The sequence below is a fragment of the Helianthus annuus genome, chromosome 12 (assembly GCF_002127325.2).
Source record: "Helianthus annuus cultivar XRQ/B chromosome 12, HanXRQr2.0-SUNRISE, whole genome shotgun sequence".
Classification (NCBI taxonomy): Eukaryota; Viridiplantae; Streptophyta; class Magnoliopsida; order Asterales; family Asteraceae; genus Helianthus; species Helianthus annuus.
The window spans coordinates 11,016,903-11,077,850 of record NC_035444.2 but is presented as its reverse complement, the minus strand read 5'-3'; the positions used below and the strand labels follow the sequence as shown (position 1 = coordinate 11,077,850).

The window sequence follows — 60,948 nt, the reverse complement described above, 5'->3', positions numbered from 1 at the left end:
TATCTTGCGAGATCGTGAAGCCGCGAACGAGCGTTTGATGAAAGACTATTTTGATGCGGCACCGGTTCACGGACCGAATGTTTTTAGACGACGTTTTCGGATGAGCCAAAGGTTATTTTTGCGCATTAATAATGACTTGGAAAATACGTATGATTTCTTTAAGCAAAGAATGGACGCACGAGGATATTTAGGCTTCACCTCAATTCAAAAGGTCACATCCGCCTTACGCGTATTATCATACGGAAACACGTACGACATCAACGACGAGTATTTGAAGATGGCGGAGAAAACAACCCGAGATACCTTGGAACATTTTTGCTATGGTAATTTTTTATTGTCTTTTATTTATTTACTTTTATATATTTATTTTTTCGTAACTTTTTAGTAAAATTTTTGTATATTAAATTATATTTTAGGAATATGCCAGTTATATGGAAAACGTTATTTGAGAAACCCCACTTGGAACGACCTTCAAAAAATATATGAGGTGCATCTAGAAAAGCATGGAATACCCGGCATGATTGGTAGTTTGGATTGTCGTCAATGGCGTTGGTATAATTGTCCAACCGCATGGCGAGGTCAACATACACGGGGTGATCAAAAAGGGCCAACTTTGGTATTACAAGGTGTTGCGTCATACGACCTTTGGGTTTGGTCGGCCTTCTTTGGTGTAGCCGGGTGCTTTAACGATATTAATACGTTAGAGGCTTCACCATTAATCGAGGGCTACATTTCTGGAACTATACCAAAGGCCGGTTTCCATGCAAACGGGAACGATTACGAGCATGGCTACTACTTGGCCGATGGTATCTACCCTGAGTATTCGATTATTGTTAAAACGTTTTCTGAAACTTTCGATGAAAAAAGAAAGTATTTTAAAAAATTACAAGAGTCTTCGAGAAAGGACATCGAGAGGTGTTTTGGGGTTCTACAGCAACGATGGCATTTTATCAGAAATCCTTGTCGCATGTGGCATAAGGATAAAATACGAATGGCCATGTATGCTTGCATCATTTTGCATAATATGATCATTGAGGATGATGGAAAAGCGATATGCCAAAACTATATTCCCGAAGATTTGGTCGAACTACCCCAAGCGACAACGGAAGAGAGACTCGCAAATGCTCAACTACTGCGATCTAGAGAAATACATAACACGTTGAAGGCGGATTTGGTTGAGCATGCTTGGGCGATTCGCCCAATTCGATTAAACAATGATCACGACGAAGATTCCGAGGAAGAAATGGTTGAGGAATTCGAAGACGGGAACTTTGAAGACGTAGGTTTAGATGCTGGAGAAAACGAAGAGGAAGAAGGAGAGAACGAAGATGACACCGAAGAATAAATTTATTTTTTAGGTGTAATTTATTTTTTAGGTGTAATTTTTTTTAGTGTAACTTTTTTTTTTAATTTTAATGTAGTGTTTTTTATTTAATGAAATGTTTTTTTATTTTATAAAACTTATAAATTATTTAAAAAATTGAAAATTAAATTAATTGAGTAATGATTACACAGGGGCTTTATGACTACGGCCTCAAATTGCATAAAGCCCCATAAAGCCCCTTGCTGACGTGGCATGCCACATGGCGCATAACGCCCCTTTGAGGGCTTTATGACTACACATGCCCTCATCAATTCCAAGATGTTTTTATATCACAACTTGTAAGGTAGTTCAACCAAAATACCAAATCATGCCACATATGCCTATTAAGGACGCCAAGTTTGATTTAATGTATAACACAACTTAACCATTCAACATACATTTAGGATTATGAAAACACCAATATGTATGACATCAGAAAAAACTGCTAAACTTGTAGATTAATCGTCTTGCTCAGTTGAAACGTAACTTTAATTACTCGTAAAAAACTTGTTACATGAGAGATAAATATAAATACATGACTCATAACTCATAAGTGATAAATAAAATAACTTTTTGTACATCTTTCTTAGTCTTTTATAAATGTTATTATTTAATATTAGAATACCATCAAAGGAATATAATTTATGACACTAGTGTAGATATGCATGTTTATTGGTTGGTAATTGAAAAGATAAAAAGTCTATATAGTGGTGCTGTATATGGTGTTGGGGCAGGGCATGGCGCCCTATAGCGTCCGGCTACACTGCTATGGCTGGTGCTATGAGGTAAGTTTTTTGTCTCCCCGTGATGTATATCACATCGTACCCTTCCTTCCCCACTCACACGCATATATATACATCCATATAAAGTCTCATACATATATAACTCCACTACACACTCAAGTTATATATAACCCTATAAGACCACCCGTAGTCGTTCCTTTTTGGGGTCTTTTTTTACAAATAAACGCCCCCAAACGCCCGAAGTTCCGCCCCCATGGGCGTTGTTTTGGAGATTTTGGGCTGCAACGTTTTTTATTCAACGCTCAACTTTCAATTTTTTGGCTAATCACATGCATTCTTGTTTTCTTGCCCAATCACATGCATTCTTTATTTTACTATAATGCCTACATTCTCACTACACTCATTTTAAAAAAACGTTCCATAAAACCCATTGCTGACTGGATTATTACATAGCGCAAAACACCCAAAGGTTGGATTTCTTCCACTAAGCATATGGTCAATGGTCTAACCAACCCCCTTTCTTACACAATTTCAACTTTTGGCTCTATCACGTGACCTTATAAGTTATTGTCTCCTTTTAAAAAGTGTAGCAATATTCCCTCTCCTCCGGTCACCGGAATCGTCGCCGGAATCTTCTCCGGTCACTCTGTTACACAATAATCTTCATCAGTTGAATACTTAACATCAAATACAGTTTTCTAGAAGGAAAAACACGTGTTTAGTCTTCCTTTTAGCTTTTGTTTAATCATTGATTCAACTTCACCATCTTTCTATTAAATTTTCTATTATTAATGCATCGTACAACGCAATAACTGACTCTCTCTCTCTCTCTCTAGAAACATTAACCCTAGATTGATGTTATTTCTTCTGAATCTTCATTTAGTTGACTAACGAGTGAAGTGAACGCTGCTTCAGTCTCAGGTAACAGATCTCCGTCAGTTTGTTGTTGATTCACCTGTACATTAGTCGTTTATCGATTTCGTAGTTGTTGTTGATCGTTTGTGTTTGATGAATGCGTTCAGTTTGTTGTTATTGAGCTTAAATTCTGTTTTAATTGGAGTTTAGTTAGTGATTTTTCGGTTATTGACTTCATAATCTGTACTGATAAGGTAAAAGCTCAAAAACAGCTGTTGATTTTGAAATTTTGAACTTGAATTTTGTTTTAGTTAGTTGTAAGTTGTTATTTTCTGTTACTGTAAAGTTTTAGGGTTGAGATTTGAAGTTGAATTCTGTTTAATTAGTTGTAATTTGTTATTATCTGTTACTGTAAAATTCTAGGGTTTTAACCTTGAATGGATGCATATGGTAAAAGCTTAAAAACAGGGGAGATAAGTATGGCCGAGAACAGAAAAGGTGAAGTGGTTGTAACAATTTCCGGCGAAGAGAAAGATGTGAAAAACGCTAGAGGTGTTGTCGAGTCACCTCATAGAAAATCTGTCGATTTGCATCCGGAAAATACAGTTTTCATGCCAAGCCCTAACAGGCCTCCAAAAATCCCCAATCCGGAAACGTTAACCAGGCGTAAAACGTTAGCCCGATCGATTTACTCCAAACCGAAATCCAGATTCGGTGAACAGCCTTTGATCGATCACGACATGTTCGATGAAACGGTTGAACCAGTTGGACAAACCTCAAGCTCACCTGCAAGAATCGCATCGAATCGTGCATCGCCTAATGGTAAAGAGACAACGAGAACTATTTCGATAACTCCGAAAACTCCGTTAATGGCGTCACCGGGCGGTGCAGGAGGTGCTGATGTGGACGAAGACGAAGAGATTTACAAAAAGGTGAACATACGAAAGAAGCTAAAGTATAAGAAAGTGAAGATGAAAGTTCTGTTTGAATGGCTAGTGTTTCTCTTGCTTTTGGGTAGTCTAGTTTGTAGCTTGACGATCGACGAGTTAAAGCGTTACGAAATCTGGAGCTTGAAGTTATACAAATGGCTTGTGCTCTTAATGGTGATCATTTGTGGTATGCTAGTCACCAATTGGCTTATGCATTTTATCGTGTTGTTGATAGAACTGAATTTCTTGTTGAGAAAAAAGGTGTTGTATTTCGTTCACGGGTTAAAAAAGAGCGTTCAAGTATGCATTTGGTTGATCGTTGTTCTTATTACTTGGACAACATTGTTTACTACCCAAGAACAAGTCGATAAACGATCGAAAACCGCAGCTCGCGCATTAGATTACGTCACGTGGACTATCGTTTCCTTATTGGTCGGTGCCATATTATGGCTTTTAAAATCTTTGCTTCTTAAAATCTTGGCGACGTCATTCCACGTCAGCAATTTCTTCGATAGAATTCAAGAATCGTTCTTTCTTCAGTATGTTCTTCTAACCCTTTCGGGCCCACCGCTTATGGAATCTCTACAAATGCCTGCGGCAAGTAAAAGCCGTTTGAGTTTTCAGGTGAAGAGAAAGGGGAAAGATGCGAAAACGAAAGATGTAATTGACGTAAGTAAACTTCATCAAATCAAACGAGAAAAAGTGTCGGCTTGGACTATGAAAATGTTGGTTGATGTGATATCGACATCGGGGCTTTCGACGTTTTCCGGCGAACTTGAAGAAAGCGCGTATGATAGACCGCCGGAATCGGCCGATAAGGAGATTACTAGTGAAATGGAAGCGATTGCTGCTGCTTATCATATATTTAGAAATGTTGCACAGCCTGGTTTTACGTAAGAATGTCTACATCTACAAGATACTTCAAAACACGCGACATTTATTCATTGTTCGTGATTTATTTATAGATGCTATGTTTTTACATTGTAGATACATTGAAGATTTGGATCTAAGGAGATTCATGATCAAGGAAGAGGTAGATGTTGTGTTTCCGATGATCGACGTGGCTGATAAAGGTCAAATTGACCGAAAAACATTAACGGAATGGGTGGTAAGACTCTTCTATCTAATTCATATGATGTAAAAAGATGTATAGTCGTAGGGCTGTAAACAAGCCGAACGAAGAACACGAACAAGGCCTTGTTCATGTTCGTTCATTAAGGTATGAACATGTTCATGAACGCTTCACGAATGCTTACTAAATGGGATTTCTTGTTCGTTCATTAAGGAAATGAACATGTTCATGAATTGTTCATGAACACTTACCAAACGTTAGCGAACGCAAACGAACACAAACAAATGTTCCTGAACATAAAATGAACACAAACAAACGTTATATATTCATTTTAAAATAAAATTTGCGTTTTTCATTAGAAAGGTTATGAAGAAACCACCAAAAAAATATAAGTACTTAACACAATTATCCTAATATAGTTGACATAATTATTATAAACATAATTAACATAAAAATTAAGAAGTTTGTCAAGGTTTAACACAATTTGAAATTGAAATGGTTAAATGAAGGATGTTGGCGTAGGCTTACAGAGTTATAGTATAACTATGGTTTCAAATTTTAAAAAACTAAAACCAATAAAAGAAAAATATAACATAAAAGAACCTTTAAATGAACGACACAAATAACATAAACGAGCGAACATAAATAAATACATTATCGAACGTTCATGAACATAAGCGAAGGAACACAACCTCTGTTCATGTTCGTTTGTTTAACTTATCGAACGAAAATTCTTGTTCATGTTTGTCCATTTATTAAACGAACGAACATAAACGAACTTCCCGCCGAACTGTTCGCTAAACGTTCGATTTGTTTACAACCCTATGTATAGGATACATATATTTTGATCAAATTTGAGTACTATTGGTTAAATTTTGAACGAAGTGATTATTTCCTTAGTTTCTTTTTCCGAAATCCCCATGAGTTTTATGATCATAGTCTCACAAACTCAAGAAAAAGATAATAAATGCTCATCGACATTCATGTCACTCTGTTACGTTATGTCAGGTAAAAGTTTTCAATGGTCGTAAAGCTTTAGCACACGCGTTAAGTGACACCAAGACAGCAGTAAAACAACTGGACAAGCTTGTTACAGCCGTGTTGATTGTTATAGTCTTAGTCGTGTGGCTTCTTTTGACTGAAATCGCTACCACCAAAGTACTCGTCTTACTCTCGTCACAGCTTGTTGTGGCTGCTTTTATATTTGGAAACACTTGCAAGACGATTTTCGAAGCTATTGTGTTTGTTTTCATCATGCATCCGTTTGATGTTGGTGATCGTTGCGTCATCGACGGGGTTCAGGTACGATATGTACAACTTTTGTTATTTAAACTCTTTTCTTCACTCATGAAATTGATCAATGATTTACTACTTTTATTTAACAGCTGATAGTTGAAGAGATGAATATCTTAACGACGGTTTTCTTGAAATTTGATAACGAGAAGATATATTATCCCAATTCGGTTTTGTCGACAAAGCCGATCAGTAATTTCTATAGAAGCCCGGACATGGGAGATAACGTGCATTTCTCTATCGATTTCGCAACACCACTTGAGAAGATCGGGCTATTGAAAGACAAGATTAAAAAGTAAGTTTAAGTTTTTTCTTTGCATAACTTTTAACAATTTAACAAGAGTAAAACGCGATTTTCATCCCCGAGGTTTCACCAGTTTTGCGACTTTCGTCCAAAGGTTTGTTTTTTCACGTCTGGATCCAAAAGGTTTGAAACCTTGCCATTTTCATCACACTGATTAACTCCATCCAATTTTCTCCGTTAAGTCAGGGGTATTTCTGTCTTTTTTGGTAACTTAAAGGGCAATTCGGTTTTTTCACTTATGTACAAGCATTTAGCATAATGTACAAGTATTCAAAAGACCAAATTGCTCTTTAAGTTAACAAAAAAGACAAAAATACCCCTGACATAACGAAGAAAAATGGATGGAGTTAACGAGCCAGATGGAAATGACAAGATTTCAAACCTTTTGGACCCAGATGCGAAAAACAAACTTTTGGACGAAAGTCGCAAAACTGGCCAAACCGCAGGGACTAAAAATTGGCATTTTACTCATTTAACAATATACTTTTTTGTATAAATTTAGGTTATATTATGAATAATATTGCTATTTATGTCTCAGATATTTGGAGAAGAATCCCCAACTATGGCACCCGAATCACAGCGTTGTTGTGAAGGAGATTGAAAATGTAAACAAGATAAACATGGCCCTTTTTTTCAATCATACGATGAATTTTCAAGATTTCCCTGAAAAGAATAAGCGAAGAAGTGAACTAGTTTTAGAACTGAAGAAATTGTTCGAAGAGTTGAAGATCAAATGTGTTCTCCTTCCTCAAGACGTTCATGTGCATCATCCCGAAACAACAACTGCGCCTGCCAAATAATCGCACAAGTTATAAGGTCTTGTCTTTTGCTTTAAATTATATTATAATGCATACAGTTGAAGAAAATTATTTCTGTATTGAAACCGATTTTTCGTATTCAGGATCTCCTGCACACAACATGAGGCAGCCCTATATGTATTTTAAGGATTATATAAGTTTTCAAGGGAGGTTGGTAATGGTTTGAATGTTGTGTTTTGTTTGTGGAGATAACTTAGAAGAGAGAAGCTTCCGTCTATGCTATCGAAGACTTGTAGTCACACGGGTTACCTGTTCTCGTGATTGATCTTATGCAAGGATGGTTTCTTTTTCTGTTATATGCTGCGTTGGCTGTGTTTTCGATTTTGTAAAGTATTTTATGGTATGTTGATTATTGCAACTCATGTGTTCTTTGTGGCTGCTGGTTATGTATGCGGGTTAGATTACAGTCTATTTGTAAAAGAATCCTGTTAATTGGGTCACAAATCACATGATTACAGTCTATTTGTGGCTGCTGGTTATGCATGGGCAGACATCGCTACGACGTTGAAATTGGCTACCAATGTCACATGTAATCTCCATGACCTCGGCCTGCTATACTTGTCATGTTCTCCAGAGTTGATAAATACACAAGGTGAGATTGGTCTTAGCCTCTTACAGTCGTTGAAAGTTCAATGGAACACATTTCAATACACGAAGATATGAGATTTGACGCGTTCGTATCCCAAGAATCAAGGTAGTCAAAGGCGCTAGGAGCACTCAAGGTGTAAAGCTTCACTTGTCGCCTAGGGTGCAAAAAAGCACACACGCCGAAACAATCAAGAGACACAAATAGGAAAGATACAAATTATATATAGCAATATAAATTCTAATAAAAAACAATTAATAATCTAGCTGTGAACAGGGGCGATGCTTTGAAGGGCCGGGAGGGGCGCCCGACCCCCTGAACTTTTCGGCCAATAGTGTTATATATGTAGTTTTCGTATAGAAATTTTTGGGTATGTATGTTTTCGACCCCCCGGTTCTATAGAAATTTTTGGGTATATACGTTTTCGACCCCCGCGTAAAAAATTTCAAGCTTCGCCACTGGCTATGAACTATTAGATTTATCTTCACAACGTTGTTTATTATTCATGAGCAGTTATGCTTCCCATCAGCCTTTTTATCCCTTTTACGTACAAAAGAAACAATTTAGCATCTTTTAACTTTAGCTCATTTCCACCCCTATCTTTGCTCTTCATGAAACTCTACTTCATGCATCCGCCAACTGGCTCAACTCTACAAGGTTTTAGTTCGGCTCTGACGAGTTCAGGCAGCTGTTGTCTGGGCCAAGCATATTTTTTGCTAGTTTCAGCGTTTTATCACAGCTCAAGTGTGTTTGAGACGCTTAAGTTGCGCCTCACCTCGCCTAGTCACTTGCCTTGTGCGTCGACTTCAATAAACATTCACTTTATATCACCCAACAAGTTAGAAGACTAATGATTATACACTATGTAGTCAAAGACTCGCACTGGCTGCGCCTAAGGTAGGTGCAAGACAATGGTCCTCAAAAAGGGCCCCATAAAGGAGGTTTTGGTTATCTCATTTTTCTTCTTTCTTCTGTAGGAATTAAAAAAAAAAAAATCTTGTTTTAAACAAATTCATTTGGTATCACGCCGACACGCCTTTCTTAATTTGTTTTGTGGTGTATTATTTCGCACTTTGTTCAAAGTTTGCCAATGTAGGGCACATGCTGAGAGGTCCCAGATTCAAACCTGAGCAAATGAGTAGTTTATAATTATTGGTGTAAAGTAGAGTAGGAGTAGCAATTCCCGTTCAAAAAAAAATATATAGAAGAATAAACACCACATCCAATACATCAATAGAGTTACCCTTACATTTGTTGATGCCAAGTAAATGTAACATATTTGTCTATACGACTTCTGCATTTTCGTATCGTTTGTTTCGGCAGTGAAAAAATATTCTAAACTAGAATTACTTCTACAAGTGAAATAATGTTTACATGCGACATAACATGTAGAATACAAGATGGATAGATCAACGTGACGCTCAAAAGCTGGAATATGATCATTATGGTTCGTGTCACACCTTCATCGAAAGCTTTACTTGCCATAAAAACATGCGTTTTCTTGTGGGATAATTGGGTGTTAAAAATCTGAATGATACAAACAAACTAATGTTGAATGCGTTAGAGGAGAACGACATAAAGGACATTCGGGCTTTTCATTACACCATTCCATAATGCAATTCCTACACAAAAACTCAACCAATATTAGAGAGCGCCTGGGAGAGAGAGGTAGATAAACGAAAAGTAGAGGTGGCATAATGGTCAGGTATCGGGTCAACACATGGTTAAAATCCACAAAAACTTTTTTCTCGATATTTTAAAGGCAAATTGGATTTAAATAATCCCAACTTACTCAATTTGGCCGATAATATTCCTAACTCAGTTATTGGCCGATAATAATCCGAACTGGTCTACTTTTGGCCGATAATAGTCCGCCGTTAAAAATAGCTTAACGGAGTTATGCTTTTTTTTTCCGAATTACAAACCGATGTTTTAGGGCTTTTGACTAGAACGAGGATACGAGTTGATTGATGTAAAATTTACCTCGAAATACTACCCCAAACGACAAAACGGTGCTTCAATTCGGGTGTTTAAACTTCCAATTAACAAAAATCAAGCCGTTTGAAGCACCGTTTCGAGGTAAGTATTACATAAATCGACTCGTATCTTCGTTCTAATCAAATTCCATAAAATATCGGTTTGTAATTCGGAAAAAAGCATAACTCCGTTAAGCCATTTTTAACGGCGGACTATTATCGGCCAAAAGTAGACCAGTTCAGATTATTATCGGCCAATAACTGAGTTGGGATTATTATCGGCCAAATTGAGTAAGTTGAGATTATTTAAATCCAATTTACCTATTTTAAATTAGAGTAAAATGCCATTTTGTCCCTGAGGTTTGGCCAATTTGCGACTCTCATCCAAAGGTTTGTTTTTCCACATCTGGATCCAAAAGGTTTGAAATCTTGTCTTTTCACCCGGCTCGTTAACTTCCGTTTTTCTCGGTTAAGTCAGGGTATTTCCGTCTTTTTTATTAACTTCAAGGGCAATTTAGTCTTTTTCAGGGGTATTCGATCTTTTTACATAAAGTGAAAAACCCAATTGCCCTGTAAGTTAACAAACAAGACGAAAATACCTCCGACTTAATGGAGAAAAATGGATGAAGCTAACGAGCTTAATGAAAATGGCAAGATTTCAAACCTTTGGATCCTAAGGCGGAAAAACAAACCTTTGGGCAAAAGTCGCAAAGCTGACCAAGCCTCAGGGATAAAAATGGCATTTTAATCTTTAAAATATTTAAGAAACCGATAATAACATTCTATTTTTTTCAATAACATGATTTAGGAAGTTGTATGAAATAAAAAACACGAGTAATTTTTAACCCATTTGACCAGTTTCTCTTACGGTGAACCATAGTTGTCAATAGCGGCTATAGCGACCGCTATAGCGCGCTATGTAGCAAAGCGACCAAGTATCGCTATTTGGGTCATAGCGACCAATAGCGTGCATAGTGACAGTTACACTGTGTTCCAGAGTTTACTAATGGAAGGAAAGGAAAAGAATTAAAAAGAAAGTAAAAATATTTTGTGTTCCAGAATTTCATTTAAGGAAGGAAAAGAAAGGAAAATAAAACATGTCGTGTTCCCGAGTTTCATTTAAGGAAGGAAAAGATGGGAAATGAAAGGAAAACTAGGCAAAATTCTTTAATTTTTTCTTCCTTCCGATTTGGGAGGAAATGGTGGGAAAGACATCTTTTTTTTCCTTTCTCGTCCTTTCCTTTCTCACTTTTACTTTCTTTTCTTATCCCTCGTTAAGTAACTCGGGAACTGAGCGTTAGTTTTTTTTTAATGTAAATAGCAATTAGATATAGCTATAAAATAGCTGGATTTATAGGTTTTTGTTAAATATACATGTAAAATAGCATATATATCAAGGTGTTTTGATATAATATACATATAAAAATTTTCAAAATTCTTTTTCTAGTTTATCGCTATATATAAAATAGCGGTTGCTATTCGCTATGTAGCATACCTTGTCACTATTCGCTATTAACAACTATGCGGTGAACTTTTTTTAGTTAACCCATTTGAAACAAAAAACCCAATTGACCCATTTATATGTAATTGGGCCGAAACTGCCACCTCTCGAGAACGATGTAGGCATAAAGAGACGATACCAGCAAAACACATGACCGCAAGGAGTTGCGGTTGGATTTTGGCGATTACTAAGGCAAAGTGTACATTTGCTGATACCAACTGACGAAGACTGCAAGAATATGAATATGCATTAAACTGACATGATACATTTTTAAAGCAGTTATTAAAAAGGAATTTAAAAACTTCAAAATATTGATATTTTGACCTAACTGAATATATATATAGAGTTAAGTTCCTGTGAAAATAAAATAAACGTACGAAACGTACGAATTGAAAGAAAGTCAAAAAAAGTGGCGGTGGCATTTTGGTAATTATTAGCAACTTCAAAATTACTCTAGTAGAGTAATTTTGAGCTTCTGTAGAGTAATTTTGTAAAAGTTCATGTAGAGTAATTTTGGTCGTGTAGAGTAATTATCAAAATTGTAGGGTAATTATCAAAATTACACTACCCCCCCCCCCCCAATTCGGGTACAGCAACACGTGTTTCGGGTATGTGTGTGTGTTTCGGGCAAGCAACAACAGTTATTTCGGGTATGTGTGTTTCGGGTACATGTGTTTCGAGTCGGTGATAATTACCAGATTGCCACCGCCGCTTTTTCCTTTTTCCCAGTAATTTGAAGTTGCTGATAATTACCAAAATGACACCGCCACTTTTTGCTTTTTCCCTCAATTCGTACGTTAATTTTGTTTTTATTTGATCCTTTACCTATATATATAATCGATAATAAGTCGAGAAGCATACCTCTGAAGTTGTAATAGAGTCCGATATCCCATAACCTTTGTCAGTGTCCCCCGTGATTAAATTTCCTTCTTCGTTTAAAACAGGCAGACCTCGGCCTGAATACGATAACTCGATAAGTTTCATTGGGAAACTCATTTTTCTTATTAGAAAACCCAGTTACTAATTAGTTATATTTGTTTAAGTAGTTAGAAAGTCCATTTTATGTTTATATTTATATAAATATAACTTTATATAAATATAACTACTTAGTATTTTACTAAAATATAAAGGAAAACAAACGAACAAACATAAACGAACGTTCACAGACAAGATGATAGAACCCAGAATTCAAAAAAAGTAATTGATAGATTTAATTGCTGAAAACTGAAACATTACAAGATAAAGGACCCAATTCGAGATTTCCCTTAAGACCCATTCTTGCAAATAATTAAATGGGTCAAATACCCATCTGGAGCTGCCCACAAGACATGGGTCGACCCATGGGTTTGTATCACAAGACTGTGTTCATGTTTGTTTGTTTAATTAAATGAACAAAAAAAATTTGTTCACGTTCGTCCGTTCGTTAATTAAATAAACGAACATATGCGAACTTCCTTCCAAACAAGTTCATGAACGTTTGGTTCGCTTAAAGGCCTAATTTTATCATCAAGAACAATTAAGTCGCATGTTTGCTCCTTTCAGGGTGTAATTAGTAAGTTTGTAATGATATTTACACATACAAGAATGATAATTAGAGATATATGAAACCGATTAAATAGTTAAGTTAAGAAGATTAAGACCTCGTGATGCTTGGTGAACCTGTAAGGATGTATGCTGAACCGAAGCTGTGATGGATGCTAAATTGCTACGACGCAATCCTTCAGCCACAATAATACATAACTGAACCAATAGAAACATGCCTAATATTTGGTATCTGCATTATATTATATTAACAAAAGTTATTAACTTATTATACCATACTTAACAATTTAAACATGTATGAAGTCCGAGTAAAATGCCATTTTCGTCCCTGAGGTTTGGCCAGTTTTGCGACTTTCGTCCAAAGGTTTGTTTTTTCGCATCTGGATCCAAAAGGTTTAAAATCTTGCCATTTTCATTTGCTCGTTAACTCTATCCATTTTCTCCGTTGTGTCAGGACTTGGGGTGCAAACGAGCCGAGCGGCTCGCGAGCTACTCGAGAAAAAGCTCGAAACGAGTCAAGACTTATCGAGAGCCGAGCTTGAGCCTAAAATAAAGCTCGTTAGTTTATCGAGCCCGAGCTCGAGCCTCGCATGTGAAGCTCGTTAGGCTCGTCGAGCCTTAGTGTAAACAAGCCGAGTCGACCCGAGCTTATTTAAACTAGTTTACAAGCCGACCTCGAACCTAAAAATAAGCTTATTTAGTAAACGAGCCCGAGCCCGAGCTTCACTTATCGAGATTGCGAGCCTAAAAAGTCTATTTTTTATATTATTTTTATTTAATATATTAATTAATAGAAAATAAACGAGCCAAGCTCAAGCTTGAGAAAAAACCAACGAGCCGAGCTCGAGCTTTGTCGTATCGAGCCGAGCTCGAGCCCGAGCTCTCATAAGTTAATCGAGCTCGAGCTCGGCTCGGCTCATTTGCACCCCTAGTCAGGAGTATTTCCATTTTTTTGTTAACTTAAAAGGCAATTCGGTCTTTTTCAGGGGTATTCGGTCTTTTTACATAAAGTGAAAAAGACCGAATTGCCCTTTAAGTTAGCAACAAAGATGGAAATACCTTTGACTTAACCGAGAAAAATGAATGTAGTTAATGAGTCGGATGAAAATGGTAAGATTTTAAACCTTTTGGATCAGATGCGGAAAAACAAACGTTTGGACGAAAGTCGCAAAACTGGCCAAACCATAGTCACATGGAACGCGGTACGCTCCGGTATGCGGTACGAAAACCAGTACGCAGTTCGTGCCTTTCTAAAAATCGGTACGTTGGGAGGTAGGTTCATTTGGGAACGCTCATTCATTACGTGGTACAGTGTATCCTATGGCGTACCACTGTTGTAGTATGGTACACGTATCATATATATAAAAAATTATAAAATAGCGGCAATTGTAGTGTGAAAAAACTGTTCATCTGCCTCTCTTATACACTGTAAAATAGCCGCAATTGTAGTGTGAAAAGTTAAATTGTGGCAATTAAAACCAGGGGGAAACAGAATTGTAATACATCTTTCCAATGAGTATCAATTGGCTTTTCAACTTCCGGTACATGAATCTGGCCGTACCGGAGGCCCGGAGCGCCGGCCACTACAACCGGAAACGTGTTTCGGATTGATTAAAAACATGAATTTAGCAATCGGAACACTATTGTAGAACACAATCAGGAACGGTTCAATTTAGCGATCCGGTACGCGTAGTCGCGTACCAGAGGCGATTGGGACGTTTCTGTACCGCGATTCGGTACGAACGATCTGGCACGCGGTTTGTGGGTCCTTTAGCGTTTCCTGTGACTATGGGCCAAACCTCAGGGACGAAAATGGCATTTTACTCATGTAGATATATAGGTAAGATGAAAAACCTAGGCCTTTGATTCATTGGCTTTCCAATAAAAACGTAACGAATGCCTGCTGCACGCTTTGATATATGATAATATAGACCTGCAATATAACCAAGTTGTTTGGCCATTTATCAATATAAAAATAATAAACTGTTATGTCTCCACCTACTGTACATCTAAAAATACTCACCTTCAAAATAGAAGAACATAAGATTAGCACGAAGAACCAGCTGCAAAAATTCACGCGCTAACGGAAGCACCTGTGTTTAAAAAAATATTATTAACCAACGATATATTGTTATATCTTGTTAAATTATGTACTAACTAGAGGGAAAGTTATACATATAAATTTATACAATCTCTTGGTATATAAAACTAATATTTATTTGATAAAATTTAAAATTGTAGAACTAAAATTTTTCAATCTATAAGATCAAAATACATGTAAAATGACATACTGCGGGCCATCTCTGAACTGTGTGCAACCAAAGCCTGTCAACTTTCTCTTTCAATCTTGAAAGACGTGAAACCGAAACTACTGGTGAAGGAGAAGAGGCTTGAATAGCGGATGATTGATCTTGACTGCTTCTAGAAGTTTCTAGATCATCAGACAGTGACTCGGTCAAGGCAATACCACGTGAAGCAATTCTAGAGCTGCAAATTCATGGTTGACTACAGTTTATATGCTTAACAAAACATTAGCAACGTCACAGTTGCAAACCACAAATACCATGAAACGAGAATGAACCTGACTCTTTCAGCAATGTAGGGAACTGCACTCTGGTAGACAATGAAAAGGGCACGCCTTGCTGGCGTTGGAGGAAGTCCATATGAACCTGCAACCTACAAGTATAAACCTTAATCATATAAAGGATTTTGTATCTATGTTGGTTAAGGAGAAGTAAGCCTAATCTAGAAGCTACAGGTTGAACATTCAATATATAACAGCATTGGCAGCTAAGTAGTTAATGTGGTAAAATATCGGATATCGGTCAAGGACCGATATTTGAGATATCGGTTATCGCGGTGGGATATCGGTGAGATATCGGTAATTTTAATATCATACTAAATTTATATATATAGCAATTTAACACTAACAATTGTAACAAGTAAGAACTGACTAAGACTTAAAACACTAACATTTAACAGTAACAACTAACAATTATGACTTAAAACACTAATAGCAGCAATAAGAAGAAAAATGAACGGTAGAAATAAGATGAATGGTACTGATATCGGGAAAATCGGTGATTTATCGACCAAATATCGGTCCTATATCGGACAATATCGTTGATATTATCGGTACTGATATTCTGACCGATATTTTGTACCGCTATCTCGGCAGGGGACCGATAACCGATATATCATTGATATATTGGGATATTAACTACATAGATTGGCAGTTGAGTTAAAGATAAACATGGTTTATAAAAACATTCATTTATGCATTTAACTACAAATTAACTTTTGCATTTATACCCCATGCTACTTATGTTCATGCTAATCATCCTCATAAATATATAGATCAATCGATCAAAAACTATAATCTTGGCACCTGTGTGATGTCGCAGTATTCTTCTCCCAGTGTCTGCTGTCCTGCCCCCGTTGTTAAAATATAATAAAGCATCTGGCCCAAAAGCTTTGTCTACATAATCATACACCACTAAAGTTAAAGAAATTAAGATCAACAATATCCACCACAAAATATAGATATATTCATCGTTTAAACATCAAAGTAAATACTGAAAAACAGTGGCCGGTGCGGACTGTGCATAAAAGAGTATATGATGAAATGAGATAGGAACAATGTGAGCACTAATTTTCCAGTCCCGAACGGTAAGAACAACGAAGATTTGTGAATAACTCTCACATATATTAATCAGAAAAATAGCTTAAAAACTGATTACATTACAAGTTACAACTCTTCTTGATGAATTCATAACTAGAATCATCTATTTATAACTAGTCTAACTTGCTAGGAAAACTAACGTCTTTGAACCATAATCAAATTACTATTCTAATTTCCAACCAAGTAACCAACTTGCTAGATAAACATTAATGATTAATCCGAGTTTTAAACAATTGACTTATCCTAACCCGACTTGGTATAACCATAGTTATTAAAGGCGTTAGGCGCACTCAAGGCGCATAAGCCTCGCCTGGGGCCTAGGCGCAAAGCGCAAAAAAAGCAAGGGCCTGAGAAAAATAAAGCGCATAATGAAAAAATATTAAAAATATATTATGAATTAGAAAAAAAATACTATTCTTTAAATAAAATAAACAAAATCTATTATATAACACTTTATATCATTTATTTAGTACCAAAAGTTCTAAAATAGTGTATTAGAGTAGAAAAGTATATCATTTATTTAGTACCAAAAGTTCTAAAATAGTGTATTAGAGTAGAAAAGTAGTTTTCCTAAGTACGGATCTGGCTAGAATCTTGCCGGAATTTAGAAAATTTGGCCGGAAACTCTCCGGAATCTAGGAATCACGTCGAAATGTGCACCTGAACCATCACCTGGAGAATTAAAGCGCAATTTCCTCGACTTAAGGCGCAACTGCCTCGCCTGAAAAATGGCCAAATGGGCCTACGTGCAAGAGGCGATGGCTTTTAACAACTATGGGTATAACATTATTATCCGACATTCTACCGACTTGTGGAGTCGGAAATTATTAGCTGCCAACAAATTGTTGCTTGTTTTGTGAATTCATATGATGCCAAACAAGTTCAAGAATCAGATATGCAACATATATAGTTGAACTCAATATAATCATCAAGGCCTATAACAACAACAAATAACAGAACAACTATAACCCTAACTTTGTTACAAACATAAATTAAAGTTAAATAAAAAAAAAGGAACAAACCTCACTCTGATAATATATAGCAGCCCTAGTACCTACCACAACATCAACACAAAAATTAAAACACATCAATATATATATATGAAAACATAAAGCCCTAAATAAGATAAGATATTGACCAAATAAGTGGCGGAAGGCGTCACGGCAGGCTTCGTAGACGTAAGAAGCGTACTGGTCGTCTTTCTGCGCCGCTCTCATTACCTCCGGTTGAGCCGCCAGAGGGAACCGCCGCCGTACGGAGGTGTTGGTGCCGGCATCGTTGCTTGTTCCGGCACCGGAGGAATCTCCGATTTCAGTTCCCATTTTTGTTCTTCAGTCTCATCCAGAGATGCCTATTATTTCATATCTATTGATTGAAGTTTAATTATATACCCTCACTCTTCTCTTCGTCAATCAACTATTTTTTTTCTATTTAATTATTGATTTTATATTTATGTAATTATTCGATTAAAATCCGAATTAACCTAAAAGGCTAAAATTAAACCTAATTTCAAACTAAGTGCATGTTTGGGTAAGCTTTTTCAACCAATTTATTGATTTATTCGTTTAATCAAAAAGTCAATAAGGAGTTTTAGTGTTTAGCAAATACAAAAGTCCTTTTTAAAATGACGTTTTGAATAGAAGGAAAATGAGTTTTTGAGAAGTTAACATTTTGTGACTTCTTGATCAGCTTATGACTTTTCAAACATCAAATTACCAAATTACCTCTTATAACACCCCTTACATCAATAAGCTAAGCCAAACACTTTTTAAAAAACAATTTATTGACGCTTTTCTCATCCAATAAGCTAATCCAAACACTTTTTTTTTTAAAAACTCTTTTTCAAAAAGTCTTTTTCCCAAAAGTCCCTTTTAACTTAAATAAGCCTAGCCAAACATGCCCTAAACCGAATAATAATTCGGTTTGGTTTGTAATGGTAACTGAATTTCATGAGTTTTTTTTCTCAAACTAGTGTTGATGGTAAAAATATTTACCATTTTAGTGTTCTTCAAAACTATTTACCAAATTGATGTTTTCATTTATTTTGTATTTGCAATAGACTTATTCTTTTTTTATTCAATCAATTCGTTGTGCATATTTTTATTTTTTTATTATACCTTTTTTTCAATCAATCCGAAATGTTTTTTTTTTCAATCAAATTATTTGTGTTTTATTTATTTTGTATTTACCTTTTCTTTTAATCAACATAAACAACTTATTAATTTTTACCATTTTGGTGTTCCTTCCTAATATAAAAAATTAATAAGTTCTTTATGTTGATTAAAAGAAAAAGTAAATACAAAATAAATAAAACACAAATAATTTGATTGAAAAAAAAAACATATCGGATTGATTGAAAAAAGGTATAACAAAAATACGCACAAGAATTAATTGAATAAAAAAAGAATAAGTCTATTGCAAATACAAAATAAATGAGAGTTTTTTCCAAAACTAGTGATGGTGGAAAAAGTATTTACCATTTTAGTGTTTCTTAAAAACTATTTACCAAAATAGTGTTTTTGTTTATTTTATATTTGCCTCTTCTTTTAACCAACATAATTAACCTTTATTTTTTTATATTCAATAAGTTCACTTGTGTTTTTATTCTTTTATTGTACCTTTTTTCGATCAATCTAATATATTTTTTTATATAATCAGCCTATTAATGTTTTATTCTTTTATTATACATGTTTTTCAATTAACGCAATGTAGTTTTTTTTTTTATAATCAATGTTAATGTTAATGATATTTTTTATCATATTTTACTTTTATCAAGCCAATATGTTTTTATCTTCCATCAACATATATTCTGAAAGTTGACAAACATATAGTTTTTTTTACAATTAACCTATAAATGTTTTATTTTTTATGATACTTTTTTTTTATCAAGCCAATATGTTTGTTTCTTCGATTAACATATACTCTGAAAGTTGACCCAAAAAAAAATTAAACAAGGTGTATTTAGAGTTTTTTTATACAATTAATGAGAAGAAGTTAGAAGAGAAAAAACAAATTTTCTGTCAAAAGAAGTCAATTAAATTTGTTAGTTGGCTACTCCTCTATCTACTAATACAAAAAAAAAAAAAAATACAATCAAGAAATTACTTATGAACAAAAGATGGGTGGATACAATTGCTCGGCCAGAAAGAGCATTAGCAACTGAAATGAGACAATGGATAAATAGGTTTCAATAAGTTTTTTTTATGTTAATTAAAAGAAAACGTAAGTAGAAAATAAATAAAAAAGGTATTGGGTTGATTGGAAGAAATGTTATAATAAAAGAAATAAAATGTAGACAATGGATTGATTGAATAGAAAAAATAATTAAAAGTTTACTACGTTGATTAAAAGAAAAGGAGAACACAAAATTAATAAAAAACACTATTTTAGTAAATAGTTTTTAAGGAATACCAAAATGGTAAATAGTTTTTCCATCAACACTAGTTTGAGAAAAAACTCAAATAAATAAAAACCACATTTTGGTAAATAGTTTTAAAGGAACACTAAAATGGTAAATACTTTTACCCTTTTCCATCTTGTTATAAATTTTTTTCAACCAGCCCATGTCAAAGACAAGCTAATAAAATCATTCACAGTAAATTTAAACAATGAAATAAAAAAAACATACAAAAAAAACTAATCAAACATTATAACTGTAATGAAACTTATACTAACATTCTTGGGTTAAAATAGCAAGAAAAATCAATTTCAAAAACAAAATGGTATGAATTTATGAACAACGAATTTGTTTTTTTAATATTAACTTAGTGATATGATAAAAAAAGATGATTACTTAATGGTTTTACTCTAGTAATGAGATTTAATAATTTTACCACATCTTTTCACTGTTTTCTTGACTTCCTAATGTAATTATAATATAATATTCACTGAATGAGGAATATACTCTGGAAAAAAAAGAATTATTGTTTTGTAGAGGTTTAAGTTTTTAAAAGACGATATTAATATGTAAATAAAAAGAGTCAACAAGAAAAAAGAAAGAAACAATTTTATTCTTTTCCATTTTTATTCTTTTATAAACGAATAAAAATGCTAACAATGGATTGATTTAATAGAAAAAAATTAATAAATTTTTTTTATTAAAAGAAAAGGCAAATACAAAATGAATAAAAACACTATTTTGGTAAATAGTTTTGAAGGAACACCAAAATAGTAAATATTTTTTCCACCAACACTAGTGTGGGAAAAAAAACTCTGAAAACTATCTACCACTGATTTCTATTAAGCAACAATGTGTAATACAACTTCGCAAACCGATCAAGTTTGATACAATGTGTGAGATGAGTTCAATAGAAGGTGATGAGTTGTGTATGCTGTGTCAATCGTGTGTTATAACTTGATCGATCCTTTTTTAAAATAAAAATAACAAAATGTGCGACAATCATGCTAATTTGTGGAATGAGCACGTGCAGCCTCTCAACGATTTCCTAGCGAGATTTCAGTTTAGACTCAGTCCACTACTTAGTTTACCTGCATATAAACACATGTAAAATACGAAATCAATTATTAGAAACCATAGCAAACATTAAGGATCCTTGATCCCCTGAGGTCCCGTAATACACATCAAGGATATTTGATCCATAATATGTCTCAGGATATCGGATCCATAACAAATCAAAACTAGGCCCTAACAATTGCCCCCACTCTGGCGAATGTGGTAAGTAATCACAACTGTCATATTTCTTCTTAAATTCAAACTAGTCGTTATAAGCTAGTCATTGGGACCTCATTGCGATATTTAGGGGACTAGATAACTCCCTTTTCTTTTAAAGATCAACACAACTGGAATATATCTTTACATTCGGTGCTTGCTATTTAGGTATTTTTCTCTCCTCTCTTCTTCATTTTCTTTTCTTTCTTGAATCCATGGCCAAAATGGGCACTCGATCCTCACCCGAAGTGAGCCGTAATAAGGATGACGGTATCAAGTCTCAAAACTTGTTGTTGGTGCATATTTTGTGACAACGGCTTAATAGTTTAATTATTTAGTTTTTGGATATTTTGTATTGGGCTTAGTATTATTGGTTAGTGAATTAATTGTTGTAATGGGCTTGGAGAATAGTCTAGCCCAGTTAGAAGTCCAGTTCACAGACATGTGGTATATAAACATGTTTTGTGATTAGGGTTTGTAAGCCTTAGGGAATTCTAGAAAGAGAAAACATAGAGATAGAGAGAGAGAGAATTCGTAGGAGAAAGAGAGAGGCAAGATTATAGAGATAGGCTGTGAAGTTGTGTGAGTCTTGAGTTGATTGTAAAACTGAAAATTTGGATAATCAATAGAAGACTGTTTTAATATAATTCTGTTTCTACTGTTTTATGTGATAATCTGATATAGGGGATTCCGCACTCTAGGTTAGATAGACAATCCTAAGAGTTAGTGGTTTAGAAAGAGTTGGGTGAGAAATTTACATAGAGTGGTTAAGAGATTTCTTGTGGTATTGAATTTATTGTAAACATTCATGTTGGGTAAGCTGTGTAATTAACCTCATCGTATTTGGAACCCAGCGCATTTAACCAGCAAAATTGACTAGGCTGCATAATTGATCAGCGTATTTGACCAAGGCATTTGGACAGTGTGTTTGACCGCGTAATTAAGCTGCGTAATTAACTCCAACATTTTTAAGACATGCGTAATTAAATTTCAAGGGGTGGAAGCTGACGTATTCGGTAATAAACGTTTTTGTGCATAGAAAATTATCCGTAAACAAACTTTTAAATCGGACTGTACAGTTTGATTCTCCTTATTTTTAGGGCAAAAAAAAGATTTTGGACATTATATATCATTGGATTTGTATTCCCGAGACGAGTCTAATGGCTTTATTAAACATTGTGGTTTCTAACTCATGTTTGAGCTTTTACGTTTAGCTTCCGTTGTTGGTTTAAACTATGTTTTAGACATTTAAACATTAATCAACGTCATCGCTGGAGTAACAACACGACTGTAACACACACCTTTCCAGAAAGCTGCTGGTGAGCTGTCGTGTCTACCCCCACCCCTGCTCTCGTGAGTTCCCTCTTTCTGTTTCGTTGGTGTGGATCTAACACTGGATATAATATACGTAAAGCCAAAGTCAATATAATATATGTAAAGTTCTAAAAAAATATGTTGAGGGCAATGTTACATTAGTTTGTTGGTGTTTGGTTGTGTGTGTATCAGTTTGAAAGGGGGTCTGGGCCTGGATTAATGACCGAAGAAATAAGGTGTTATATTAGGCTCAATAGAGAAAAAGATAATGATATATTTCAATGTGTGTGTGTGTGTTTTTTTTGTAAGATTTCAGCGGGGCAGCTACATGTGGGCCAGGGATGACGACATTGATAAAAATCACAAGATTCAACTGTAAGATTGGGCCAGCGATGTTTGGGTCATGGGAAACACCAACCAATCCAGGGGATTGTAAAGATCGCCATGGGCTTAGGGTTTGTTATGATATCAGTTGGTTTGAATTTCATTAGTCAAATTTGGACAATGATGAAAACTTTCGAGTTGAAACCTTTGTTTTATTAATGTTCTTTTAAGATTAATCAAAAGCCAATTGATCATCGGACTAACTAATAAGCTTACTTCGTCACCAACAAACAACAACAACCAGTTTGATGCAATAAAAAGAATTATTAGGAATCATAAATGTTAAAACACTATATATATAAACATGATTTATTATCAGCAATACAATACAGATAGATAATTCTTATTGATACCTCAAGTAATAAGGTACTACTATGTTAAACATCTTGCATGGATTTCAAACTTTCGAGTTGAAACCTAGTTAGTATTATCTCGACAGTTTGCTGTAGAAATTGAAATTGCATGCGAAACCAACTCAGCTGAGCTACTTAGACACGAAGCCACCCTATGGTAGACTAGGGTCTCTCGCGCCACGCGACGTGCACAAGGAGATCTTTCGCGTGGCGCGAGGGGGGCGAATTTCTGGGTATAAATAGAGGGCAGTGGGACTTGGTTCTTTGCGTTTGTTCAACGTTCAATTTCAAATTGTACTCTGAGTTATAGTCGAAACAGTGTTAAAACACACACAATCCACGAAGTGCTACCGCAAAACAGGGTAATAACTCGATCGCTGCTACGATTAAATATCCAATCGATTGAAACTATCCAACGGATGCTTAAGTGCTGCCCGCTTTAGGGTTATACTCTGTTATTCGTCGTGATTCCGACAGGATATTTGGGTATTGCCTATATTTGGGCTATGCTCTGTTATTCGTTGCGAATCCGCTGGATATTTAAGTATTGCACTTTGTCAATCGTTGTGAGGGTTTAATCTCGTGAATTGTCGTAAATGTTGTATTAGTTACTAACCCAGTTTGTGTGCATTGTTATTTAAATTAGGATTAAACAAGGCAAATCAGTAGGCTTATACACTACTCGTTAAATCTGCAATGTGAGTCATTCTCTTTTTACCAAATTTACTTTACAAAACTCCAAACTATTTTCAAAGTTATAATTACAGGGATTAAGTCTTTGTAGTCTTCATTACAGGCGGTATGTGGGGTTTTGTATACATTACTTGTTAATCCATCACCATTGAACAACGAGATAGCCAAGGGGTGATATGACCATAGTCACAGACACTATTGGACAACGAGATAGCCAATAGGTGGTCGAGTGACAATACCGTGGGTATATGGTTGACATGTAGAAACATTGTAATCGCTCTTAATACTGTAAATTATAACTAAATATTGTTTTACATAAAAAGAATGATTCACTCAGTATTTCCCCGCTGACAAAACCTTTTTCAAACATGTTTCAGGTGATCTGGTGTAACCCAAAAAAAGTGCCGTGAAGCTATCAGCTTAAAAGAGTGGCTCAATGTAAATAAATAAAGAAACATATTTTGAGAAATAAAGATTTCCCCGTGAAATCACCTTATTGTAAATTACAGGGTTTTATCCCTAAACTTTATGTAATAAAGTAAGCGGACATTTTTAGTATTAAAAAGATCCTGTATTAAAAGACTTCCGCTGTCGCTTTAAATTAAATACCACGAGATTCCTGCCCAGCGGCTCCCGAACCTGGTCAAACCGGGCACGTGGGCCGTGACATATACATCCTCGCCATCAACCCTACGACCTTGCCGCGAAGCGTGGGCTCCAATCTTCACCATCAACCTCTTACAACCCGCCACGAAGCGCATGCTTGAATACTAGTTGAAAACATTATGAATCGTTTTCAAAACACGAAAATGCGTACATAGCAACTATTAAATGAAAATTTTTATATATTTCAAACGACTTTGTAATTTTATTATGTGTTTTTATTCATTGATATTGTACTTTTACTGTGATATTTGCTTTTATTATGTGATTCGATCCGACTAGATCCGAACCGATCCAAAAAGTTCGACTCTGAATTACTATAAACCGGGGTATCCATAAAAAATGACACCATAAGAAAAAGTTTCTGGCTCCGTCACTCACCCACTCATCCAGGACATAACTCTTCCTCATTGGTTGATTGTTTATCAAATAATCCTTAAACTCCTCATTGATATACCTACACCAACGACTGATTCCCATTAAGGTTATCCCTCACTCCCAACCTAATCAGACTCATTCTTTAGTTATTACTCTTCATCCATTAAGAATTGAAGCATAAGATCCTTCTTTCCCACCATTAGTAGCCATTAATATATGTAAAGTTCTAAAAATATGTTCAGGGCGGGCAATGTTACATTAGTTTGTTGGTGTTTGGTTGTGTCTGTATCAGTTTGAAAGGGGGTATGGGCCTGGATTAATGACAAAAGAAATAAGGTATTATATCATGCCCAATAGGGATAAAGGTATTGATATATTTCTGTTTTTTTTTTTTTTGAAGATTTCAGCGGGGGCAGCTACATGTGGGCCAGGGATGACGACATTGATAAAAATCACAAGATTCAACTATAAGATTGGGCCAGCGATGTTTGGGTCATGGGAAACACCGACCAATTTAGGGGATTGTAAAGATCGACATGGGCTTAGGGGTTTATTATGATATCAGTTGGTTTGAATTTCATTAGTCAAATTTGGACAATGATGCAAACTTTCGAGTTGAAACCTTTGTTTTATTAATGTTCTTTTAAGATTAATCAAAAGCCAACTGATCATCGGACTAACTAATAAGCTTACTTCGTCACCAACAAACAACAACAACAACCAGTTTGATGCAATAAAAGGAATTAGGAATCATAAATGTTAAAATACTATATATATAAACATGATTTATTATCAGCAATACAATACAGATAGATAATTCTTATTGATACCTCAAGTAATGAGGTACTACTATGTTAAACATCTTTCTGCATGGATTACAAACTTACACCCTGAACACTTTAAGATATAATCATAATAGATGTCTTTACCACACTTGGTGCATTCACCATCACTTCTTGACCCTAAGAGAAATGAAAGAGGGTGCGGGTGACATTCAGGTTTATAAATGCGTCTCTTCTTTATTTGCCTACGAAGAACCTTTAAGCCACCATAAAGGTATGCTTTGCTTTGAGGTACTAACGGAGCACAAGTTGTATGTATGGACTGGACACATTCATGGCAATGATAGAACCAAGCATTAGGATTAAGTTCCTCTTCGCAAACTTCACAGAAATAATCACCCTCATGGTTTTCAATTGGGGAGTAAGCTAGGCTCAGCGGGTGCTTGTCGTACCTGTGCCTAATTGTCTCGGGCAATAACAAAGCACACCCAAGATGTAGATGAAACCCACACTGTCTGCAACTGAATGAAATTTCATTGTTATCGATGAAACCGGACAAACACATACGACAATAGCCGTCTTCACCAGATCTATTATGCCCATCATTGCTTGAAAGTAGGTGATTTGGATGAGATTTATGTTTGATTTTATCAGGTATGAATGCACACCAAACATCAATTTTGTAATTACATTGGACACACGAGTAATAAAACCCATTGTAAGGATATATGCAGACATCACACCTGAACCCTTTGTAAGCAAACTCATTGCTTTCATTTGTCGAGAGAAGAAGGGTGTGTTCTGGGTGATATTTGTAGCCTTTTAATTCAGGAGGCAAGCGGGTGCACCACTCATGGAGAAGAAAGTTGCATCCTTGGCCATTAAATTTGCACTTGTAAAACGTCATCTTCATTTGGATTGGTATCAAGCATGCATTGCATCGTGCGTCATTCTGAGTCATTGTTGTAATGTCATTGCATTGCGCATCCACAAGAATTAGCGGATGGTGATGACTATGATGAGTTATGCTCCTCTCATGATTACTTTCTTTGAAAAAGAAGTCAATGACTTTTTCGAGGTTTTGGTCGGAGAGGGGGAGATGGAGAACACCATGATCATCTTTGTATCTCTCTGGGGTTATACGTTCTGCGGCTGATATATAGTCACACACACTACTTGGTTATTAAATAATTATTAATCATAAGATATTTAAAGAAGAAAGACTTTCATAAAATTGGCAATTAATTGCATCAAAATATAACATACTTTTTTGCATTTAATTCAATCGTAGATTTGCACCAAATAAAACATATTTCTGAAAAAACAATATAAATTAAAAATTATGAAGAAAAAGTATTAAAAAAGCGTTTTTCGAAAAATTATTTTAAAAAAATAGTTTCTGAAAGAAAATTGGATGCAAATTAATTAAGTACAACAACTATACAAGTGGGGGTTTGCCGTTAAAAATAAAATAAAAAGAGGGTTAATGAATAAATTTAGCAACACCCTAAAAACTAACATAATGTATACAACAATTAGTGGAAAAAGTATGATACGTATTTCATGCAATTAACCCATCATAATAGTGAGTAGTAAGAATTAGATTTACCTGACTTGGAGGTCTCACTTCTTAAATATGCACAGCCAAGATGGGCATAATATCTGCATTTTTCGCATTTATAGACCCAAAGATTTTCTTTATCAGAAAAGGATTTGTTGCATACCCTACATCTTGGATAAAATTTAGCTTGCTGGTCTATTTTCGAAAATCCAAATGTGAGGACAAGTGGGTGAGTATGAAAGAATTTATCACACGTACCGTCTTGAATTAGCAACCTTTTGGAACTAAAAACACAATCCCTATGGATAAAAGGAAGAAAACATATGATACAGTGATAATATACCCCTTTATGTTCATTACCACAAGCATCACACATAGCCAAAATCTCCCTGTTTGTGGGAACTAATGGGTGTCGATGGCTAGGGTGATAAATAGTATTGTGGTGTGCCTCATTCTTACCACAATTTAAACATATGCTTAACATACATGGAGAACAATTATAACAAAGTTGTTTTTTCAAAATGTTACATTTACACACATGACAATTCTGTGGTGACTCATTTCGAAAGAGGGAAAGAGTATGTGTAGGATGGGATGCATGTTCTAATGTTATGGGAAGCTCTGAACACGATTTGTGTAGCAAGTAGTCACACTGGTTACACTTATAGTGATACCTATGGAAAAAAGTGATTTTTTGATCACATCGATCACATGAACGTTGAAAGGCTTGATGGCTAATCAAATCTTTCTCATCATCATATACATGTTCGTCGTGTGGATATTTTGGATTCAAATCTATAAGAGTTAAAGAATGTTCATGTTGTTGTATCACCACCATTTTTCTTTTTTTCTTCTTTCAGATTTGATTTGAAACTCAAGAATGGGAGGAAGAGGAGGATATATTTTTCAAAGTGAACAAAAAAACTTAACAACAACCAAAAAAAGAACGACGATAAGCCAAAATTGTGGCAAAGGAGATTATATAAGAAAAAAATTCAATTGATTCTGATGCCTTTCTTTATTGGCCCGAAATGTAAAAGTATAACAATAATTTAAGTTAAAGTAGAAGACATCCTCATCTTTAGTACTTCCGCAGTCGAAGAGTACATCAGGGGCGGAGACAGCATTGTGGCAGCCGTAGCACGGGCTACGGCTCAAAGTCGTGTTTGCAGTGTTTCGCAGTGTTAATTTTTTGTTTTTTTTTCGATTTTATATAAAGGATACCCCTAAAAAAATATGAGGCTACCCCTATAAAGGATTTTTTATGAATACACCGTAATTTTTTTTTTGGGATACCCCTGGTGTTAAAGTCTAGCTCCGCCACTGGAGTACATCACGTCAAAATCAAACATAGCACCAGGGTACGTCGTCCCGGGGCGCTATGGCTTTGAAAGTTTGTTCCCCGCGAAGATTATTATAGCGCCAAAGAAGAAAACACTCTCTCACACACATATATATATACATACATATATAAGTCCACATCTACATAACCCTCCATTACACACTCAAGTTATATAACCCCTTTCTACTTTTTTTTCTTACACAATTGTCATGTGTCGTATAATCTTCAACTACACATGGCCAGTTAACAATTATTTAAAAGGATATATAATTACTCTTAATTATTATGCAAAGTTGGATTCGTGAATTAATTAGAAAGGGTAAAAATTACATGTAATTTTTCTTTTCATGCTTGAACGAATAGATTACATATGGACTTCTACATGTTGATACTTGATAATACTAATTCAGCAAAGAATTTTAGTAACTTATTATTATAACAAAATACTTATGGGTTTCAACATTAAGGTTCTATTTGTTTAAAGAGTATTTCATTAATAGTTATATTGTTCACCGATTTACATGTAACATATCACACAAGGGTTAGTAACTTAATCATTGCCTGGTCATCACATCAGGATATGGCTGGCAATATCACAAGGTGGTCGCTTGGTGTCTGATTACTTATACATTACCACGATAACTTGATAGCTTTAAAGGCTTGTAATACTTGTACATTACCATGACAACTTATAGTTTTAAAGGGTTGTAAATTTGTGCTTTGATTACTTCTACATTATTTTGATAAGAGTAAATTGCCATTTTAGTCCTTGAGTTTTGTCCAAATTTGTCATTTTAGTCCAAATAGTTTTTTTTTTGCCTCTGGGTCCCTGACTTTTACATTTTGTTGCCACTTTGATCATTTTGTCTAACTCCATCCAAAAACCCAGTTTGTAACAGGGGTATTTTGGGGATTTCCTTAAAAAATGTTTTCAGTTGCCATTTTGATCCAATTCCAAAAAAACTAAAAAAATTCCAAAAAATAAAAAAATAAAAAAATAAAAATAAATCTAAAAATAAAAAAATAAAAAAATAAAAATAAATCTAAAAATAAAAAAAATCTAAAAAATCATAAAAATTTTAAAAAATTCAAAAAATCTAAAAATAAAAAAATTCTAAAAAATCATAAAAATTACAAAAAATAAAAAAAAATTCTAAAAAATCCAAAAATCATTAAATGTTTCGGCACGAACCGTTTCGACCCGTACCATTTCGACGCGAACCGTTTCGAACCCGTACCATTTCGAACCGAACCGTTTCAACCCGTACCGTATCGAACCGAACCGTTTCGACGCGAACCGTTTCGAACCTATACCGTATCGAACCGTACCGTTTCGACGCGAACCGTTTCGAACCGTACCGTTTCGACCCGTACCGAACCGTTTCGACACGAACCGTTTCGAGCTCGACTGTTTCGACACGAACCGTTTCGACCGGTACCGTTTCAAACCCGAAGCGTTTCGACGCGAAGCGTTTCGACCCGTACCGTTTCCAACCGTACCATTTCGAGCGAACCATTTCGAACCGAACCGATTCCGACGCAAACCGTTTCGAACCGAACCGTTTCGACCCGTATCTTATCGAACCGAACCGTTTCGACGCGAACCGTTTCGAACCGTACCGTATCGAACCTAACCGTTTCTACGCGAACCGTTTCGAGCTGAACCGTTTCGACGCGAAGCGTTTCGACCCGTACCGCTTCGAACCGTCCCGTTTCGACCCGTAGCGTTTCGAACCGTAGCGTTTCGAAGCGTACCGTTTCGACCCGTAGCGTTTCGACCCGTACTGTTTCGACGCGAACCGTTTCGAACCGAACTGTTTCGACCCGTACCGTATCGAACCGAACCGTTTCGAAGCGAACCGTTTCGATACGGTACGGGCTCGAAACGGTTCGCTTCGAAACGGTTCGCGTCGAAACGGTTCGATTCGATACGGTACGGGTCGAAACGGTTCGGTTCGAAACGGTTCGCGTCGAAACGGTACCGGTAGAAACGCTTCGCGTAGAAACGGTTCGGCTCGAAACGGTACGGGTCGAAACGGTTCGTGCTGAAACATTTAATGATTTTTGGATTTTTTAGAATTTTATGATTTTTTAGATTTTTTTTGATTTTTAGATTTTTTTTGATTTTTTTTGATTTTTTAAAATTTTTTTGATTTTTTGGAATTGGATCAAAATGGCAACTGAAAACATTTTTTAAGGAAATTCCCAAAATACCCCTGTTACAAACTGGGTTTTTGGATGGAGTTAAACAAAATGATCAAAATGGCAACAAAATGTAAAAGTCAGGGACCCAGAGGCAAAAAAAACTATTTGGACTAAAATGGCAAATTTGGACAAAACTCAGGGACTAAAATGGCAATTTACTCTTTTGATAACATGACCTTGAATAAAATTTACATCGAAATGTAGATACAAATGAGCAAGTTACAACTGTACGTTCCAAAATTTTAAAAGTTATAGGAGAAAGAAAATTTGTCGTGGGTGGGTATAACACTAGAAGGTTTAAGTATATGACTAAAGATGAGAACCAAAGTGTAAGTATTGTTTAATTATAAAAGTGTAACGTGATGATGCTGTCCAAGTCTTGTATTTTTTAATACTTGTTCAAAAGCAACAATGGTTTTTTTTTCTCATTTAGGAATTTAGGAAAATTGAGTTATCATAGATAATGGTTTTTTTCTATCAATGTCGTAGATATAAATAATGAATCATCAACGTCGTAGATAAAATATTCCATTTTGACTTAATTATTTTGAGAAGTAAGAACTCGATCTTGGTTCGTTTACAGCCCTAGTGTAGGAACTAGGTTCACGTTTTATTAAAAAAATATTAATAAAATAAATATAATAACGAGACTCTCGTTACTTGTGGGAAATTCGACTAGTACAATACCGGTTACAAAACTAAATAAACGAATATAAAATACAACTAAATTGTACCAATCTTGATTCAAAGCCAATGTCTTTGAAAACATCAACCGCACCTACGAGATCGAAACTCCGCTGCAAGACAAGCAAAAATTGTTGACGGTTTTGGTTGAGGCACGTGTTCAACACGCTTCCCTTAAAACAGATTCCGCGCCTCCTCTCAGACGGTTCTGTCTCCCAGGGTACAACAACCGGAACAGTATGTGTACTGCCGGAGATGGCACTCGCACCCGAGATAGCACCGGGTATCATAGTGTTCTAATTTACGTAGAAAAATAACGATAAGTTGGTGATGGTGGAAAAGTTAGAGAGTACTCCTCTCTAAATTCTATAAACTTTGTGCATAATTTTCTTTAGTATATTTCTTTCATCTCACTTTTCTCTATTTTCTCTAGTACTCCTCTCTAAATTCAACTTTGTGCATAATTTTGATTTTGGTTCGAACTCAAAACAGGTTGAGCTGACCCTCTTAATATAACTTAAATCCAACAAAAATCCATATGCTCAACATTATTGATTGATACCTAGGTAATCATCCTCTTTATTTTTATTTTTATTTTTTTGCAAGTTGTCTTCAATCCTTTATTCTTTTCCTTATGTTTGATAATAGGTAAGTCATCTTCTTTAATTTATTCTTTTTTTTTCCAAGTCTTCTTTTCTTTATTCTTTCCTTTATTTAATTTGTTCATTTTCTTTTCTTTTTAAAGAGGCTATCTTAGAAGAAAAATATATCTAATTATCAAGCTATGCATTATGGGGGAGTGAAAGGTGAAAAAAGTGTTGTTACGTAGACGTCATATGTAATAGACTACTAGGTGGTTTCACTTTTCACACTCACTGACATTTGTTATAGTAATTAATATGAAATGCGAAGAGGTAAGTAAATCTACATATATTAAAAAAGATAACCGATGATGTCAAGATAACCGATGATGTCAAGGTTAATGATTTGCTCATTCAATTAAAACAGAAATATATATATATGCTTATTTATCCTCCACACCCGTGAAAACTCTCACCCTTGTGCCCACCACGCCCTTTTAGCGCCCAACGGCGCGCAGTGTTCCACACCCACACTGCTCATGTGGCGGAGCTTAGCGCTCCACGCGAACCTCCACAACACAGGTCTCATATATATACGTACGTATACAATCATTTTTTAAGGAGGGATACAAAATTTTATGATTATAAATTTATATATAGTAGGAGGTTTATTGGGGAACCACAAAAAAATAGGGAATCGGGGGGAACGATGGATTTTACATGCATAAAACTCATTTATGCGAAAAATATTTTTTTTATTTTTTTAATTTGTTTTCTAATACGGCGTTTTTGTATCTGTTTATGTGCAAAAGATCATAAAAATGTTGTGTAAAAATGAGTTTTTTTTAATATAAATTTATGATTTCTTGGTTCCTACTTTTTTGTCATTCTCTAGTGAACCCACATCTGTATGTATATACACACCTTTCAAATTTTTATCTATAAATCTCTTATTACATTAGTTATTAAAATCATATACGCATCTTAACTTTGGAATACTTGACATTTACAATTCTTATTGTGACACACTCATTGTGCCAGTGGTGGACACGTTATGGTGAACGAGTTCACACAACACCAGTGAATTTCGCGTCTCATATGTAACATATGTAACGTCAAATGATACTATTGCTTTTTACCTTTGACACCATTGGTTTCTTTTTAAATATCGACCCATTGACATGGAAAAAACCACATATATTTTTTTACCAAAGAAAAAAGTTATCTTAAGGTGTAAGATAATAAATAAAAGATTATTGCATTTTATCACCTTCAACTATTAGGTATTGGCTGTTGTCACCCCTAACTACACTTTGACTCCTACCACTCCCAACTTAACACCTTGTGTGTTGTGTCACCCCGTAGATGAATATTTCTTAGTGTTTGACTAGTGTTATTGGTGATATTAGGTTAAAATTTTGTGAATTACTAGTTACTAAAGGTACATCTGCTCCTAAAAGACAAAAGGCGAACCAAAAACCACTCAACTTGAGTGACAGAACACACAAAGTGTTAAAGTGGGAGTGGTGGGAGCCGAAGTAATAGTTGGGAGTGACAACGGTCAATACCTAATAGTTAAGGGTAATAAAATCCAATAATACTTTATATATATATATATAGGCAAAGTGTAGAATACAAATCCTCTAATCGTACATTACATACGCGACTTTATTGGCCGTACACGTGTCCTGATTAGTTTTTCCCTGAGAAGGTTAAATCAGACAATTAATTCAATCATCTGAGGGCAAATTCGTCTCTTCGTTCAATCAGCGAGAAGTTCGTTACACTAATATCCCGGTAATTATTATTTGAATCAGTTTCAATTTTTTCATAATTCTCAAATTGCAGTTTCGTTGTTCTGTGTTAGGTTTTGATTCAGTTTTTTTTTTTATGGATCCACAGAGCAGCACCGGACGAAACACTGATGTTGATTTTGAAGAAGCTCGATCGATTGGTGATCATGTTCAATTATTTGCGTATCAGAGAGTTTCGTTTGAGGATGTTTTAAATCCCGAACCTGCAAATCGAAATGCAAGTACAAGCGGTGTAAATGAGTGTTATAATGGTAATTATGTTAATTCAGATCTCTTAATTGTTCGTAGACTTGTTTTGTTTAATCGTCTCAATGATTTTGCTTTGTTGTAACTGTTTCGAAGTTTGAATGTTGAGTATATTTGATATTAAAGCAACATGTATAAGTTCGCATGTTATGAGTCTTGCAATTCGCATGTGATGTTCATTCTAAATACTGATTTCGCATGTTATGATATAATAAATTGCATGTGTAAAACATATTTATCAAAATCATCATTTTCGCATGTTATGGTTCATACATTTCGCACGTGTTGTTGTTCTTATGATGAAATTATGCAGTTATTAATATATCGCATGTAAGGAGTCCGATAATTCGCATGTGTTTTTATTTTTTTGATTTGAATTATGTAGATGAAAGGTTTTACACTCCGGAGGTTGAAGCATCAGCTACACCTGTGGTTGGAATGCAATTTACCTCTATTGAACAAGCATATGCGTTTTACCAAGCATATGCAAAGTTAGCTGGTTTTTCTACTCGGAAAGGTGGTGGAGTACACAGTGGTGGTATAATCAAAACTAAGTATTTTGTTTGTTCTAAAGAGGGACATAAGCCATTGTGTATTGACGATGGTTATTCTAAGTCAAAAAAGCCATTCAAATCAAGGAACAGGGGGACCATTAGAACTGGGTGCAAAGCTCAACTTATGATTTGCACGGTGGATGGTAGATTATGTACAGTAAATAGATTTGTTGATGGCCATAATCATAAGTTTGTATGTCCATATGATATTCATATGCTGCCAGCGTACAGAGAATTGTCAGATGTCCAGGAGGAGATGATATGGGAACTAGGCACTTTAAACCTTGACCCTGTCAAAGCTTTCCATATAATGAGGAAACATTACGGTGGTTTCGAGAACATTGGCGCCACGGTTGATGATTGAAAAAATTTTAGGAATCAAATTAACAGCTGTATAGGATAATATGACGCTGACATGGTGATTAATAGGTTGATCGACAAAAAACAGTATTTAGGTGATTATTTGTTTGAATATTCTGTTGATGATGACAAACGGTTAACTAGTTTGTTCTGGGCCGATGGGTTATGCAAGCGTAACTTTATGGAGTTCGGGGATGTGATATTGTTCGATTCAACTTTCAAGACAAACAGGTAAGTGTTACACAAAATGGTTTTTATTTATTTTCGCATGTTATATGATTTCCTAAACTTGCAATATCGCATGTTAATATACATTGAAGAGTAGGTGTTGAATATATCGCATGTTTTACTGTATATTTTCGCATGTGATATTTTGTCTATTTCGCATGTTACAATGTGTATTTCGCATGTGTTAGTTCAGGTACAAGATGGTGTTTGTTCCGTTCACTGGGATTGACAACCATTGTCGAAATGTAACCCTTGGAGCTGGGTTGTTGGCATCAGAGAGCATTGAGTCCTATAAATGGCTTTTGAATTCATTCGTAAAGTCATTTGGTCGGCAACCAAAGGTTGTAGTGACGGACCAAGACCCTGTTATGAAACAGGCTATTGAGGAGGTTTTTTCTACCAGCAGACACAGATTGTGCATGTTGCATGCTATATTGTCTTTCGTTAGCGTTTTTTATAATATAGATTTTGTTATAGGCTGATATAAAAAGCATTTATTGGTATAGGTTGGACACGAGTTGTGCAATAATGATGAGTTTAAAAAGAGGATGTGCGATATTGTATGGACTGATTCCATTGAGCCTGAAGAATTCGAGAGACAGTGGAAGTTGGTGATGATTGAGTACGGTCTCACTGAAAACAAATGGATTGATGATATGTTTTCGATGAGATACATGTGGATTCCAGCTTTTTACCGGCATGAGCCCATGTCTGGTCTCATGCGAACAACTTCGAGATCAGAGAGCGAGAATCATTTTTTTGCCAGGTGAAAAATTCACAACTCACTCTTATAGAGTTTATGAATCATTTTGACGGTGCAATGGATGTCCAAAGGTTCAATCACAGAAAGAATGATCATATTTCAAGATATACTGAGCCTAATGATTGGAGCCAAACTACTTTGGAAAAAGATGCTCCTAAGATATACACCAGGTCTATATTCTTTGATCAACAAATAGAGATATATGGAACTATTACCAAATGTCTGCCGATGGACACCAAAATCGAGGGTCCACAGATAAGGACATCGTTGAAAGACTTTAAAGCTCATGAAGATGGGTTATTAGAGGTATTATAGCATATATATTTAAAACATGCGATTTTGAAAAGCTACATGCGAATTTCATTCAGAATATGATTTTGCCATATGCGATTTTGATGTACGCATGCGATTTTAAATTAATGCAATTAAATGATTTTTTAGACATGCGAAATTGTTAATTTACACATGCGATTTTAATTTTTAATATATATTTTTTATGGTTTTCTTAGGTCTAGTTCAAGAATCTTGAAAATGATGTAACTGCACAGTGTAGTTGTTTGCGTTTTGAGCAGTATGGGCTGCTATGTAAACACATCTATTTTCTTTTCAAGATGTTTGGTGTTAAAGAAATACCAAACAAATATGTTATGAAGAGATGGACAAAGGATGTGGTCCCGAATGAATTAAACGTAACGTTCGATGTAAAGGTGGGTGATAAGGATGAGCAACACATAATGCAAAACAGATTGCTCGTGAAATCATATACACAAGGGAGTATTTGGTTAGCAATTTGATTTCCGATGATCAACTTGTTTTAGTGAGGGATCAAATGAAGCAGATTAAAGAGAAAGTTGATCAGAGTCGTATAACCAAGCAACTTGATCCAAAGTTTGACCGGTTTTCAAAGTTGATTGGTTACCAACAATCAGTAACTAATGCACCTCCTACTGTCCGTGTGCCGGCTGGTATAAGAAACAAAGGTCGTGGCTCACATAAAAGGATTAAATCGTAAAAAGGAACAAATGATCAGCCGCAAAGGAAAAAGGTCTAGGACATGTAGTGTATGCAACGAAAAAGGTCATGATATTCGGACTTGCGAGATACTGAAAGGCAAACAACAAAAGAAGATGAAGGGAGTCCAGATTGAAAAAGATCCCAGACACAAAGCCAACGAGGTCGAAGATGATGAAGAGGAAGATGAGTTTGAAGATTACAGTGTAAGTATTGATGATGGCACTAAAGAAGAAGATCAGTGGGAGGAGGTTTTAGATGAGGAAGATTAATTTTTTTTAAGTACATGCGATTTTACAAGGCAAACATGAGATTTCATACATATGAGTTTATTTCGTATAATCATGCGATTTAGTTTGTAAACATGCGCTTTCATATGCGTCAGTATATTAGTAGGTTACATGCGATTTTCACTTTGTTTTCGTTTTAGTACATGCGATTTTGAGTTATCTTATTTGTTTTTTGTGAGAAAGATGTCTAAATCATTGATGCGATTTTTATTATAACGAAGCATAAGATATATTCAAAACATCTACCTAAAACATAAATATAAAGTAGTTGTTATTGTCTTACACAGCTAAAACCATAAAACTATTAAACAAAAATTTAGTTACTTGAAGCAAAGATTTTGCCACGTTCAGCCAAGCTGAACTTCATCTTCTCCTTCACAGTGTTTATAGCATCTTTCAGGAAAGAGAAGGCTAAGTCATCAGCTCGAGACTGTTCCTTTTTGTGATCCAAAGCTTCGTCTCTGAAGCTTGATGGTGGTTCTTCAAGTAGTCTCTCCCACATTTCTTGATTTTTCTTAATTTCTTCAAGAATCTTCCCCTGCACATCAAGAATCAAATGAGAAGAGGTGACATCGGTGCTTATTTCTGTCAACGTGCGAGTTGACAATAGTTCCTTTATTGCAATGTTTTTTTATTTTTTCTGAATCTTCAGATGGCATTTTTGTGGGTGTGTTGTCTGTGTTTTAGTGTTTTATGTCTTAATATGGAAGGTAGTTATCTCTGGGTATTTTATATAAATAGTAAATTTATTATGTAGGTAGGGTGGTAAGTTTAGTAGTATTTATGGTAAAATTGATCATTACATGTCAAATTACAGTCACATCGGTAATAAATTCATTTTTTTATATATAAAATAGTTAATTTTTATTTATTTTAGTTATTAATTCATAATGTTTTTTTTTTTTTGCATTTTAGGACAAAGTTACATGAAAGTATTACCAGCATTTTTTCAAAAATCGCATATTATTCAAAAAAGAATTCGCAAACTATAAGAAATCTTAAACATTATTAACTTTTTTTTGGGAATCGCATGTGTATAAATCATGAATTCGCAAACTATTAGAAATCTCAAACATTATTAACTTTTTTTGAAATCGCATGTGTATAAATCATGAATTCGCACACTATAAGACATCTTAAACATTATTACCTGTTTTTTAAATCGCATGTTATAATTTATGATTTCGCACACTTTACAAAAACACAACCTTTCTTTTTGTCTGCAATATTTTTTCGCACGTTAGATATGTATTTTGCATTTTTTTTTAATCTTCATCCTGTATCATCTTCTTCGATAGACAGTCTATCGATTTGTTTCAGTTCTGAACTTCCAAAATCAGCAGATAATGAAATCGCAGAAGGAGGTTGGTGAATAAGAATCGATCGATTTTTGATTACTTATTGGATTTTCAAATACGATTTTGAATGAGAATCTTACGGTATGATTGTGAGTTTTTGTTTGCTGATTATTTGGGAATTTTGATTTCGCAATGGACGATTTTAACTTTGGCGGTTTCATATATATATTTTAATTTGATTAATTTATCAGTTAAGCACGAGGTTTAAATGAGACGATCTAACGGTTGTGGTTATAGCGTACATAACATACGATTAGGCATAATGTATGATAACCGGCCTCTATATATATATATATATAGGGAGAAGATCATGCGAGAACCACCTCTTATTGCATGAACCGCAAGAACCAATGTGAACACAACAAAAAATGCCTAAAAATAGCTAAAAATCACACAAATTTTTTTAAAAAAAATTTATATAAAAATCGCTACTTTTCGAAGCAAAAAAAAAATGGCCACTAAAAGTAGCGATTTGAGCATAAAAAATATTAAAAAAAATTAGATTTTTTTTTTGATTTTTTTTAAAGATTTTTTTAGGTTTTTTGGGGGTTTAGCATTTTAGCGCGGGGGGGGGGGGGGGTGGGGGAGGGGGGTTTAGGTTTTTTGGTGTGTGTGTGTGGGGGGGGGTGTTAGGTTTTTTTAGGTTTTTTGGGGGTTTTAGTTTTTAGCATTTAGCTTGGGGGGGGGTTAGGTTTTTTTTTTGCTATTTTAGGTTCACATTGGTTCTCGCGGTTCTCACAATAATGGTGGTTCTCGCATGAGCCCCTCCCTACATATATATATATATATATATATATATATATATATATATATATATATATATGTAGGGGAAGGATAAATCAAAAACCCACTTGAGTTGAGAAAACTCAGAAAACCTTTCTAAAAAAACCATGTAAACTCAAGAAACATTTCTAAAAAAAATAGGAAATGTAATATACATATATTTGAGCATTTTTAAAAAAGAAACACAAAAAAACACCAAGTAGTTTTTTTTTTTTAAATGTTACAAAATTTCAGGTTATATAATATATATGTCCAAAAAAATGTAACATACAAATTTTCAACATTTAAAAAAAAAATAGTAAGCGTTTTTTACATTTTTTTTCATAAATAGGTTCGTGTACATTTATATTACATTTCCTATTTTTTAGAAAAAATAAAAATGTTACATAGGGTTTATTTGGGTTTTCTCAACTCACATGGGTTTTCGATTTATCTTTCCCCTATATATATATAGGGGAATGTTAAAATGAGAACCACCTCGAGTTGTAAGAACCGTGAGAACTACACCGTAGGGGGCGCGGTGGACCAAATTTTTTTTCATGGACGTAGATGTATGTATATAAACACCATTTGTAAAAAAAAAATTCAAAAAAAATGTCGTGTGTGTAGCTTTGAGCGCCACAAGTTTGTGTTTACGGGACCCGTAAATCTGGTCGGAAAATTTACGGGTCCTGTAAACACAAACTTGTGTTGCTCAAAACTACACCCACGACATTTTTTTTTTGAATTTTTTTTACAAATGTTGTTTTTATACATGCATCTACGTTTCTGAAAAAAAAATTTGGTCCACCAAGGCCCGGATAAAAAAGTTCTCGCGGTTCTTACAACTCGAGGTGGTTCTTATTTTAGCGCAATTATATATATATATATATATATATATATATATATATATATATATATAGGGAATGGTTTAAATGAGAACGCTAAATATTGTGAGAACCGTGAGAACAAATGAAAAAACCGCGAGAACTTGGTCAAAAACGAATCAAATTCAATAATTTTTTCTACTCTTATTTCTCGAATACAATGTTAGAAATTTAATTTACACGTTTAGATTTACGTGAATTCGAAAATAAAGAAAATTTACACATGTGTAATTTTGCCATTTACACATGTGTAAATCTATTATATTTACACATGTGTAAAAAATCTAAAAAGAGTGATTTTGAAAGGAGAAATGGATTATTTGATGTTGTATTTTAATTAAAATGAGGTTTGTATTAAAAAAAAATTGGTTTTGATTGGTGTTCTCATTCGTTCTCACGGTTCTCGCAAATTTAGCGTTCTCAAGATAACCTTCCCCTATATATATATATAAGTGACTAAACACAAAGCAGGCCACACATGGTAACAATGAATAAAAATGTTTTCTAGTTTTAAAATGCTAAAGTCTTCTCATGAGAAAGGTTTTCTATTGTTAAAACTTATGAACACATCTCCAAATAATGATGTATAAGTTCCGTTGAAAATAAATGCCAAGCAATAGCTTCTTGAGGTCAGCAGTTCGGACTCGGAGGGCTCTAAGCCCAATTCAAAAGTTTGAGATTTCGGAATAACGAGCAGTCCATAAACCTCTGAACTATGGGAGTTGAAGTAAAACACAATTTATAAAGCTTACAACCACACTTTATGTGGGACATGACAAGTTTTACCCATTAACTTTATTAAAGTCACAAATCATATTCACTATTTTGAGCATCAGTTTTCATAGTCTTGGCTTCATTTTGGACACATTTTAGCTTGTTATGAAGCTTTCGACAAGGATAACACAAACTCATACATTATGAATTATTAATTATTTAATCTAAATATAAATCTCTGAAGTAAAACACAATTAACAAAGCTTACTAGCAACTACTTTACCTGGGACGAGTTTTTACTCATTAACTTCTTTAAAGTTGCAAATCATATTCACTATTTTGAGTTTCAATTCTCATTGTCCTAGCTTCATTTTGGATACATTTTAGCTTGTTATGCAGTTCTCAACAAGAAAAACGCAAACTCGTACATTATGAATTATTAATTATGTAACCCAAAATCCCAAATACAGATATCTTTATTTGTGCTCAAATTTACTGAAAATCATGTTTCCGCTAACTTTTCTAACACAAACAACACTAAACCGAAACTCATAATTGAGGATATAGAAGATTAAATAAGTAGAAAAAGTCCAAATGAATTAATAAATTTGTAAGTAAATTTCTTTTCCACGTTCAACAACCATCAAACTTTATGTCAACTTCAATCTGTTACAAAATTAAACCTGTTTAATAAAATACCTAAAAAATTATCATCAGGATATATGGCAAGAAAGGTGGTCGCTTGGTGTTTGATTATGGCGAAGGTAAGTGTTAGGGTAATCCTCACGGTAGCGTTAATTTTTTTTTTTAAAAGTCTAGGCAATTGTAAAGGCTTGTACACTAATGCTTTGATTACTTGTACATTACCACGACAACTTGATAGCTTTAAAGGCTTGTAAATTTGTGCTTTAATTACTTGTACATCATCTCGATAACATGACCTTGAAAAAAATTTACATCGAAATGTAGATAAAAATGAGCAAGTTGCAACTGTGCGTTCCAAAATTTTAAAATATCATATTTAAAAGTTAAAGGAGAAAGAAAATTTGTCATGGATGGGTGTGACACATTTCAAGAATTCAAGTAAAAAAGAACATATGACAAACTAGAAGGTTTAAGCGGTGTATATGACTAAAGACGAGAACCAAAGTGTAACTCTTGTTTAATTATAAAAGTGTAAGGTGGTGATGGTGTCTAAGTCTTGTACTATTTAATACTTGTTCAAAAGCAACAATGGTTTTTTTTCTCATTTAGGAATTTAGGAAAATTGAGGTATCATAGATAATTGTTTTTTTTTTCTCACCAATGCCATAAATATAAATAATGAGTCATCAACGTCGTAGATATAAATATTTCATTTTGACTTGATTATTTTGAGAAGTAAGAACTCGATCTTGGTTCGTTTACAGCCCTAGTTCTCACAACTCGATTCCTTATTTTTATGCTTTTCGATTAGTTATCTATTTTACTGGATTAGTTAATACATGTTGATTAGTTCACTTGATTAATAATTATTTGATTCGTTAAACTTTTAGCTTATTACTGCTGGTCTAGAAAAGGGTTGTAACAATATATGAAACTCGGGAAAAAGGTCCAAATTTTGATTTTGGTTTGAACTCAAAACAGATTGAGTTGACTCTTTTAATATAACTTAAATCCAACAAAAATCCATATGCTTAACATTATTGATTGATACCTAGATAATCATCTTCTTTATTTATTGTTTTTTTTTTTTTTTTTTTTGCAAGTTGTCTTCTTTTCTTTAGTCTTTTCTTTATGCAATTTGTTCATTTTCTTTTCTTTTAAAGAAGCTGTCTTACAAGAAAAGTATATCTAATTATCTAGCTATGCATTATTGGGGAGTGAAAGGTGAAAAAAGTGTTGTTACGTAGACGTCATATGTACAGAGGTGGTTTCACTTTTCACACTCACTGACATTTGTTATAGTAATTAATATGAAACTAGTGGCAGTCTCCCGTCGCGTTGCGGCGGAAATTCGATATAACTCGGTCGGAATTGAATTGGTTCATTACCGTATTGGTATGGTACCGATACATGTTAGAAATCAAATGATACTATAATATTAAATTTATTGTAAATGTTTGGTGTGCATCCTACGTATTTGAATTAATTTTTTTCACCAAACCACCTTTTAGATAGAGATAGGGGGAAGGAGCTGTGAGAGGATTTCCGGCCGGCCGAGATGTCAGACAACAGCAACACCTTCGGCAACGGCTGAAGCAGCCTGTCGGTCTAAGAGGTGGAGGCGGAGCAAGTTAAGGCTCTGAGGTTAAGGCAACGCAAGTGTTTAGGTGGGTACCTACATGATCCGGCAATGACGGATAGGTTCCGGCGAACGTTCCGGTCAATTACTTTGCACCTGCATGTTCCTTTTCCATGAAGATCGGCGACGTTTAATGTGGGTACCGGTTTCCATCTGGCATTCCGACGGTTGGACCAAAGGACCCACTGGCCACCGCGATCGTTAATTCACTGTCTCTCTCTATAAATGAGGCTAAGGGGAATACTGTAATTTGAGAATTGTACTAAGGGCATAACTGTAAATTGATAGGTGGCTACAAGGAGAAAATTGTCTTATAATTGAAAGTCGGGCGGTGACGCCGTTACCGTTTAGTCACTCTTCCTCGATGATGTTTGAAATTAATACATACTAGAATAGGAATGCGAACTTTATCAACTTCTTTTGATACCCTTTAACTTCTCAACAAATGCACACGTACCATTTATCCGCTCATAAGCTCTTTCCGACAATCCTAAACATTATCGCAAATCTTCGCTAACCGCAACTCACTTCCTATCTTAACTTGCCTCCTGACACCATAGTCAATCCTCTCGCAACTTACGTTTAAACACAATACACTGAATGGTAATATCTGAATAATTATCCAGCAACTCGACTTAAACTCTCTACCTCCTAGATTCGATCAACTTGACACTACCCACCTCAAACAACCGAAGCGAAAATCATACCAAAAATCCCTACTTCATTTGTTGCACTGCACCTCCTGTATGAATCAACCTCCTATCACTATCCATTGAAGAACAGACACCATTCAACTCTCTTTTAATTACAGTTTAAGCTATAATCAAACTACATCCCTGTTTTAGAAAAAAAAAAACACCTCTCAGCGCAAAACCAAATTTCTCACAATCTACATTCAACACCCACTTAAATCCATATGATAATCATAAGCAATTTCAAGAATCAAATCATGAAAAATCTGCATAAAACATATAAAAATCCGACCTTGCATACCTGAATTGCGACATGACACCGGAAATTAGAAGAACTTGAAGAGTTTATATTTAATTGGACTTGGGACGGTGTTCAGTGGTTACCGCCGTCGGCTGATGTCGGATATGGTGGTGGGTGATGGTTGCCGCCGTCAATGGTGATTGACGATGAATGGTGGGTGGTTGTTGAAAGTCGTCGACGGTGGTGGGTATAGTGATCGATGATGGTGGTTGTTATCGACGGTGATGAATGGTGGAGGATGGTGGGTATGATGGGTGTGGTATAATCGGTGCCCGCCAAGAGATAGAAGATCGTGGTGGTCGGTCGCTTTTTGCCGGTGACTGAGGGTGATGATCGAGGTGGACGATGGTTGTCGTTCGATAATGGTACTCGGCCGGTGGTGTATAGATTAAGAGAGAAAGAAGGTGCTCGATGATGGTGTACAGTCGGTAGCTGGAGAGGTGGTCGCCGGCGGCGACGATGATGGTAAAAGAGGTGGTGATTGGTGGTCGATTTCTTAGGAGAGAACGGAGGTGAGGTGAGGGTGTTTTCAGGCTTGATATGCACAAAGAGGAAGAAGGAGATATGTTTGACTGAATTTGATTCTAACGGCCGTGACCGTGAACTCACTGTTCCTTACTGTTGATCAGTTATGTTTCAAATTTATATAATCTTAAACTTAAATACAAAGGTGACCCGACCAAATGACATACCTGCCCCTCAACCTTTGTCTTTTCCTAACCTTTTACACCGTCTCACCCTTCATTATATACGCGGAGAGAGAGAGAGAGAGACAGCATGAAGGATCAGGATCTGGTGACGAACATGACGGCTGATGATGACGGCTGAAGATGATGTTTCGCTATTGAAGATGCATATCCGAAACCGGACACTGTCCTCAGGACGAACCGGACTCCACTGGGACGGACATATGAGACATGTCCGTTCCACATCAAGCACCTCCGAAGACGAACCTCCATTCAAGTGCGTCTGGACGAATGACGTCATCTCAGTTGACTACTCTAAATACCCTGCCAAGTACAAAACCAAGTACAGTTTTCTGAACCTCCGTCCTTACTTTCTCTCTCTATTTTCTCTCTCTAAACAAATACTTATCCTCACGCCGGAGGGTGGTCGCAGAGGGGCCCTCCCATCTCTACGACGAGCCTAACGGTTTTCTGTTTTGCAGGAACCTTTCTCAACTTTTGACAAGATCCAAACTCTCGTTTACAGGCTTCGGCCTAACCACGGTTTTTTGGTTCTTCAATTGGCGCCATCCGATCTCAAAGCTCTTAGTCCTTCACTTTAGTGAATTTCTTGAGCAAAGAACTGACAAATGGCGGCCTCAGGTTCTTTGAATCTGGGATCTACGACTGTTAGTACACAAACTACAACACCAGCAAGTATTGTTTCCACAACCTCAGCCACTTTAAGCTCAGGACCGGGAACAACCTTGCCATTTATTCTACTTCCTACTTCACAAACATCGGAATTTGATTCAGAGTTTCTCTCCAAAAATGCAAGTCTTCTACGAAGATTAAAAGCACAGCAGGCTAGGGATGAACAGATCCTCGGTTTACGAACCAGGCTCTTTCATGAAGAAGCCCCGATAAGGAGTATGGGTCCTACAATGATTACCCCTCCTACTTTCTCCATAGTTGTCACTTCGGAAGCTTATACTGGATATGTGCAGGGTTCATCCGGACCTTCGCCAGCAATGACAATACGAAATGAAGCGCAGATGGATGTAGTTAGTGATCCGGAACTCACCAAGCCATACCATCCAGTTTCCATGACTGCCAAGTCAAAGTTTAACGCTCGCATAACACACGCCAAACTTCCTCCGAAGCTTAAGATGCCAACTACAGTGAAAAAGTATGATGGCACAACTGATCCGGATGATCATATGTTCGATTTTGATGGAGCTGCGCGAGTTGAACAGTGGCCGGTGCCAGCATGGTGTTTCATGTTCGCGCAAACACTAACCGGAGCTGCCCGAGTGTGGTTTGATATAACAACCCTCGGTAAAACCAACATCCTCATAATAAATCTGATACCCTAATATATCTTTAAATATATTTATGTGTCTTTATATGTACCCCGTATGTGAAAACCGAGCCCTCGAACTAGATTATATTATAAAATAAATAAAAACAATAAAAGTTAAGTTGAGGCGGGCCGCATGGACCTCACCTCAACCTAACGCGGGCCGCGCGAGTAGGAGAACCAGATATGGCCAAAACCTTAAGCCCAAGCGGGCCGCGTACATAGTTGGATAAGTGAAGGCGGGCCGCGAGTGTCCTGGTTTGTGGCACAGCCCGGAGAAGCCACGTGTCCAACTCGTGTCGAAGCTATACGCTGACCGGACCAAGCTACGCGTTGACCGCCTGTTGACGCGGGCCGCGTAGACTTGGCCCAAACTCCACGCGGGCCGCGTGGAAGTCCAATTTCAGCAATATAAATAGGAGGCATCGGGCCTTCAGTCTGCTCGCTCAAAACTTTTCTTTCTTTCTTAATTTCTGAGTAGTGTACACTATACCCGGGTATTATACCCTCTAAAATAGCGAGGTTCTGCTACGATGTAAGTATTATAACCCCTGGAGACGTATTAGATACGCTGCCCGATTGATCTAGGGTTCCGTAACGGCTGTCGTGGTTCTGCCCGACGTAGTCGTTGGAATGCCGTCTCGGGGAGGGTATTACTAATGTTAAATTGGGTTATTATACTAACACACGTACATTTGTGTAAATTATAGATATTCACCCGGAAATCATAAAGGAAAACCCTAAAATAGCAATGTGAGTAATCTCCTTTTCGTTAACAGTTTTACAAAACCTTAACCTTTTTACAATGCAATTTAGCAGTGATTGAGTCTTTGTAATTCTACAATTACTGCCGGTAAGTTGGGGTTTTGTATACAAAATTGGAGTAACGTTACCATTACCATTGGACGAAGAGTTAGCCAATGCGTAATATGACCCTCTAGTCAGACTTGACACTACTGAATGAGTAATTGGGTAGATATAAACATTGTAATCGCCCTCAATACTGTTTAAATTGAATTCATTAAATTGAAATTATTCACCAGTATTTTCCACTGACAAAATGTTTTTAAAACGCGTTTCAGGTAACAAAATGTGAAAGTCAAATAGAAGCCAGCTGGACAGCACTGAAGGCTTGGAAAAGTGGCTATAAAAGTTACCTAAATAAAAGAAAGCGTTTTATTTCAATAAAATGGGAATTATCCCTGTAATGCAGTTTGTAATAAAAACTTGGGTTTTACCCATTTGTTTAATAGTATAAAACGAGGTGGTTTACTCTGATTTAAATATTTCCTAACTACGGTCCTGATGAAAATTCCGCTGCCAAATAAAATAATAACGTGATACCACCGCAACTGGCTCACGGCCGCCCGTTCCTGGAAAATAGGGATCGGGGGTTGTGACAGGAGGTGGTATCAGAGCTATGCCACTGATTCAGCCACAGAAGTGTTCTGCTGACATCAAAATTCAAATTGTTAGGAAATAAATTACGGAAATACGTGCATAATTGTATCTATTTGTTATGTGTTATCTGACTATTTGTTAGTTTACAGTATGAGCGACCAAGGACCCTCTGACACGTATCGTCAATTGTCTGGTTCGCCTAGAAGCGAAGGCACCTCTTCTCAGCCTGCCCTCTCAGGGTATTCTGCTGACACGGAAGAAGGAATCTTTGTGTTTAAGGCTCAGTCTGAAGAGCCATTTCCTCAGAAAAAGAGGGGATGGTTCAGTAGGGGAGCACATGAGCGTAGGAAACGTCTGAAAAAGTTACAGGATCAGCGAGTGTTAGCCGCAGCCAAACGAGAAACCGATGCTTATGCCCAGGATATGCTCAATAGGGGTATAGCAAATATCCGTATTTTAGCAACCACTGCTGCTGACCCAAATCTGGAACAAATGCTTGCACCCCAACCACAATTACCAAATCCTGATCAACCCATGGAAATAGAAAACCCAGAAGAGATACCTAGGGTACCTGCACCCAATCCCCTAGATCCAGATAATTACGACCACTGGTGGAACGAGGTTAGGGATTATGTGCAACAAAACCCAATTCAGGAAAATGTGCCGATGCCAAATTTAGGAGCCTACCCAGGGTTAGATCCTCAAGATCCCTACAATATTACTGATGCTTACGTTAGGGAAATCTTAGAAAATCCATACCCTTACCAGGCCCCGTACCAGGCACCCGCACCACAAATTCCAAACCCAGTCCTAGAACCTGCACCCCCAATGAGTGCAGAAAATGTCCAGGAACTTAGGACTTTTGGGGAGGAAATTTTAGAAAGCAGTGAGAGAATGCGACAGGTGGGAGAGCGTCTCGTCTGGAAGTATGACGAGCGCAATATGGATTTCTGGATGAATCCATATCAGTAAATGTGATGGTAAAACAGTAGTAGTAATATAATATAATAATATGATAATAGTATATGTGTATATGTTTAAAAAAAAAAAAAAAAAAAAAACTAGGGACGCATACTACTAGTATTGTAGCTTTACATTTCAGTCGGTACTGTAATTTTTAAATTCCTGTACTGGTGTGTATTGATGCATAGTATATAAAAAGAGTAAAAGTCGCAATGCTCGACGCTTTTGGTTAAAAAGTGCGTGTTATGTGATTGGTATATATACAAATGTTATTTGTGATATTAATATTTGGTAAATGTCTAAAATTCAGATGGCCAACGCGGGAAATCAAGAAAATCTGAATAACGATAACCAGAGTAACAATAACGTGGTTAACGAGAATCTGAACAACGATAACAATGGAAACCAAATGGATAATAGTGCCATTCAGCATATTGTGGCACAGGGAATTATAGATGCGATGCCATTTATTATTCAAACTGTTCAAGAAGCGAATAATAAAAGTAAGCATAGCAGTAAGCGACCAACTGAACCCGAAAACAGTGTGAACAATGAACTTGTACTTCAAGCACCCATTCCTAAAAGAAGAAGAACCATTCCACATGGTTGTTCTTACAAAGAATTCTGGTCTTGCAAGCCTATAGAATTCTCGGGCAATGAAGGACCCATTGCAACTTTACGCTGGATAGAGAAAACTGAGGCAGTTCTGAAAATAAGCAAGTGTGCTGAAGAAGATAAAATAATGTTTGCTTCCAATCTGTTTAAGAATGCAGCCCTAGAATGGTGGAACACTATTCTCCAAACTAGAGGAAGTGATAGGGTTTATAACATGGAGTGGGAGGAATTTAAGAACATGGTAGAAAGGAAATTCTGCCCTCCCAATGAAAAAGAACAAATAGCAAATAAATTTCTGAATCTTAGAATGACCGGGGTAGACAGTAAAGGTTACACTACCACATTCTTTGAATATGCTAGGATAGTACCAAGCCTTGCATCACCTGAACCGGTATTAATTTTCCGTTACATCTGGGGATTAATTGGAGAAATTAGGCACGTAGTCAAGGCAGCTAGACCTCAAACCATAGAAGAAGCTGTAGAACTAGCTAATACCTTGACAGATGAACTAATCCGTACTAGGGAAGAAGATCAGAGGAGAAATTTATCCCAAAGGCTTACCCAAGAATTCCGTTCTAGGAATTTCAACCGTAAGAATGTAGGTTCTACATCTGCGCCTTATTGCAAATATTGCAAAAGGAAGCATTCTGGAAAATGCCCCATATACTGCAATTTCTGCAAATTCTCAGGTCACAAGGAAGAAGATTGCAGGAGGAAAGCTAATAGCAGGGTCTGCTTCAATTGTGGGGAACCAGGTCATATTAAGACAAACTGCCCAAAATTGACCCCAGCTGCAAACAACAAGAACCCTAAAAATGCTAGAGCATTCGTTTTGACTGCAGACGAAGCCAAGATGATTCCAGACGTCATTGCTGGTACGTTTTTAGTTAATGATATTTTTGCTAAAGTATTATTTGACTCTGGTGCAAACCAAAGTTTTATTAATACTTCGTTTTGCAAATTTCTAAATAAATCATTAACTAAACTACCACAAGAATGTCTAGTAGAAACTGCAAATGGAGAAACTGTTAAGATTTCTGAAATCTTGCAGGGAGCAAGAATCGAAATTTTAAATCAAAAATTTATTGCAAACCTTTACCCAATGAATCTGGCTGGATTTGATGTTGTGTTAGGAATGGATTGGTTAATAGCCAATAAAGCCAGTATTTTATGTGATCAAAAGACAATTCAATTAAAGTCACCAAGAGGTGAAAAGATTTCAATTAAAGGAGATAAACCCTTTAGATCCACTAAATTCATCTCTGTGATGAAAACTGCAAGTTGTATAAGAAAAGGATCTATAGTGTATTTGATTTCGATAATCACTAACACTAAAGGAAAAGAATTAAAAGATATTCCAGTAGTATCCCAATTTTCAGATGTCTTTCCAGAAGAATTACCAGGATTACCGCCAGACAGGGAAGTTGAATTTAGAATCCATCTGCTACCAGGAACAGCACCAATTGCCAAAGCACCTTACCGTTTGGCACCCGCTGAAATGCAAGAACTGAAGAAACAATTGGATGAATTGTTGGAAAAAGGATTCATACAACCAAGTTCATCGCCATGGGGAGCACCGATATTATTTGTCAAAAAGAAGGACGGATCAATGCGTATGTGCATTGACTACCGTGAATTGAACAAAGTCACGATTAAGAATCGGTACCCATTACCAAGAATCGATGATTTGTTTGATCAACTTCAAGGAGCTCGATTTTTCTCTAAAATCGATTTAAGATCAGGATATCATCAATTAAAGGTACAGGAAGAGGATATTCCTAAAACCGCATTCAGAACAAGGTATGGTCATTATGAATTTACTGTCATGCCATTTGGTTTAACCAATGCCCCAGCCGCATTTATGGACATGATGAACCGAATATGTAAGCCATATTTGGATAAATTCATAATTGTCTTCATAGATGATATTCTAATTTACTCTAAAAATAAAGAAGAGCATGCAAAGCACTTGCACTTACTTTTAAGCTTGTTAAGAAAAGAAAAGCTTTATGCTAAGTTTTCAAAGTGTGAGTTTTGGTTAGAACAAGTACAATTTCTCGGACATTTAGTGAATCATGAAGGAATTCATGTAGACCCAGCAAAGATTGAGGCAATCACTAAATGGAAAACCCCTGAATCACCAACTGAGGTTAGAAGTTTCTTAGGATTGGCCGGTTATTATAGAAGATTTATTCGAGATTTTTCTAGAATAGCCATTCCTTTGACTAAGTTAACCTGTAAATCTGTTAAGTTTGAATGGGGACCAAAACAAGAAGAAGCTTTTAGAATCCTTAAGCAAAGACTAACCCATGCACCTATATTAGCATTACCAGCAGGAAATGAAGACTTTGTAATTTACTGTGATGCTTCTAAATTAGGTTATGGATGTGTATTGATGCAACGTCAAAAGGTTATAGCTTACGCCTCTAGACAACTTAAGAGTCACGAAGGAAATTATTCCACTCATGATTCGGAATTAGGAGCTATAATTTTTGCCCTTAAGATTTGGAGACATTATCTTTATGGTAGTAAGTTTACCATATTCACAGATCATAAAAGTTTAAGGTATGTCTTCGGGCAAAAAGAGTTGAATATGAGACAACGACGCTGGATGGAATTGCTTAGCGATTACGACTGTGATATTCAGTATCATGCAGGAAAAGCCAATGTAGTGGCTGATGCTTTAAGTCGAAAATATTATGAAAAGCCAAAAAGGGTACGTTCTCTTAAATTAAATCTGCAAGTAGATTTAAATGAACAGATTAGAAAAACACAAGATTCAGTAATCAAGGAAGATACGGAAAAATTAAAAGGAATGATTAAGGAATTAGAACAGGGAACGGATGGGATTTGGAGATTCCATAAAAAGAGAATGTGGATACCTAAATTAGGAAACTTACGTCACCGTATATTAGAAGAAGCTCATAAATCTAAATATACGATGCATCCAGGAAGTGATAAAATGTACCAGGATTTAAGGAAAAATTTCTGGTGGATAGGAATGAAAAAGGACATAGCAGATTATGTTTCTAAATGTTTAACTTGCTCACAAGTTAAAGCTGAACATCAGAAACCCTCAGGTTTGTTACAACAATTAGAAATGCCAGTCTGGAAATGGGAATTGATAACCATGGATTTTGTTACTAAATTACCCAAAACAAGAAAAGGTAATGATACAATCTGGGTGATTGTAGATAGGCTAACCAAATCAGCTCATTTCCTACCAATGAAGGAAACTTTTAGTATGGAACAATTAGCCAAATTGTATGTAAATGAAATCGTTTCTTTACATGGCATTCCTTTATCAATTGTTTCTGATAGAGATAGTCGTTTTACTTCTCACTTTTGGTCAAGTTTTCAAAGAGCAATGGGAACCAGGTTAAACCTAAGCACCGCTTATCATCCTCAAACAGACGGACAAAGTGAAAGAACAATTCAGACAATGGAAGATATGCTTAGAGCTTGTGTAATTGACTTCGGAGGTAACTGGGACGAACACTTACCTTTGATAGAATTTTCTTATAATAACAGTTATCACACGAGTATCAACGCTGCACCATTCGAAGCACTTTATGGAAGAAAGTGCAGAACCCCAGTCTGTTGGGCGGAAATTGGAGAAAAGCAACTATCTGGACCCGAGATAGTACAAGAAACAACCGACAAAATTATTCAAGTCAAGGAACGATTGAAAGCCGCGCGTGATCGCCAGAAAAGCTACGCTAACAACAGGCGTAAACCCTTAGAATTTCAAGTAAGAGATAAAGTATTATTGAAAGTTTCACCCTGGAAAGGAGTAGTAAGATTCATCAAAAGAGGAAAGCTAAGTCCCAGGTATATTGGACCTTTTGAAATTATCAGAAGAATAGGACTTGTAGCCTATCAGCTACGACTGCCAGAGGAAATGGCAGGAATACATGATGTATTTCATGTATCTAATCTTAAAAAGTGTCTAGCTGACGAATCACTCGTAGTTCCTCTTAAGGATATAGAGGTTAATGAACAACTCAAGTTTGTAGAAAAGCCTCTACAGATTGAAGATAGAAAAATAAAGAATCTCAAGCACAAAAGACTAGTTTTGGTCAAAGTGAAATGGGACTCCAAAAGAGGACCCGAGTACACGTGGGAGCTTGAGTCAGAAATGAAAAAGAAATATCCACACTTGTTCCAATAGATCTCGAGGACGAGCTCTAAAACAAGGTGGGGAGGATATAACAACCCTCGGTAAAACCAACATCCTCATAATAAATCTGATACCCTAATATATCTTTAAATATATTTATGTGTCTTTATATGTACCCCTTATGTGAAAACCGAGCCCTCGAACTAGATTATATTATAAAATAAATAAAAACAATAAAAGTTAAGTTGAGGCGGGCCGCATGGACCTCACCTCAACCTAACGCGGGCCGCGCGAGTAGGAGAACCAGATATGGCCAAAACCTTAAGCCCAAGCGGGCCGCGTACATAGTTGGATAAGTGAAGGCGGGCCGCGAGTGTCCTGGTTTGTGGCACAGCCCGGAGAAGCCACGTGTCCAACTCGTGTCGAAGCTATACGCTGACCGGACCAAGCTACGCGTTGACCGCCTGTTGACGCGGGCCGCGTAGACTTGGCCCAAACTCCACGCGGGCCGCGTGGAAGTCCAATTTCAGCAATATAAATAGGAGGCATCGGGCCTTCAGTCTGCTCGCTCAAAACTTTTCTTTCTTTCTTAATTTCTGAGTAGTGTACACTATACCCGGGTATTATACCCTCTAAAATAGCGAGGTTCTGCTACGATGTAAGTATTATAACCCCTGGAGACGTATTAGATACGCTGCCCGATTGATCTAGGGTTCCGTAACGGCTGTCGTGGTTCTGCCCGACGTAGTCGTTGGAATGCCGTCTCGGGGAGGGTATTACTAATGTTAAATTGGGTTATTATACTAACACACGTACATTTGTGTAAATTATAGATATTCACCCGGAAATCATAAAGGAAAACCCTAAAATAGCAATGTGAGTAATCTCCTTTTCGTTAACAGTTTTACAAAACCTTAACCTTTTTACAATGCAATTTAGCAGTGATTGAGTCTTTGTAATTCTACAATTACTGCCGGTAAGTTGGGGTTTTGTATACAAAATTGGAGTAACATTACCATTGGACGAAGAGTTAGCCAATGCGTAATATGACCCTCTAGTCAGACTTGACACTACTGAATGAGTAATTGGGTAGATATAAACATTGTAATCGCCCTCAATACTGTTTAAATTGAATTCATTAAATTGAGATTATTTACCAGTATTTTCCACTGACAAAATGTTTTTAAAACGCGTTTCAGGTAACAAAATGTGAAAGTCAAATAGAAGCCAGCTGGACAGCACTGAAGGCTTGGAAAAGTGGCTATAAAAGTTACCTAAATAAAAGAAAGCGTTTTATTTCAATAAAATGGGAATTATCCCTGTAATGCAGTTTGTAATAAAAACTTGGGTTTTACCCATTTGTTTAATAGTATAAAACGAGGTGGTTTACTCTGATTTAAATATTTCCTAACTACGGTCCTGATGAAAATTCCGCTGCCAAATAAAATAATAACGTGATACCACCGCAACTGGCTCACGGCCGCCCGTTCCTGGAAAATAGGGATCGGGGGTTGTGACATTTGATGCGTTGAATGAAGGAGAGATCAACGACTTCGAAGAGTTCCGAAGACTATTCCTCCAAAATTTCAGCCAGCAAAGGCACTACTCCAAAGAAATCACCGAAGTTCACAACATCCGGAGAAGGGATGGAGAATCTTTGGACAATTTCATTGATCAGTTTAACCGGGAAAGTATGCAGATCAGTGGGGTAGTTGATCAGCTACGTATCTCCGGATTCTGTCATGGTCTCCGGAATAATCAGCTGGTTGAAAAATTACATGAAAATCTCCCAAAGACGATGGAGGTACTCATGGAACGAGCCAGAGCTTTTGCTCGAGGCAAAAACGCATGTAACCCAGCTCCGGAGTCAGATCACAAGATGTCTTCCTGGAAGAAAAACGGTGGGTCGGTGTTTGATAAAACCCCATCGGGGAGCAGGGGACGACTGCACCCCTACAGCAGAAACGACAGACCTCCACGCGGAAGAAGCTCTGGGTCAAGGTTTTACAACTTATCAGATCTTTCCAAAACTCCTAGTGAAATTCTCAGTGCGGAAGGGGCGAACTTCCCCGCTCCACCAAAACTCCGAAACCCGGGAGATAAAAATTCCAAGAAATATTGTGATTACCATCATGCTCGGGGTCACAATACAGATGATTGCTGGTCCTTAAAGCAAGAAATAGAAAAAGCAGTGTGATCTGGAAAGTTATCGCACCTAGTAAAGGAAGTCAAAGAAGGGAAATCTTCGGGAAATTCGGGTGATAATCTGAATAATCAACCGGCGATTTGCATGATCAGAAGAGTAGACAATCAAGGCATCAAGCGATCCAGTCAACACATGGCCGCTTGGATGCAGCAACCCATTGGTTTTCCTCCTATCAATCCGGAAGAAGTCAAGGATGGACCAATCATAGTATCCGCAATCATAGCAGGTCACAAGGTCCGGAGGGTGTACGTCGACAGCGGAAGCGCCACTGAAATCATGTACAAGCAGTGTTTTCAACAGCTAGCTCCGTAGACCAAGGTGAAGTTGATCCGAGTATCAATGCCATTGGTAAGTTTTTCCGGAGAGGTGGTGCAGCCTTTAGGGCAAATCACTTTGCCAACAACGTTGGGAGAAGGAAGTCTGGTTCGAACCTCAATTTGACATACCTGGTGGTGGAGGCAAGATCCGTCCACAATATCATACTAGGTAGACCCAGTTTGTGCGCCTTCGGAATTATCAGTTCTACCATACATGGAGCATTAAAATTCCCCACCAAAGCAGGAGTAGCAACATTGTAATCCGAATCAACAATCGGCGTAGCCGAAATACGGCAGAGTAACGGTGATGACGAGCCTCCAAACGTTCTTACGTAAGAATGGGCTATACACCCACATTTCCCCGACCAGAAAATTGCAATTGGGGCTCCACTTCCCGAACAAACCAAGAAGAGGTTGTGGAAGCTGCTGTCCAATTCACTCGACGTATTCGCCTGGCAAACCTCCGATATGGTTGGAGTTCCTCGGTGTTTGGCCGAACATAAGCTAAAGGTGTCACATTCCATAAAACCAGTAGCTCAAAGAAAAAGAAACATGGCCCCAGCTCGTAATAAGGCCATCTCCGAAGACGTACGAAAGCTGCTGAGTGCTGGTATTATAAGGGAAGTGCGGTACCAAACATGGGTCTCCAATCCAGTAATGGTAACGAAGAAAGACAAAACCTGGAGAATGTGCGTTGACTTTTCCGATCTGAACAATGCGTGCCCAAAGGACTGCTACCCTTTGCCAGAGATAGATTTAAAGATCGACTCCCTCTCTAGTTTCCGCCTTAAGTGCTTCCTAGATGCATATAAAGGTTACCATCAAATTCAGATGGCTTCGGAAGACGAAGACAAGACCGCCTTCATAACAAACGAGGGTCTCTTTTGTTATACTAAAACGCCATTCGGCTTAAAGAATGCCGGAGCCACGTACCTGAGACTAATGGATAAAGCGTTTAAAGATCAGATCGGAAGAAACCTAGAAATCTATGTTGATGACTTGGTCATAAAAAGCCGGGCCGAAGACAACATGATAGATGACATACTCGAAACCTTTACCAGGCTTCGAAGTATCAACCTTAAACTCAATCCCAAAAAATGCTCTTTCGGGTTAGAGGAAGGAAAGTTTCTCGGTGTATGGATAACCCAGTCCGGAATCCAGGCACATCCTGATAAAATCAAAGCAGTAGTCTCCATGCAGCCCCCCAAAACTGTCAAAGAAATTCAGTCTTGAAACGGAAAGCTCGTCGCTCTTCATCGCTTCGTTTCAAAAGCGGCAGATCGCTCTATCCTTTCATGAATGTGTTGAAAAAACGAATGGGAAAAGGCCAAATAGAGTGGACACCAGAAGCCGATTCGGCATTTCAGGAGCTAAAAGTCTGTCTCGGATCCTTGCCCACCCTAACCGCTCCAACTACCGGAGAAACTGTCACGGTGTATCTCTTTGCTTCCCACTTCGCAATAAGTGCAGTACTCCTAGTACATCGGAATCAAGCACAAATCCCGGTCTATTATGTAAGCCGCATCCTGAATGATTATGAAACTCGGTACCCGATGATTGAAAAGTTGGCACTCGCTTTGGTACATGCCTCTAGACGCCTCCGAAGATACTTCCAAGCTTTCAACATAGAAGTACAGACTGATCTTCAGATCCAACAAATTCTCAGAAAGCCAGAGGTCTCCGGACGTCTCACTAAGTGGGCAATAGAACTCAGCGCTTTCGATATCACCTATCGTACCAGAGGACCAGTAAAAGGCCAGGCAGTGGCAGATTTCCTCACAGAGGTCCCAACCGGAGAAAGCACCAAGGAAAAATCCGCCTTACAAAAGGTGTGGAACCTATATACGGATGGGGCCTCCAGTAAAGAAGGATCAGGGGCATGGTTAATCCTAATTGATCCGGAGGGGATAGAGTATACTTATGCTTTACGTTTCGAATTTAAAACTTCAAACAACGAAGCAGAATACGAGGCTCTCCTTGCAGGCCTCCAAACCGCGGCCAAAGCCGGCGCAACCTCCGTATTAGCACATGTTGATTCATTGTTGGTAGCCAATCAAGTCAGCGGGGAGTACGAAGCACGAGAGGATAACATGGCTCGGTATCTTCAGCAGGTCAACAATTTAATCTCCTCTTTTGACTCCTACAAGATAGTGCACATACCGCGGAGCAAAAACAAAAAGGCCGATGCCTTGAGCAAACTTGCATCCGTAGCATTTTGTCATTTGTCAAAAGAAGTTCTAGTCGAAACTGTCACACCCCGGATTTCCACGTGTCACCGGTGGGCCCGGTGTGGGGTACAGTGACGTAGTTGGCATCGTCATAGACAATCAACACAATATAATAATGCACAGCGGAAGCAGAATAGATACATTTCAACTTTAATTAAAATGACATAATAATATCATAAGTAGTTGAAACGGATCCACAAGCGGATCAATAAAATAAGATAAAAATAGTTCAACAGATATTTGTCGTCCGAGCTTGCGAGACTATAGTGGACGCTCTTTAGGAAACAGCCAGCCTATTTCGTATAGTACCTGCACTTAACCTTTTGGGAAAAATACGTCAGTTTACACTGGTAAATACAAATCAACCGACTCATTTTGAAAATGATTTAAAATTTATTTAAATGCACAAGGCATAAATATTTTTATTAACTTGGGATAATTATAAAATATAAACTTGTGAACGATTTACATGCACGCATATCTCTGGTGGCCCGGGATCTACTGTCCGGGCTAGAGATTAAATGACACACCACATTAAAGAGTTATACACGACGGGTGTACGCCTACACCCCGTGCTCTGGTCGTGGCCATCTCGTAAGATAATGCCAAGGATATCCGGGACATGGTCAATAACCCCCCAAAGCCTTTAAGTAAGACAAGACTGTTTAAACGAAGTCGCACAAGCTATTCAAGACTGTACACCCATAAGGCGCAGGACTTGTGCGCCCGATCAAGCGGTATTTTAAATACCGTACCCCAAGCCCGTATAGGGAAAATAAGTCAAAATGTATTTACCTGAGTAAGTATGTAACACAAACGGTAAGTGTGGTAGCTTTTACCGGGCCTCCTAATCTGGAACAAAGGTTTATAATTAACCTATTAGATTCCTAACGGGTCTTTTATTTAAGCTTAAGCTTTGACCGGTTAGTTTTAGGAATGGTACGGTTTACGCACGATTAAGCGAAAGACCGGATAGAATGTGATTTAGACCCGACAAGTTTGAATACTTGTATAATATGGGTATACTAAATACATTCTGGATTTTGAGATAAAAATGATAACGTTTGACCCGTTTCGGTCAATTTACGCAAACTAGTTACGTAAACCGAACCGAACGCAAAAAGGGCGATACGGGTAGCCGAATGATTCAAATGCAAGTTCCCTGAGATAATATGCTTAAAATATGATATTATATCAGTAAGTTATGTTCTATATTGCCCGGAATAATTTTAAACTCAATTTATGCCTTAGAAGGGCATTTTGGTCATTTAAAAGATCATAAAAGAGTAAAATTAGAATTCTGAGTTTCAGGTCTGGTTCATACAGCAAATATACTTAATATAACATATTATATCAGTAGGGTATGACCCATATATCAAATTTACCATTTAAAATCAAACTATGCACCGTAGGGGTATTTTAGTAATTTCACAAGGGCTAAAAATGCCAAAACTGGAAATCTGAGTTTATATACTTATACTTACTGTTATTATATGAAAATATGCTAAACACATCAGTAGGTATAAGTCTTATATGTTTAAAACGAGTATAACGCTTATTATGCGTTAAAAACGCTTAAAATACGATTCAAGGGCGTTTTCGGGTTTTCACAATAAATCTGAGATTTTTATATTTCCAGAATACTTAAAATAATTTATTTAACATTTAAAATCAGTAGAAAAAGGTTTCGGGTCAAAAGGATGTGTAAAACTCATTTTATGGCCTAAACGGTCAAAACCGACATAACCCGAAATAACTAGGCGATCTAGGATCCGTTCAGCCAAAAATTAATTAAAAATCATCAAAATTCCCAGAATATTATAACACATCAGTTGGTAAAAAGTTTTGCATCAAAACGTGGCCAGAAATAGGTCATACGTGAAAAGGGCCGTTTATGTAAATTTATAATATAGTTTTACGCTAATGGCCATAACTCACAATCTGGACCACCAACTGATCCGAAATTTTCGGTGCAAGTTTATATAATAAAAATAAAGATTTCTACTCTTTCACTTTTCCAAAAATCACGTTTTATATCAAAAAGGGCAAGATAGTCAACTTTATGCATAAATCGGAAACACGCATTCGAATAGGCTAAGCATAGGCTTATGACATAAAATTTCCAGAAAGTTTAACTAAAATAAAAATAGTTAAAAATACTTTCCAATACAGATCTCGAACATGCATGTGCGAATCCGAATCGATAGTCTACGAAATAATCGTTTTACAAGACTTTCGGTTCCGATTCGTGTCTATACTATAGATTGTCGAGTTGATGATGATAAAACATATTCTTATATTCATAATAAAGCTTTCTATGAAGATCAAACAGATTGCATGTCATCTATATCATTATTCATGTTATTTTTCACAAAAATCGCTTCTGTTGACTTTTTAGAAATAGGTTTGACTCGACATTTAGCATGCATGTAGTGGGAATCAGAGAGTACCCTTTAGAGGGTTTGTTTCCCACATAAATACCAATCTATAACAGGTTTCAATTCGAGAAATGACTGAAAGAAATCCGTTTAATCAG

The 60,948-nt window shown here is 36.4% G+C and overlaps 3 protein-coding genes across 4 annotated transcripts; 1 reads left to right on the top strand and 2 right to left on the bottom strand.

The window, feature by feature from the left end:
• The first annotated feature begins 2,676 nt into the window (after positions 1-2,676).
• Positions 2,677-7,851, top strand: LOC110894068 (mechanosensitive ion channel protein 10). 2 transcript variants are annotated; one of them, XM_022141237.2, is made up of 7 exons: positions 2,677-3,027; positions 3,419-4,783; positions 4,878-4,998; positions 5,971-6,264; positions 6,348-6,550; positions 7,098-7,375; positions 7,461-7,851. In XM_022141237.2, exons 2-6 carry the CDS (start codon positions 3,441-3,443, stop codon positions 7,357-7,359), a joined length of 2,223 nt encoding a protein of 740 aa, XP_021996929.1. In that variant the 5' UTR covers positions 2,677-3,027; positions 3,419-3,440; the 3' UTR covers positions 7,360-7,375; positions 7,461-7,851. The 2 variants fall into 2 exon arrangements, with proteins under 2 accessions (XP_021996929.1, XP_021996928.1); XM_022141236.2 differs by having other exon boundaries at positions 3,385-4,783.
• Positions 7,852-9,163: 1,312 nt separating this feature from the next.
• On the bottom strand, positions 9,164-18,066 carry LOC110894066 (peroxisome biogenesis factor 10). The gene is made up of 11 exons (XM_022141235.2): positions 17,803-18,066; positions 17,687-17,718; positions 16,371-16,460; positions 15,564-15,658; positions 15,274-15,469; positions 15,006-15,075; positions 14,837-14,915; positions 13,081-13,214; positions 12,302-12,396; positions 11,580-11,668; positions 9,164-9,585 (listed from the first exon to the last, which is right to left on the bottom strand). The coding sequence occupies exons 1-11, from the start codon at positions 17,984-17,986 to the stop codon at positions 9,483-9,485; spliced, it is 1,167 nt and encodes a 388-aa protein (XP_021996927.1). The 5' UTR covers positions 17,987-18,066; the 3' UTR covers positions 9,164-9,482.
• Positions 18,067-25,890: 7,824 nt separating this feature from the next.
• Positions 25,891-28,398, bottom strand: LOC110894065. Its single transcript, XM_022141234.2, has 2 exons — positions 27,510-28,398; positions 25,891-27,052 (listed from the first exon to the last, which is right to left on the bottom strand). Exons 1-2 carry the CDS (start codon positions 28,297-28,299, stop codon positions 25,968-25,970), a joined length of 1,875 nt encoding a protein of 624 aa, XP_021996926.2. The 5' UTR covers positions 28,300-28,398; the 3' UTR covers positions 25,891-25,967.
• Between the last annotated feature and the right edge of the window lie 32,550 nt (positions 28,399-60,948).

Bases quoted from the DNA above. Each gene is read 5' to 3' on its own strand.
- LOC110894066 (XM_022141235.2), bottom strand. From the start codon at position 17,986: ATGGGAACTGAAATCGGAGATTCCTCCGGTGCCGGAACAAGCAACGAT. The intron at 12,397-13,080 runs GTCTTAATCTTC...TATCGTATTCAG, and splicing joins GGTTCACCAAGCATCACGAG to GCCGAGGTCTGCCTGTTTTA. The intron at 11,669-12,301 runs GTATGCTTCTCG...ATATTCTTGCAG, and splicing joins ACTCTATTACAACTTCAGAG to TCTTCGTCAGTTGGTATCAG.
- LOC110894065 (XM_022141234.2), bottom strand. From the start codon at position 28,299: ATGGTGGTGATACAACAACATGAACATTCTTTAACTCTTATAGATTTG. The intron at 27,053-27,509 runs GTAAATCTAATT...ACTATATATCAG, and splicing joins AAGTGAGACCTCCAAGTCAG to CCGCAGAACGTATAACCCCA.
- LOC110894068 (XM_022141236.2), top strand. From the start codon at position 3,399: ATGGATGCATATGGTAAAAGCTTAAAAACAGGGGAGATAAGTATGGCC. The intron at 4,999-5,970 runs GTAAGACTCTTC...ACGTTATGTCAG, and splicing joins AAACATTAACGGAATGGGTG to GTAAAAGTTTTCAATGGTCG. The intron at 6,265-6,347 runs GTACGATATGTA...TTTATTTAACAG, and splicing joins GCGTCATCGACGGGGTTCAG to CTGATAGTTGAAGAGATGAA.